Genomic DNA, 72,089 nt, shown 5'->3' with positions numbered 1-72,089 from the left:
AAATAAAAAAATTTATTTCTCAATTATGTATTCTTTAATTTCTCCAAAAAATAATATCTAGTTCGATAATGAGATTTTGAATATAGTTCCTCCTATTTTTCATGTTCTTCTATCCCTCCTGCGTGTAATCCAACAACTAAAAAATTTTAAAGGAAAAAAAATAAATCTAAGAAATTTGTAAAAATTGTATTGAATAAAAATCAATTAGTTGAAATTAGAATAGAGTAGAATAAAAATCACCCACAAAACATAACCCACACGTACTTTAATTAGCGATTTTGAGGTTATTTATTATATCTTGAAAACTTTAACGAATTGTGACTTACAACACTCATAGACTCTCTGTAGTCACACAGACAAATGTTTTTGGTCATCTGATCATGATCAGACTATTCAACTGATCATGATCAGACTATTCAAATTTAAAACTAATATTTTAATTATAAAATATAAACAAATTTATTTTTTTTCGACCGTGCATTCAGATCAAATGACTAGTAATAATATTTTTGTTTTTTTTCAGTACTGTACGGCTACTAATATTTTACCAGCTGCCTGAATATAGCAAAATATTGACTTCATATGATCCATTTTCAAATTCTGACTCCCTATGTTGTGTCACACTATACGTATATAAGCTTGCCGGTCAAGTCCTCTAACTAACAAGTCCTCATTTTCACACACTGTCACTGCATCACCTCCTTCCTCCAAACTTCCTTCATAACTACTCCACTTTCCTCTTAATCACTCCACATCACACACCCAGCCAAATCACCATTTGAAAATTCTACTCCTAATCTCTTTTAGTTACAAACTCTTTTTCACTATTTGTGATCACCGACAAACAGTACTACCAATCAACTAACCTTTGACATGTTTTGCACATGAAACAAAACTCCAAAACAAGGAAACACCCTCCTCTCTGCATATTTCATTTTCACAACTCATTGCAATTTGTTTGTATACAATTGAAAATTACAAGAGGACCTAAACTTCAGGAAAAATCATTTTTTAAAATGCTAAGGATAAGTTTCTAGTTTATACACTCATCATTCATCCATCAACCTATTCTAGCTACTCAGACTTATTTGGCCTCAATAATTATAAAATATTTTTGGTTTCTGTTTTTGATGTTGTTGGTTGTTTTGTACTACGTTCTACGTGTGAAGTTTATCCATCCTTTGCGTTATGCTTAATCACTCTTGCACTTTTACTTATAGGATCGGACTCAAACTGATCCAAAAACGACATGTACGGAGTAAGACCTTGGAGGGATCCTAAGACACGACAAAGGTTTGGTGAAGCTCACGCTGTTCATGGGAGCTTGTAAACAGTGCTAGGTGCTAATCAAATTACCAAGTGGTTTTTGTTTATTATTTGAATACAATGAAAATCCTATTATAGAAGACAAAGTTTACACCAACCCAAATCCTATCATGGAAATATCCTCTATTAGGTACTTAATAAGGCTATCTTACATGTAGAAATTACTCCTTATGAATTTTAAAACCTCAATATCTAATAACAGTGATCCAACTTTTAAATAAAATTATTAAATGGACCAACCAATAATTTCATGGGTTAATACTACTTTACCCCCGTGCCATATAAGCGAGATTCGGTTTACCCCCTCTAAAAAAAAAACTTATTGGACAAACCTTGCAAAATAAAGATTCCATCAAATTTGACCCTGATCAGTTTTTTTGGCCAAGATTCTTAGAATCTTGCCTACGTGGCATTTTTGGTAGTGCTGACTGTACAGCACATTGCTTATGTGGCACAGTCAGCACTGCCACGTGGAATTTATTTATTTTTTTTGAAAAATTTTTTTATTAATTTTTTTTAATAAAAATTTAATATTTTTTTAAATTTTTTTTATTAATTTTGTTGATTTTTTTAATTTTTTTTTTAAAAAAAATTAATATTTTTTTTACGTTTTTATTATATATAAATTATAAAAAAATTGAAAAAGAATTATAAAAAATTGGAAAAATTAAAAAAAATTTACGTTTTTACGTTTTTATTAATTTTTTTTAAAATTTTTTTTCCAAAATTGTTTTACTGTTTTTTTTATTATTTTTAAAATTTATTTTTATTATATATAAATTCGCAGGTATTTTCAAATTCGCAGGTAATTTCATATCCAAATATAATTGATAAATTGGTTGTTCGTTGCACTATTATGAATTCTCTCGCACTCGTGGAAAACTAAAAATATCCCTACTAAAATTATCTCTCCCGTTGTTCGAAATTTGAAATTTGAATATATCACACATTATGATAAATCAAGTTTTAGAAAAATGCAAACACCCATTGCAAAGAAATATATAATTAGTTTTAATTTCTAACAAGGGATGGACCCAGAAATTTTGTATTGTGAGGCAAAATTAAAATAGAATTATAATATTTTCTAAATAAAAATATTTATATTTTCTTAAATATTTTGAAGTTATTCAAAATAATTGTGTAAATCTTTAAGTACACCTAATTGAGATACTAGTATATTTATATATTTTTTTAATAAGCAATTATATAAGAAATCGCACTAGGGGTGCAACCCTTACAACAAGAACTCTATAAAGAGTTGAAACTGTTTAAAGGTAATTTATACCGATCATAAAAAGGGGTCCTAGAAGTAGAATTACTACTACCCAACCATCTCCAAGAAAAAAACAAAATGTTGGAGATTACCGTTTCAAAGCTAAACGTAACATTCTCAAAGATAATGGCATTCCTCATCAACCAAATACTTCAGATTAAAGCTAACCAAATTGAATTTAATTTAGCTCTAATATTGTGTTTCTTCACCTTTTGTTGAATGCAACCAAAGCTTTTGAGCTCTTCCAAGTTGAACATATATAGTCGGTCTTGGCTTCTTGGCATATGAGCCAACATTTACTCATTTTGTTTCAATAAAATGATTATAAACTTGTAGTCTATGTAGTATATAAAATAAATACAAAGAAACGAGGATACATGCATATTTATAAATTAATTAATTAAATTATAGTGGGGGCAAGGACACCCACAAGCTTGGCTTTGGGATCCGTCCCTGATTTATTTATGGATACACTTTTCGGAAATTGGAGTACACACGCATCCTTTGAAATGGCACGAAAACTCTTTCCCTCTTCATTCTCTCACATTTGGAATCAACTCTAAAGAACACGAAAAAAGATATCAAAAACTCGGATTCCACATTCTTTCAACCAATTTTCAATTTCGACTCCATTTTCAATCAAACTAAACACCTTAATCAATTTTTACTCATTTTCATTCAAACCAAGCACATTCATCTCTCGCATTTGAAGAACATTCAGTAAGTTTCTCGTCCCATAACCTTCCTTTCTCTGATTTTCATGTATGCAATTTCTTCGTATATTATAATTAAGTTACATTATATTCCTTCCAATAGAAAAGTAATATCTTTTTTTCGTATTTAGATTTGATTTGAATTCGGGACATTAGGGATTAGTGTTATGCTGCTAGTAAAAAATCTAATCCGTGTTATAGGATCATCCAAATTTCAAAATACAGAATGTCCATCCGAATTTCAAAATATAGATTGTTGTTAGGGTTAAATCTAGATTTCAAAATACATATTATTTCTTTAAATTATTGAATATAAAGTTCTTCATTTTGTTTATGTTCCATTGGGTAGTTGTTTGTTAATTTTTGAAAAGTGTCCTACTTATGATTATACTATGTCATGTCTCGTCTGATTATAGAAAAATGACTGACATTTAATCAAGGTACATACATCATCATATGTCTTATCATGCTTCAGAGTGTAAGGAAGATTTGAATCCTCATGTGTTGTTGAGGGATCGTCGTCCCAAAGTCATGGATCCCCGACACATTGAGATGCATGTGTTGCTATCGTACATGCTATTTATGATGTGGTACATGTGCATGATCCACATCCTCTAGCGGGATATGTTGCTGCCGCACCAAATTGCTTTCTTAGAAGCCCAAATGACTTGTCCCTAATCCCTCAATATGAAAATCATATAAATGATTAAGCCATACAAATAGCTCTTGATTGCATTTTGGCGTATGATATTTGTTTCATGCCATACTATGAGTACTGCCAGACACATTCTCTGGAGGTGATATGTTGTTATTATGGATGGTTGGGTTCTAGATCTCGACATGTGTACCCACATCCAGTTGAGCAAGTACTACGACAGTTCGGATATATGATGATATGTTCGTAATGGTCCAAACTCGTCTTGAATATGCAGGACTCAACTCACTCGCTTTAGAGCATGCTGAGTTGACAAAGGTGGGATGAATCTGACTTAGAGTCGCATTGACTAGCTCACGAGAATATGATGAGAAGGTGAGGTCAGCGAACTACAAAAAAAATCAAACTCTATGGACATGAGTTGAACTAGCCATGAGTCACATAAATTATTTATCAAATATTATGTGATCGAATCCCAGACTATTAAACACGATAATAATGAAATGAAGACACATTGTCACTACTACAAATAATACATTTTATGATAAAGTTTCATCTCACCTAACAAAAAACTGAGTTATAACTCCAAGACGCACCATGTTTTCTTTCTTCTTTTTTTTTTATAAAAAATATCATATATTCTCTCAGTTTTCGTAAATAAACGAGGGGAAAACTAATTCAAGGCATGCTTCGAATCCTAACAAATGCAATTTAGGCTTTTATTTCTTTATTAGTGGTGTCTTTCTTTTTATTATATTTTTTATTTATAAATTAAAAGATATATTCCTTAGGTTTCTTTAATAACCGAAGGGTTAGATAATCATATTTTACTATAAAAGTACTCGTAAATTAAGTTTTATCCTAAACCTAACTCATCTATACCCGCTTCCAATTCATACTCATCATTCTTTGAGATGGATAGCAAGATAGAAAAATCTTCACGGTTTTGTATTGTATATTATTCTTCTAACACCAACCTTGAAGAAAATATTTTTTCTGCTCTTGCAATCTATTTCATATAATGGTGTTGTTGTTGTTTCCACCTCTTGCAAGGCCATTGTTATATTTTAGAATAATCTTTCTATGTTGTCAATCAAAAAAACATTCCATAATTTATTACTATTCTCAGTTGACATTGAGAAATTTATTCCTAAACATACTATAAATTACAAGCAATGTTGTTGTATCACAATACAAGTCCTTTGTTTGAATATTGCAGCATACAGAGAAAATGGTGAATGGTAAAAAATTGAAAAAGGAAATAATACATGTTACTCTCAAATTTTTACCATTCACCATTTTTTGCAAGTAATATATTACCCTGGGGAAACTTCCTATTTTATTTTATTTTTTAATTAAAAAAGAAATAACATTTCCCCCCGGTTTTATAAAAGAACCGAGGGGTATAATTACTCAATTAACCTACAACAAATCTATGCCCAACATTCATAAAGTAACAACGTTCAAGACATTGACAACACTTTAATCCACAAGAAATCCTTTACATTCAATAAGAAGAATGCGAACACAACTAGTATATATCTTGGACGCTATCTTGTGAAACTCAAACATTGATAGTAAAAGCATTTTCCATGAAAACAGAGAAAACATTGATAATGAAAGTTTAGAACATATCTTTGGGATTGATTGTAAGTGCAAAAAAAATTATTCTCTAAGGTTGGTGTTATTACATAATATCATATCTTTTAAATGTAATTTTATGTTATGTATCTAACTTTTTTTTATGTTATATCAAAATTTGGATGCATGCAAAATCATTGAACTTAAGAAACAATAGGTATGCAACACACTTTAGATTTATTGTTCTCCAAGAATAACAGCGACGATGTGATGAATCAGATTTATCAAAATATGAATTTGTTGTTCTCCAAGAATAAAAGCTTTGTATTTTATTTTTAAAAATGGATATTTGTAGGCAATGTAATTCAATATTTTGTTTAAACAATGTAGTTTTCATTTTAAACTAGAATCATTTAAACTATCTCCTCGGTTAATCAGAAACTGATGGGTAAAGTGACAAGTTTTTATGACAACTTTCGTTATCTTGCTTGTGTAACCGAGGTAAAATCCCTTTACGCCCGAGGTAAAATGTGTTTTTATAGTAGTGCATCATAATGGTCATAGCAAATAAAGTTCATGAATGTATGTTGTTCGATCAACTCCCAAACAAGGGAGGAACATGAATTGAAATGCAATAATTATGTAACTGAAGGGACGAATTAAAGTAAACCAGAACAATTATATATGCACAAGTCAGTGATAAGAACGAGATATCACTTATTCAAATATTAACACTAATTGAGATTTCACTTGTCATACATAGGCGATGTCACAGTGAAATTTTTTGAAGTACATGTATCTTTTGTAAAGATTTAAAGATTTGATCTTTTTAAATTTGTAACTATTGAGAGGTGTTTCTTGTGTATTGTGTCTTTTACATTGATCTCTATTATTATCTCTCAATGTAAATCACTCTCACTATAAATCTCTCACACTATAAATATGTCTCATTATCTCTCTAAATTTTATGAGAGAATGTCGCTACCGCGAAAATTAACAGAGTCGCCACTAACATATTTATCCTGAAAAGGAAGGGAATGCCAGCAAACCACAAAACAAAACAACGGTCTCACGACCAGAGAAAAAGGGTAAGGGAGTCGGTTACGCGAGGGGAAGGTGTTAGCACCCCTCGCCCCCATCGTACTCGATGGTATCCACGCTTGTGTCTAAAACTATGGGTGTGTAAACAAACTGCGCTAATCTGAACTAAAATGCATGCAAAATGTAGGGAAAAGAAAGGATTGTGCTCGCACGGGCCCTACCCCGCTGCCTACGTATCTGTTTTGCAGAATCAGAGCTACCATAGCTCGGCTAACTAATTTCTGTTTGTTTTGTGTTTTTTAGGTGAACGAGTTACATTCGCACTCCGCTGCTCGACCTTTGGAGACTTATGCCTGGGAATGGAGCGGAAATAACAAGCTCTTAAGAAAAGAAAATCAAAGAGTGTGGTTTGTGTTTTAAAGAATGCATGAGGAAGACCTAAGCTAAGGGGGGAAAGCTTGTTATCATACAAAGGGTACAAGTCTAAACTAAACTAGCAACCTACGAAGGAGAGGGAAAGCAAACAAGAGTATCACACAAACGAGCTCCGCTCGTAAAGCAAACAAACAAACGGCACTGGCCGAGTGGTAGAAAAACGGTCCCGCCATAGCCAAGGGGAGCGAATCACCCGAGTCAACCAAGCATTAGACCTCGCGAAAATGATCGGGCCATAGACAAGAGGAGCGAGTCCCTCTCAGCAACCAAACCGTCACGGATCTGAAAGGAAAACAGTGCGTGCGTACACCGAGCATCAACGTCGAGCGACGCGCGCTATAGGAAATACGGGGGTCCGACTGCATGAACCATTTTCCTGACATACTCGATAACATGATCTTGTGCTAGTTCAAAAGCGAGCCACGCGTAGCGTGCGCATACTGAACAGACTTGATGAGACTAGGCGGGGGTTGATTGCTAACCCTTTCCGCATGCCTTCCATGAGGACTTAACGGAGTGCCATATAGGACTTATTACACCGTGACTCCCTGCCGCAAAGCACAAATATAAACACACCGACAAAAACAGAGCCTCTTTCGAGGACTTGGCTAGATGCATGTCTAGGTCCTACTTCTCATGTTAAAGGATGATGCGAGAAAGCAATAAAGTGCGAGAGAAATAAAATGAAACGGAATCAATACCAAACGGATGATGATCCGTAAACTAAAGCGAAGAGAGCAAGTGAACTAGGATCCCGCGAGCGAGCTAGCAAAGCAAAAGCAAATAGTCAACACACCGATTAGCCATGAAATCACACAAAGGTTGACATGCGCATCGAGCATAATCACAATACACCTGCAAGAGGAACAAGCAAACCAAACATGCAGATATAAAGTAATAGGAACGTGTCTCCAAGATGAGAATACGAAGGGAGTGAATGAAATCGTGTTCCGCAAATAAAGCGGAACACTCACATAATAAGCATCGATCGGTGACCGTCCAAAAGCCTCGCACACTAGCACACAAGTTAGAGATAACAACATATCGCAATCAGAATTGCGTTATTTGAATGATAAGCTAAACCGGAAATGGATAACGAAATAGAGGATGAAAATGTAGCGAAAGCAAACAAGAAAAAACATGGGATAATATTCAAAAGAAAATCAAATATGTATACCGAAACTACGAAAGTCAAAACAAGTATTTACATGCACAACGATACACCGAAACGGCGAAACCAGGTAAAAATGGTGAAAACTAAACTCGTCAGAATTAAGCCAAAATTTTATGGTAAGCTAGAAACGTGCCAAAGAACTCAAATATGGAGTCGGAATTTATTAAATCGGCTCGGAAGCACGATTTCCGAAATCAGGCAGTAGCAAAAACGATAAAAAAAAGTCAGACGAAACCGAAAATAAACCTCACCATCAGCTCCGGAAGCATTATTCTACTCAAGAAACATTATTCACATTCGCAAAAATTCAACACGGTTCAAGAGTTATGACATTTTGAAGTAAAGCCGACACACCGCGCGCGTTATGGAAAAATTCGGAAAGAAAGCAAATAGCATGGTATAGCAGCAAGTTCCAGCACTTAGAGGCATTTATTAACACACAAGAAAGCTCTACTATCACTTAGAATTAACAAACAAACACAACAAAGTTTAGACCAAAATCCTTCAAAAAAAACATGTTTTCATGAGTTGAAAATAATGAAATGCAACACAAATACAAAGCCAAGAAAATTCTGCATTATGCTACCTTTAAAACAGCCCCAACAACTCATAGAAGTCACACATAAACACCAAGAAATGACTCATGGCAATTGGCTCAAAGTATATTATTGGCAAGAGCAAAGATAACATAGAATCATGATTTTCAAGAGTGTAATCACTACAATTCTCCACATTAAACTCACATTTGTGCACCAAGTATATTCAACTTCAATCATTATCATCAAGCACAACAACAACAAGAATCAACCTAACAAATTCAGCATCATGCTCATGGTTATAACCTCTCATGTCAACACTAATTATCGTGCTTAAGTTGAAATTCACATTCTAAAATTGAACCAAACAAGTCCTACTTCTAAAATTCATCCACATGCACCTTAATTCACAACAACTCAATATTATCGAATCATCACAACTCTCATAATCAAATCATCAAACACTTTGTGTGCATATATTTAATTCATAGAGTATTATCAATATATCATCAACAACTATTCACCGGTAAATCTCGAATTCAATCAAATAATCAAGATCAACACAAATCATTCAATCAATAAACAATTATCATCATCAATTATCATCAATCGAACACAAAACCTAAATCTAAATTCGGATTCATGTAATGATCAACAATTAAGCACTTAATTCAAGATCCGAAAACTTACCGGATGAAGATCTAAACCGACGCGCGAACACGAACGCGACACAAACGCGAACACGAATCAAAGTCGAAAGTCGAATCCCAAGAGGAGAGAGAGAGAGAGAGAGAGAGAGAGAGAGAGAGAGAGAGAGAGAGAGAGAGAGAGAGAGGCGCGCGTGATGTAGGAGGGGAGGAGAATTCGAACTCGACATCTTAATCTTCAATCCATGTTGTTCTTAAATTTGATGAAGATCAATGAATGTTCATGAAGATTGATGAAAGGTTTATGTGATTTGTGGTTTTGATCTTTGAGAATTGAGAGAGAATTGAGAAAAAGTGTTTTTGACTATTTTGGATGAAGTGAAGTTATGAGAGAATGTGAAGAAAAATAACTTATATAATGTGATTGGTGAAACGTCCAAAATGCCCTTAATTATCTCTTTTTTGGCTCGTTTTTTAAGGAAACTCGGTTCGGCTCTGAATTCCGAAACGAAACCAAGGCCATTGCGAAGTTGACCAAATTCGTGACTCGTAGCCGCGAGAATCGTCTCAATCCGATAAGCGATGAAGAAATTACGCGCGTTTGAATGACGAGAAACGTCGATTCATCTGGCGCGACTGTGTAGAATTTTGTGAGTACCGCTCAAAGAACTCGATAAAAATCCATCTTCGGCTCGAAATATGAACAAGCATGTGTGACGAAGAATCGAAGCTAACAAAATTTCTGAGAAAATGCCGCCGGAATGGACTTCATACGATAAAAATCGAAGAAGTTATGAATTTTCGAACTAGGCGCGACATACCAGAAAACACACTTTTCACCGAAAGATTACGGCGCTCTTCAAAATGCTGGGAGTTTTCAGTGCATAATTGGTCTTCGGGCCGAACATATGAAATCTCGGGGATGACTATATGGAGCTCCAGTTAAATTTTCGAGCAAATCCGACGAGCGGATCATGAGATATGAATTTTCTGAGGCCCGAAACCCTACATTCAGCACCTTTTTCCATTATAAAAATTCAAGTAATTTGCAAATTCGACGACCTTCCTCAAAGAATTGTCTTCCAAGCCGAACATGAAAGTTGTAGATATCGTCGAAACAGTCGGAGCTACGCGGGAATTCAGCTCATATCACCTTCCCACTAGGACTTGTGAATTTTCTCATATTTCCACTGTTTGAACCATATTGCACACCGCACTTCCTTAAAACCTCAAGTAAATTCTTTATTATTTTTCCTTCCTTTTCGAACGAAGAAATAAACGTCTTGCATAACTTATAGCTCGACTAAAGAGGACAAATTTTGGGGTGCAACAGAGAAGAATAACAAAAGTTTATTATAAAACTAATTTACTTATATATTTGAAGTTTCTGATATCCGTATCTATAAATTATTTAGTTAAATTAGAGATCTCTTCATATTCCAATATGAAATTAATTTTTAAATATGAAAAACTCTTATTTCACTACTTGAATATTTCACACACCATGCGAGTTGCCTAAAATGTCCTCCTGCTTTCGTAGATGTACCTCCAGAATTATCTTTTTTTCATGCTATGTTGTTCCGTAGATACATCTACGGAAGAACTAGGTGTTAAAATAAAGCCAGACTCTTCTCCTCCCTCATTCCAAACATTTTAATTTTCAAACTCCAACTCTCTCGCAACCTCAAAAATTAAACTTCCACCAAACTTCATTATTTCTTTTTTAATTCGGCAGTGAACATCAACCTAAACGATCAACATATTCCGACTCGTCCAAAATTCAATTTAATCGGTTAGTTTTGAGTTTCCGAGTTATTTTTGAGTATTTCCCGTAATAGAGTTATTTTCGAGTATTTATGAGTTCAAAACTAATTCCGACTCGTTCAAATATCAATTTAATCCGTAGTTATTGTTGGTTGAGTTTTGAAATATTTTGAACAGTACAGATGTCATTGTTGAGGTTTGGATGTTGCTGAACGTTCCGTAGATGCATATACGGAACAAGTAAACGTAGATGCTTCCGTAGATGTATTTATGGAATAAAGAAAATTCTTTTTTTTGTTTTTCATATTTCCTTTTGTTTTTATAATTTAATTATTCTAATTCGACGTTATTAGTATTACGCAGACATTATGGCCGATCATCCTAACCACATTATAACTAGGAGGATTGCACATCATGCATCAACATCAACAGTAAAACATAAATTTCATTCAAACAAAATAAAGCCCCCAAAAAAGTCAAGCCAACAGCAACAGTAAAATATAATTTCTTTAACGTTATCCAAGATAACTGAACTCTCTCGGAGCATAGTCGACCAACACATTACCATGTGTTGTATGATGAAATTAGATTCAGTGCAGATCAACTACAAAATTTTACTAATAACTTATGCTAAACGTAATTTAAAACAACTAAAACTTTGTAGTTGTTCTGCATTGAATCTATTTTCATAATACAACACATGGTAATGTGTTGGTCGACTATGCTCCGAGAGAGTTCAGTTATCTTGGATAACGTCTAAGAAGTTATGTTTTACTGTTGTCGTTGGCTTCATTTTTGGGGGCCTTATTTTGTTTGAATATGAATTAGAAGTACTAGTCTCATTGGTCTCAGTTTGACACGCTTTTAATGTCTGTATTTAGAAATCATTTAAAGATTACTTTTTTCTAAAATATATTTTACTAACACTCTTATATTTATGAGCCCAAAAAATAATATTTATTAATTAAAAAATCCACACTAAATAGACATTTAAATTAAAGAATAACGAATTTAATAAAATCATAATTAAAAATAAGGTCATGCTAACTAGTATTTTTGGGGCACTCTTTAAAGTTTTCATATAAAGAAAATATTCTTTAAATAAATTAATCAATTCAATTTTATATGCATTGAATATAATTTTTTTTTTCACTAAAACATGCATTTTTTCAGTGCATTTTTTAAACTTTTAACCAGTGCTTTTGGAACATTCGTTAACATTTTCCTTAAAAAATTATGTAATAATAATTTTACTCACATAAGAATTGATGTGTTTTTCCGGTTAATTTATTGTATTTTTATTTTATTTTTTAAAAGTTAAAATGAATTCTATATATGCTAAAATAATATTGGTATTGATGGTACCTGATCAGAAGAATCGTCGCTGGCTGCTCAGAACTGTGTCTTCGAGGAGTGAGGAGGGGGGTGTACCTGCAAGGTACTCCGATGCCAAAGTAAGAAAACGAGCAAGGGAGTGCAAGTACAAGCTAAGAGTAAGTAAGAAGTGAATACCTGACCCTCTAGTGAAAGAGTGTATTTATAGCCCACAGCGCTGGGCCATGATCTCGCTATTGGGTTGGACTTCCAAGCCCAACTAGGAGACTGCCAGGTTTCCTGAGCGGAAATATCGGAGGTGCGTGAGTGCCCTCTGTCCTGGTTAACCGTTCTGAAGTTTAAGGGAGGCGCGGTCTTTTAGGGACCACGTGGACTCCGCATTATTCGGGGGGTTGGGTATGAAGAAGCCCTACGAGGAGTAAGGTCCTCGGCGAGGATGATGCTCGCGTGGAGCAGGGTCCTCGACTCAGAGAGGATGTTATCGGGGGAACCTCCTTGCCGGGTGCTTGGTGGCCCGAGGAGCGTTACGCCGAGGATATTGGAGATGAGCACTCTAAGACCAGTTGGAGAGTACAGAGTGGTTTGGGCCTCTAAAGCTAAGTGGGCCGAAGCTACATTGGGCCTAATCTCGGTCCAGTCCAGAACAGGTATGATTGCATATTTTTCAATATCAATAGTGTTAATAATTAATTTCATCTTTAAAGTATTCAATTCTATAAAAATCATTAAAAAAAACTATAGAATACAATTATAATTTAAATCTTTTCATTAACTTTGATTTTTAGTATTAATTTACTATAAATGTATCTTTAATACAATAGCATGTCTGAATCCGACGGATATGGATCCTCTCCATTTCCTAAAACAAATGGAAAATTCAATTACTATAGTTTTAGGTGTATAAAATTAAATAATCATTAAATATATGTCACATGTCTTCGATATACGTGTTGTTTACACATAAAACTATAATAATGGAGCAAATGGAGAGAGAAAAATGGAGAGGATCTTAATCCGAATCCGACACTCGCTTCATTTTTACGCGATTCAATGTCAGTCCATTCCAAAAACCTAAAAGCTACCATGATTATAAACAAAAACACGACAGATTCAAACATTCGTCAGTATCCACTTATTCAAAATCAATTTCTGATTAGCCATAAGTAAACACATGTTTAAAATTGCTAAAATCCAATTAATTGAAAGAAACAATATGAGAAAACTGGATTTGATTCATCTAATCTATTCTGATCTATGTTAAAAGAAAAATCTCTACAATGTTACAAATGATTTTTTTTTTCTTTTTTCTTTTTTTTGGTTGAATATATATACAAAATGATTTAATCATTTTCTTCCGAAACTACCCCTACTCCGGTATGCAACTCAACTCCGCCACAAACTCCCTTCTACCACCACCATAATTCACCCTTCTTCCACTCCTAGACCTACCAACACCAACACCAACATCCCCACAACCATGTTCCGGCGACACTCTCCGGCCAGACTTCCCCTTCCCTTCACCTGAGAACATCACAACCCGTTTCCGTCGACACCCAACTTTCCCTCCGGCCCCACATTTATTAATCGCAGAGCTAGCCTTCACGGCCAACGCAGCAATTTCCCTCACCGGTAACGGCCGTCTCAACCGGTTCAACGGCAACGCGAAATAAAGCTGGCCAAGTAATAAAACCTCATCTTCATGCATGGGTAAAACGACATCGTCGAATCCTATTTCATCAGAATCGCAAATGAAACACCCGGGGTATAATTGTAAAAGATAAGAAACCTTAACGGCGTAGGAAAATTCCTTCATGGTACCGTCGTGTACGACAACCTTAGCAGTTTCAACATACGACGAATCGAACGAAGAACAATTACCCATGAATGATGTTTCGTAATTGTATGAATATTTTTTTTTTCAAAGTAAGCTTTGCGAGAGTTCAATTTTTTGATTGATTCTAAATTCTAAGTCGCGAGTTTGGTGTGTGCTGCGGCTATTTGTAGCTTTTTCTTAGTTGGAAAACAGAGAAACCGTGTGCGATGTGTATTTATAGAACAACATTGTAAAAAAAGACAAATTTATCTGCCGCGTAGGATAATTTATATTTATTAATATTTTTTAAATAATTTATAATAAATAAAAAAAAGTGAGTACTACTCAACTACTCATGATTGTGTGAGGATTGAAGGTGCGAGGAAATAAGGGAAAAAGGCTTTCCAGGTTGGAAACAGGGTGTGTGCGTTTGTTCTTTACGGTATCTTTTGTTGTCTGTTTTATGTTTTTTAACTGAATTTTGTTGGTCTGGATTTATTATAAATATTAAAACTAGATATGCTGTTTGATTTACTTTGTAATGATAATATTCTTTTTCAAAATGTGAAATACAGTATATTACTATAAATTAACATTATAGAATATTACTGTTTTTTATTTGTTAATAAAATTAATTTCACAAATATACTGTATTGATCAGTTACAGTTTTAATTATTACACCCTTAGTCAAATCTTCATCTCAAGAACAACTTAGACAAAAATCATATAATAATAATATAATAAATTAAGTAATATTTCAACTAATTATAAAAAATATATATATACATCGGCAATTTTACAATGTCAACCAATAACAACTATATTAAATTTTATATTAAAGATTAAATTATTTTACACTGTCAGTGCAATATATTTAATCTCTTAAAATATACTATTATTTATTAAAAAAAACTAGCATAATAAAATTAAAAGCAGTTTATTTTTTAATAAAAATAAAATAATTAATGAGTATTATTAAAAAGCAAAAACTAATAAATAACAAAGTAATCTAATCTACTTTTTAAAAAAAGAATTTAAAAATTTAAAGTTTATGTATACACTTTTGCTCAAATATTTTCAAAAAGAATCTGAAATTTAATCTAATCTATGCATTTTTTACAAAAATAACATCAAATATAATTATATATTGTACATTTTTGAATTGACTTATTACTTTAAATTGAATTGTTTTTAATAAAAAGAAATCTTGTATTTGCCAACAGTGGGTGATCATCGGTTTTTATACCAAGAGTGGGTTTGCTACCCCTGGTTTTTTTAGTACTTGTTTTTTTTGAATTTTAGTTAATTTATTTTTGTTCCTTGTGTTGAAAAGGGGCAGATTTTTTTCTTCTTTCTTTTAATAGAAAAATGTGATATTATTTTTACTAACTGAGAGCTAATCAAATTGAAATGATCTCGAATCATAAATTCCTAGTTGCGTAAGCGCTTACTGCGAAAGCTGCTAAATGGATCGAAAGAAAAACTGAATTTTATCACTTAAGTTGAACGTATGATTTATTATAATTTATTTTAACTTTAGAATGAATTATATTATAATTTATTTATGTAACAAATATAATTCAATGTAATGATTTATTATTAAATTTCAAACGATTTTTTTCTGCTCTAAAACTAGATGATGATTTGAGAAAAAGAATTTATTGTTGGTTATGGTGGTTCAGAGTTTTCGATGTGGTAGAGAAATAACTGACATGTAAAGTTAGTACTTCAACACTCAAATTACTAAGAGTGTGAGAAATGAGGTTTGAATGGAAATGAATTGAATTTTTGTAAAGTGGTGTGCTTTCCCCTATAAATATGAGAGGTGATTGATAATCACTCGTGTGTGGAACGACATGGAATGTGGTCAGTCGTTGCATTTATTTGGAAGATTAGCATGACATTCTCGTGAATGGCACTCAGTGACGCTAGAAAAAATGGATGTACTTATTTCTCATGTGATATGTGATGGTTTACTTCCTTGTAATTAGGTCTTCACCTCCTGGGTTTATGAACAACCCATAACATTTTCCCCATAAGCCTTTGACCCTGTTTTGTGGGACGAGGGTTTGTGACATGTATTATTGTCCGACCATGGGATCCGTGGACATAGAAGTCCTAGACGGGGTGTTATCGCTCTTGGGAATGGACGCGTTGAATGCCTCTCTTGAGAATTGTAACATAGCGCCAAAAATGACTGACATGTTTTCCTCGCCAACTAACAGTGATGTTTCTTCTTCTTTTTTAGGGTACTCGAGTGTCCTCATGCCATTTATGAGAAGATCCCAACTATTGGAAGTGCAAGATAAATCGTATGGTCATTAGTATTTGAATAAAGTATAGAGGATTTTCGAAGTGTTTTCTTGCTTTATTTGTTGTTGTAAGCGATCGTTTAATAGAGTGCTTTTGTTTCCTCTATCGTTCTTTCTTTGGAGAGTTTCATTTTGGTGTCGAATCAAATCGAACGATTTTGTTCGCCGATGTTGGTTTTGTATGCTAAATTGATCCTTCTTATAGTTCTGAAGTCCAGGTTTTCTTCGTTCTCGCGCCCCTTCATTAGGGCTTCTAGGATAAGGACCTCTTGAACTTTATTGTACCTGCATCAGTTTGTTAACATTATATAATTTTTAATCATGGTGACCATGTCAACTTAAACCAAGAAAGTTGGTAAGGATATTTCAAGTGATTGGACGAATCACATTATATAAGGGACTGCTTCAGCCTTTGTTCGCAAAGGTATCTTTGACCAAGCTTTGACATACGTGGGTCTCGGGAATGAGTAAGGGGTGTTTTGCCCAAGATAAGAGGATCTACAGCCGATATGGAAGATGTGCTATCTTTTTCCATGAATGCTTGTTCTCCATCATTGGATATCGTCTTCCTTTTAATGAATTCAAAGTTGGCGTGTTGAATCATTTGTTGATCGCCACTACACAGTTGCATCTAGTGAACTGAGAATTCGTTAAAGTCTTTTAGTACTGGTGCGAGTATAAAGGAGGTATGCCGACTATGACATTGTTTATCCATTTTTTAAGATTCAAAACATCCCTAATTACACAAAAACTTCTTGTTTGCTCTTTGAAGCATCATGTCTAGTACTTTGAAGCTTATTCTAAAAGAATAAAATATTTAGATGATCGCTTTTACATGATTACTTCTTTGACTGGGGAGGTGCATGCGAAGATTTGCCACTTGGAACTCGCTCCTCCCTTTACTTTTTCAGACATCTTCCATAAGTATTGGACTCAAGGATACTTCTTAACATGGCTTGGTTCGTATACTTACAAGGAAGAAGATATGTCCCGGGGGGAATTATACTTGAAGAATCAACTGGTGGCTTTTTGTAAGGAGCTTAATTGTGTTATGGCGCTTTAGGAAACCGGCCGAAGAAGTGTATTCAGACCCACTGACTGGTTGATGTCAAATCAAAGAGGAAAGGAAGAGAATCTTTGGTAAATGGCGCTTGGGCCCGATTTTTCTTGTTTCCTTTTTATGAACCTTCATTGATGTCTCTTTTCTTAATTGTGTAGATCTGATGAAGAGCGATGACTTCATGCAACCAGATTCAGGTGGAGGGCCCTCGTAAGCGCCCAGTTCAGAACTATAGAAGGGCAGGCTTTCGCTTAGGTGGAGCAAAATTTGGTGTTACTAGTTCGTCTTGGTCTGAGAATGGATAAAAATTCCAGTCAACAATTTTGGTGTTTAGAGGTGCTGGTTGAGGAGAAGCTTTCTTTCCCAGCGCCTTTGACGGGAAAGGGAAAGGCTTGAGGAATGGATCGATGGTCTTGCAATTGAGCAATATTGTTATTTGGAGAAGTTTGGGGTGCTTCCAACAAATTCTTGGCCATAGAAGTTGTCGTGGAACCTTTCAAATATCCTGGTACTATGTTAGAACAAGTATAATAGCTTGCCCGTGAGGTAGCTGAGAAGAATGAGGTTTTGGTCTCTGCTCTGTCATCTTCGTCCAAAGCAGAGGCCGCTCTATGGGAAGAGAACTATTTCTCAGATCTTGATCAGAAAAGGATTGAAGAACTCAAGAATTTTCTAGAAGAGTCACAGGAAAGTGAGAAGAAAATGGAGGATGGTCTTCGTACGATGCGCCAATAGAACCTTGATCTTTGTAAGAAGATAGTTAAATCATCACAAGAGGGTTTTGAAGGATAGAAAAACACTTAGAAAGGGGGGGTTTGAATAAGTGTAGTCTTAAAAACTTGAACGATAAAAATAAATTGCACAGTTATTTTTATCTTGGTTCGTTGTTAACTAAACTACTCCAGTCCACCACCACGGAGTGATTTACCTCACCTGAGGATTTAATCCACTAATCGCAACAGATTACAATGGTTTTCCACTTAGTCCGCGACTAAGTCTTCTAGAGTATCCTGATCACAACCTGATCACTCCAGGAACAACTGCTTAGACACAAGCTAAGACTTTCTTAGAGTATTCTGACCACCACGTGATCACTCTAATTACAACTGCTTAGACACAAGCTAAGACTTCCTAGAGTATCCTGATCAACACTTGATCACTCTAGTTACTTACAAATTAATGTAATCAAATAAGAGTTTTACAAATGCTTCTGAAAAGCTATAATCACAACAGTGATATTTCTCTTAACGTTTAAGCTTAATCTCACTAATATATTACAACAGCAATGTAGTGAGCTTTGATGAAGATGAAGTTTCTGAGCTTTGAATTGAACAGCGTTTCAGCAAGTTAATATTCACAGAATTTGATTCAGAGTTGTTAACCTTGCTTCTCATCAGAACTTCATATTTATAGGCGTTTGAGAAGATGACCGTTGAGCGCATTTAATGCTTTGCGTATTCCGTACAGCTTTGCATTTAATGTTTCACGCTTTTGTCAACTACCTCGAGCCTTGTTCACGCTGTGTCTACTGACGTTTGCCTTTAATAGCTTCCAACGTTCCTTTTGTCAGTCAGCGTAGCCTGCCACCTGTACTTTCTTCTTATCTGATGTTTGAATAAAATATTTGAATATCATCAGAGTCAAACAGCTTGGTGCATAGCATCTTCTTGTCTTCTGACCTTGAAGTGCTTCTGAGCGTGATACCATCAGAACTTCAGTGCTTCTGCTTCTGACCTCAAGTTCTTCTGATGCTTCCATAGACCCATGTTCTGATTCTGCCATGACCATCTTCTGATGTCTTGCCAGACCATGTTCTGATGTTGCATGCTGAACCTTCTGAGACAAAGCTTCTGAGCGCTGATTTGTGCATACTCTTTATATATTTCCTGAAATGGAAATTGCAATGTATTAGAGTACCACATTATCTCACACAAAATTCATATCCTTGTTATCATCAAAACTAAGAATATTGATCAGAACAAATCTTGTTCTAACAGGTTTTTTATCGCCGAAGGTGCTTTTGAGAAAGCTTTAAAGAAAGTGGAGTTATTTTATCTAGACATTCATGACTCTTGGGATCGAGTTCATCTCAATCAAGCCATCGAGGATGAGAAAATGGTCTCTTTGACAGACTAACTCCTCCCTTTCTTTTTCTTATTTTCTTTTTATGGTGGTGTGTTCGTAGTCGGTTCATTTATAACTAATTAGGGACATATTTACGTAAAATACATAGGCACTTATTAACTTATTTTACAAGGAATGAATATAAAAATTCACAATTTATCTATGAAAAGTGAGAAAACACTTGTTTGGACTTTTCTAGTATGTATTAACTGAAAACAGATAAAAAAAGACGGGAAAACCACGATTCAACACGCGAAATCCAAGGCAGAGCAAAACCCTAAAAATCAAGGCTCGCTAGGCCAACACACAGACGTGCTAGACGAGGAACAAAGGCCAAATGGCGTCTGTAGGTTCAATTACTTCATGGTGAAGTAAGGGTTTATGCGCTAAGTGCAAAGGCGGTGCGCTTAGCGAGGCAAGGCGGATAGGGCCACCTGGAAGTAGCTAACATTTCTTAATGAGAAAAAAAGAAGGCTCGCTAGGCGCAAAGGACTTGCACTTTGCGATGGGTCCAAACTCTTGCATAAAAATATAGGCTTCCAGTTTATTGTAAATGGAGTTTTTATGGAGTTAAGTAGTACAAAATTGGAGTAGGCTCACCTTGGTCTTCAATTGGAGACTAAAAGAGAAAGCCTGAAGACGGAAGAGGAGCTCAAGTGATACGACAAATAAACTTCCAAGCACAACTTTGTCGAATTTCTGACAGCTACGATGAGTACGCGTACTACAAATTTCTTTGTTGGGGATTAAATGTAGTCATTATATTTATGTGTTAAATAGGTCATGACATTTTATGCAGTTATACTCAATCTATAATATTGATGACTCCTTAATCTTAATGTTTGTTTTAGATTTACTACCTAAAACTTGTTTTCATGGTATCAGTTGACATTCAAAATGTGCTTCTCGTTACTAGATCCTAAAATTGCAGTCACAGTATGGTATGGTATTGCTTATTTGTCTTGATGTTTTGTCAATTTTATGTAGTTGTTTTAGTACTTGCTCATTTTTAATTTGATTCTATAATCATGTGCTTATATTATATTCGCATTTCATTTGTACCCGCTTCAGCTATTGTATTGTTGTATCACTAAAAACCCTCTCTACTTAATTTAATAAAAGTGTTTGACTCTTGATAATATTCCTTTTTTGAGTCTAGCTAGTTACTACTATGTCATTTTATAAGGCGTTGAATCACAAGTTATAACTCTTAAATTTGGATTGTCAATCATTTGATTCAAATTAGAAGCTATGTGAAAAATGGGAATTGCCTATGTAGCATTTGATTCGAATCACAGCCTCATGTGATCTAAATCAAGTGTAAATATTGATTTGAATCAACTGATTTTATGGATCGATATTTGGGCTCTGCTCAAATTGATTTGAATCATAGTTTTCACTTGATCTGGATCAATGCTTCAAGGCCCATTTTTCATCCTTGATTTAAATAGTTTTTTCTTTAATGAAAGTAACAAGTGAGTGAAACATATAAGAAAAAACCCATAGAGACAAAGAGTAATTTTGTATTCTCTTCTTAGTGTGTTTATACACATCAACATGAATTTTCTCTTCTTCTATATAACAACTTCTTGATTATGAATTCATGTTAGATTCATTCTCTTTTTTTGTTGCATCTTGTTCTTGTGAAATTTGTTGTTGTGTTAAGTGAATTAGAGTGATGGAGTTGATTAATCTTGTTGTGTTGTTCATGATTAATCAAGCTCTTGATAACAATCAAAGACATGACCCATTTACCCAGAAGATATTCGAAGATATTCGAAGCTCTTGTCGTGTGTTACACGTGTAGATATCATTTCTTGAATGTTGTTTGATATTTGTTGTTATTCATCAAGAAGATAGTTTCAGTATATTCCAAGGAAGACTTTGGCGAGATCAAGTGTCAACTATCCGTATGGAGGGGATAGAAGCTGTCCATATTTGGTGGAGTTGGAGAAATATTCCTAGCAGACAAAGTTGAGAGTTGCCTAATCAACTCTTAGCTAATGGCAACGGCTCAGACAAGAGATCGATGGGATCAGGTAGATCGCCACATACGAGTACTTGGAGCAGGTTATTGTGGATAACAAGAATATTGGATCAAGATATTTTTGAGATATTGTTTTTGTTAGCAGTTGAGTGTCTGCATCAAGAGAGGGAATTATCATTTGATTAATTGTTGTAACCAAAATGCTTGTAATCAAACTTATCAAAATAGTGGAAGATCATGATTATTTTCCAATGGTTTTCAACGCCATTGAAGAGTGGAGTAGGAGGCAAAGCGAGGATGAACGCCGAACCACTATATATCTCTGTGTATCTTTTCCTCTTCTCATATCTCCTTTTAATCTTCCTATATTCATTATTTTGCTATTGCCTTAGTGCATTATTGCATTGATTGTATGCCATATAAGTTAGATTTTGCTTATAGAGATTTAATGTATAAGCTTAGGTTTGTAGTGTATCTATCTTGTTGAAGTATTATGAATCCAATTATGTCTTGAAAGAACATATATGTAAAGAATTTTGAAATAACTTTGTTTAAAGAAGCTTTGGTTGTCTTATGATTGACTTGCATTAGAAGCAATCAATTACTTAATAACATTATGTGTTATTTCATTTGGTTTAACTAATTGAGATCCTTCTAAACTCTCTTGTTTCAATGGAGGATGGCTTATTTTCATATTAGAGTTGGTGGATTGTGTTTATACTCCACGATAAAGGTTTGCTCATAAGCTTTAGTGGCTTCCAGGTCCGAATCCCGGGTGTTACAAGATCATATATTGAAAAACAGTGAGATGTATATTATGGACTCTGATTTTGAAAGAGCTTTATATAATCTTAGTGGTATGATTTTAAATTTTTACCTTAGAAATTTTACAAGCAAGGACATCACCCCCTATAGATCAATATATTTGACGAATACCCTTTTTAGTAAACATGTTTAGGACATGGAAGTAATGTTTGACATGACCACAAGTCAGAAAGCAGATTTTGATTGTTTACAAACATTATTTTCTCAAAACTTTATCTTAGTTATTCCTATTGTTGATTAGACCAACATATGTCATTGATGGACTATCATACTATCATTAGACATCACCTTATAATTCTCTTATTTCATATTAACCTGATTTTCCTTGTTTGTGGTAAAGTATGGTTGAATATCTTTGGAAAACATGTAGTTCATTGTAGGGAGTTTATAGGCTTCAAATATCGACATGATTTTGTTAGAGACGTCCTTTTTGATATATTTTGATGGAAAAAAATATTTGTGAACACAGAGATGTTTATGAATTTCTTGACTGATTCACATGAGAAAGATTGACACTTAGGTCACTAGATATTCTAGTGTACGTATAGGTGTGAAAGAAATATGCATGTCTGAAATTTAACTGAGATTTCTCCAAATATAAAATTGAGGACTGAAAATTTTACTGTGAGATAGATAACCCTTGAATCTGTTTAAAGTAAAGTGATCATACATAAAGAATATGTTATGACCATAAGGGTCTGTTTGGTTCAAATGAGGGGGAGGGGAGGGGAGGGGATTTAAAGGAGGGAAGAGGAGGGGAGGGGAGGTGAGGAATTTTTTTTAATCAAATAAGTGTTTGGTTCAAAATAAGAGAGGGGAGGGGAAGGGAGGGGTTTTAATTAAAAATATGTTTGGTTTAGGAGGGGAGGGGAGGTGTTTTATAAATAAATTACATTTTTACCCTTATAATCTTATATAAGTGATATAATATTCAAATATAAAAATTTCAATAAATATTATTTTGGTAATAATTTTTTTAATATTTACGGACTAAAACGTTATAATTTACCATAACGTTAATAAACTAAGTACACTTGATTCATATTATAACTCTCTGACACAAATAAAACTATATGCTAATAATAATTTTTAAATAGTGATGAATCATCTAACAAAATAAATACATAAAATAAGTTATTATTAAAACTAATAATTTAAATTTCTAATAAAATGAATAAACAAAAAAATAAAATAAAGTAAATGATTTAAAATTTGATATAAAGAAAATGTAATAGGATAAATAACAAAACTAGAAGAAAAAATAACATAAATAAATATTAAAAAAATTAAAAAAATAATGTAATGATTATGATTTGTATTATGTTAAAAAAATTTGAAAAAAATTTGAAGGTGGATAATAGTTATAATAAGTTTATGGAAATAATCGAGAAAACTCACATAGAAGAGAAGCATTAACACGGAAAAAAATTGAAATATTAAAATTAAACTGAGGATATTTTAGTAAATATAATAATTTTTTACGTTTTAAAATTCAGATTCCCTCCCCTTCCCTCCAAATCCCCCAAATTCGGAGGAACGCAAAAAGTGAGGTTTGGAGGGATTTTGCTCCCCTCCCCTCCCCTCCCTTCCCCTCCTTAAATTTGAACCAAACATATTTAATTAAAAATTTCCCCTCCCCTCCCCTCCATTTACTTCGAACCAAACACACCCTAAGAATCTTTTATTTAATTTGCATATAAATTAAACACTTTTAACTTTCTTTTAACTTTCTAGTAACTTTTTAGACAAATATATTTTCTTTTAACTATTATTCCATTATGATAATTTATTGTTATTCAAAACTGTCAATTGAATTAGTCACTTCCAACATTTTATTCACCCACAGTTTTCGAGCTTCGAATATCTGATTTTACAATTGATTTTAAGTAGTTTTTCAAGTGAACAAATAGAACACAATTGAATATGTTGTTGTAAAATCCAACTTTTTCACCCTTGTAGATATTGAAGCAGCTGAGGACCTTGCATTGTTTTAGTATTCAACTTATATATAAATCCAGGGAATTTAATCGAGTAAATATTACTCTCTCTAATTTTTATAATTAGAAAAAGTTTATATTTTAAAACTTTATTAAATAATTAATGTAATATTAAATATATATATATATATATATATATATATATATATATATATATATATATATATATATATATATATATATATATATATATATATATATATATATATATATATATATATATATATATATATATATATAAAAGTAGACTTTAAAAAATTATTTTTAAGTCCTTGAAATAAGCGACCTAGACATAGAAAGAGTAATCTAACGAGTTGAAATAAACATGTTGACATTTTCGTATTGCCTTTAAATGTTTAGTCATTTGGACTAGCTAGTGTTCACGTGATCATTTATTTTTTTTCTGGCCTAGTGTTTGTGTCACATAAAGTTCATTATATACATATACCATCTGTGATTGATATTCTTTGAATCTACAGAGGATGATGAAGTTTCGCAGTAATGACATTACCATACTTTATAACCAGTATTCGATAATCGATATGGTCAAAGATATTGCTAAATAGCATACATTGTCTCTGTGTCGAAAACATCACGAGACATGAAATATAATCTGTACGACATAACATGGATTAGGATTGTTGTTTTTGTCAATGTCTTTAGTCTAAAGTATACAATACATTATTGTGTTATTGCCTGTTGGTAGGTACAACCTCAACAAAACCTGTGATTCATGATCCAAATTATTTAGCCTAGATACATCAATAATACACAGATTATAATCTCCATTATAGAATAGGATTAATATTATGAGGCCCATGTTCAGCAAATATTAAATTAATTTTAAAGAATTAATGTTAGAATAATTATGAATCTATGAAAAATCATATAATGATTGTGGAGCTGTTGGGACAATTTGCATCTTGTATTCTTGTTCAAGATGTTGAGACTTCAAATCCTACTTTGAAGTTGTTCCAGTTTGGATCTAAAAGCCTAAAGCCCAACCCACAGATAAGGCCTCAATTTGAGAGAGAATACATAGAGGAATTTACTTCACACCCCAGGACCTACACCCCCGCAGAACAAAACAAAATACCTACACCCCAACACATCTACACCTGACACCTCCACTGAAATGATTATATTATTTTTAATTAAAAAATTAAAACAATTAAAATTAATTAACTTATATGGATTTCACAAATCATTAAATTTTCAGATTTTTTTATATCCACGGATATTTTGAAATTAGTCTGTATTATTTATTTATTCATTTAAACTTTAGCATTTTAAATGTATAATATACAAATTTAATATTTTAAATGTTCTATACAAATTTAATATAAATGCATGAATTCTATGCATTTATATCTCATATATAAAAAAAAATTGATGGCAAAAGTTTAATAAATCTAGTATATAGGTTAGCTTTCATCGGTTCTCACTAGAGGTGATGATAACGACACACATGTTGAAGTTCTAGATCATGTTGATACACCGGCATCTGCTAAGGTGTCTAACCTTACAATGTTACATGAGCATAATACTAGTGACTCATCAAAGTGCCTATAAGAGGATGTTGTATAAGGGTTTCCATGAGGGTACTATAAGAGGCTACAATATTTGAGGGGATGTGCAGTTATGATGGTTTATGTCATTTGATATGCTATTGAATTTGAAAATGGGCAGCTTGGTGGTAGGTTATATGTGTTGTGATATAATTCAAGTTCAGTAATCCAAGCTCAAACCTAAGTTAATTAGGGTTTGATTGTTATTTAGTATACAAGTTAGTCGTACATAAATAGATATATATTATAAATAAGTTTTTATTCATTCAATAGTATCAATCTTTATTTCTTCATTCTTTCTCTCCTCACATAAGTGTCTCACTTTGATCACATTATTGTAGCTATTCAAGAATCCAACAATCTTAAAATCCAAAAACTAGAAGATTTGGTTGGTTCGTTGGAGGCGTATGATATTAGGATTATAGAAAGGAAAAGGGCTCAAGATTAAATACAAGCATCGTAGGCTCAGGCATGGAAGAAGCATGGCGGTTCTAACAAGTTCAAAGTTAAATGAGACAAGAATCGGAGTAAGAAGTCTTGGTCGAACCCTCACAAGCACAAGGTCGATGATAGGGTTTCTGAATCCTCGAAAATAGGAGAAGGAGACATTTCTCAAAAAGACAAAGAAAAGATAAAAGGTGTGCAGTGCTATAACTGTGAAAAGTGGGGTTACTTGGATAAGAATTATTGGTACAGGAAAGACAAGGGAGCGACAAAAGGCAATGACGAAGGAGAGAATCTTGCACGCCAAGATTCACATGATTCAGATGATTTAATGGTTATGGTTGTAGTTGCAGATTACCATGTCGACTCCAAGATATGGTTCCTCGACTCTGGCTACTCGAATCACATGACTGGCCAAAAGGTTTGGTTGGAAGATTTCAATGAGTTGAAGAAGCGCAAGGTAAAACTTGTTGATAATATCTCGTTGCAAGCAGAAGGTACTGGCGATATAGTTATCCAAAGGAGTAATATAGCGAAAGATGTGATAAAAAATGTATTCTATGTACATGGAATGAAGTGTAATCTTTTAAGTGTTGGACAATTGGTTGAAAAAGGTTTCTTAGTGGTAATGTAAGATGGAGCATTGGAATTGTTCGAAAATCAGAATAATTTGGTCTTGAAATATCCCTTGCAGAAGAATATGACATTTAAGACCATGATCAGTTCAGATGAGGTGCAATGTCTGAAAACAGTTGTCGACCACAAAAATAGTTGGTTGTGGCATTTGATCTTTAGCCATCTGAATTTTATGTCACTCAATTAACTGATCACTCAAGATATGGTAACAGATATACCAAGTCTTGTGATTCCGGACAAACTATGTGAAGGTTGCTTAGTATGGAATTAACCTAGAAAGTCTTTTGTTTCGACTTTGTCAATGAGATCCTCCTGCATACTAGAAGTAGTACATTAAGATGTATGTGGCCCCTTTGAGGATCATACCATTGGTGGAAACAAGTATTTTGTCTCATTTATCGATGAGTATAGTGGAAAGCTTTTGATCTATGTGATCAAGCGAAAGGACGAAGTATTTGAAATCTTTAAGAGATTCAAGATGCTTGTCGAAAACCTGAGTGAAAAAAATATCAAGATTCTAAGAACAGATGGAGGTAGCGAATATACATCAAAGATATTTGAAGAATTCTGTGTTGAATATAGTATTGATCATGAGGTAACTGTTCCTTACACGGCTCAACACAATGGTATAAAAGAACGAAAAAATAAAACCATATTGGATATGGTGAGATGCATGTTTAAGCAGAAGAATTTGCCAAAATCCTTATGGGGTGAAGCTGTCACCACTGGTGTTTATATTCTGAACAAGTACCCTATCAAAAAGTTGAAAAACAATGTTCCCGAAAAAATGTGGAGTGGAAAATGACCAATAGTGAGTCATCTAAAGGTGTTTGACTCTATTTGTTACAAGCATGTTCCTGATGCGAGAAGAAGGAAACTTGATGACAAAAGTGAAGCTCGGATATGCGAGTCGTCTACGTCATCTCCCCTCGCATGAGCCCTCGCTACAGCAGCATCAGCTCTCACGGTGTTGAGAAGCAATTGTGCCCTATAATCCTCTATTCCTCATTGAAAAAATAAAACAAAAATATTTAATCTATCATATTTTTTGAAAATACGATAAAAACCATGATTATTTCCGGCTTTTTTTGAGAAAAAAAACCGATAAAAATGCATACATTTTTCAAGATTTCTTAACAATCTAGTAGTGACCATACATTTTTTTTTTTGAATTTTTTGAAAAATCCAATTAAAATGCATGCATTTTTATCGGTTATTTGGGAAAATCCGATATAATGTATGCATTTTTATCGGTTTTTCAAAAAATACGGAAAGAGGTATGCATTTTTATTGGTTTTTTCAAAAAATCCGACAAAAATGCATACAAAAGATGTGTTTGTATTGGATATTTCTAAAAATACGATAAAAATACATGATTTTAAACTAAAAATTCAATACAAACTAAAAAATTCGGTAAAAATTAATACTTACTGATCATAATAGATTCGATAGTATGTTTGAAAATTCCATTAATTCCAAGTGATTTATAAAAATTTAAAATGTTCCAATCTTTTGTGAAATAGATTTTAATATTTTACAGATGTGATATGATAAATGCATGATTCTTTAAAGTCGATGCACTTGCGGGGGCGTCCACTTGCATAGGTAAATATATTAGCGTAAATATGCAATAAAAATGCCGATGAACTTTTCTCATACAAATTTAATCATTACAAAAAATACAACAACAAAAAAAAAGCACGGAACAGTAAGGAGTTTTTTTTTACAATTGCAGATTGATTTCTCTATTATCCTTATTTAGTATAAGCATGAGATAAAAGAAGTTATTTAAAAAGTACTAATTAAAATTTTATGTAAATAATATGTTGATAAAAATATAGTATTTAAGAGTGTCTTCTTTTTTGAGTTTTGCTCTAAAAATAAATGTAATTAGACCTAACTCAATCAAAATCTTCACACTCAAGACTAGATAATTAGAGCGTGTAAATAAATGGTGAGTGGTCTGATAACAAAAACTTGATAGTTGGTGACTCGCCGAATCATAAACGAGGCTTTTGACTAACTAAATCATAAACGAGACTCTTGACAAGATATTAAGAAATGTGGTTATGTCTAACTCAACCCTACACATAGGTTTTTTCCAATACATCCCCCTCACGCCCAACACTATTGGGTTTGGTGCATGGATATAAATGATAGGTGGCCCGGATTATAGATACGTGGGACTTAGTTTTTCCAATACACCCCCTTGCAGTCAACAGTATTGGGTTTGGTGCGCATATAAATGGTGGATGACCTGAATCGATTGGCTTGTGATATCATGATAGAATTAAAGTTTGACATAACCCATCCTTACAAAACCGGCATCCCCACTTATGAAGACATGTTCGAACAATATATTATGCGATATGAGATCTTAACACATTCATTCTCACTCATGCCCAGAACTTGATATATGAAGCGTAAAAATAAATGATGGGTGACCTGATGTCAGAAATCTAATAGCAGGTGGCCCATTAAATATTAAACATATTAATAAATGTATGAATCTAACTCTAATTTTATTTTCTTTAAATCTTTATATTTAAATTTAAAGAGTGTTGAAATTCTTCCGGTTACTCGACTTGTTGCAATATCCTGCCTAGTTTTTCTCTCTAGGTATTACTGTTTCGCTCTTCTTTTCCCACTACTGCAAATCCCTTATAACTCATTCACCCTTTTCTTTTATCGATCATTGGAAAAGAGTTGAGGACAATAAATAGAATTTTCATTTTTCTTTTCAATTACAAAAGTAATTATTACATGTAAGCTATAATATAATAACTTTATTCTAATGGAAACAAAAAATATCAGAACAACAAATGACTTCGCCATTTGAACTCTTATCATTCCTATACACATCAAAAGTAAGAAAGAAACAAATTTCACAGAGATGGAAAAATCCAAAAGTTAATTAGACAAGAAGCTGATGAAAGGAACCAAGACAAAATGGCCATGACAGCAGATATTTGGTATCTACTACATAAATTATCTGGACAATACGATTTATCAGCACTCTTCAACAAATCTGTCACACTAGCAGTTGAACATGCTGCAGCTAATAACAGATATGACAAAACCTGAGATATAGACAATAACAAAAACTTTACATTATTTGGTGAATTACTGCAAACATTTGATAGTTTGAAGTTTTTTAGTGGTGAATTTCGCATACCATGTCGCCCACTGTGATCGTAAAAATGAATCTTGGTTGCTTCGGTACTTTTTTGATAAAGATCGAATATGCGTCTACCATCAATAATGTTGTGCTCCACGAAATTACCAAACCCATCACCATTACCAAAAAGCTGCGGAATGACAGAAAAGATAATCAAGACAAGATTAACTCCGGCCGACGTTGCCAGAGAATACCTTTTATCAATACTGGCATTTTTTAGAATTAGACTGAACTTGCAATATAAACTAATTTTGCAGAAGAAAAAAACATGTACTCTTATCATAACATGGGTAGTGAAATTGTAAAAACAGTTGTGGCAATTTAGTATGAAACTCAATTGTGGATTTCAGTTCAACTAAAAACAAATTGAAATCATTTCCTCTACTATACTGGCAAAATGATTCAAATTTCTCTAGTGTTTTCGGCACGCTCCTCAGCCACAAGCTAATTCAATGTAATTCTATTCTCTAATAAATGATTGACTAACTTTCTCCAACTGAAAAATCAGAACCGTAAGCTAATTAGTGTTTATAATAGCCCCGGCATAAGAATCAATTTCAATAACAACGCAAGCATACCAACATTCCTTTCCCTATAATCGAATGAATGTGGATCAGTTGTAGCATTGCACCTGTTCGATGACCAACACATGTCAATGTCGGCCACCAACATATGTGATTACATTCAATTACTTCCATTTTTCAAACTATAAACACTTCCAACGGGTCAGAGTCATATTTAATATCCGTATCTCTTAGTGTTTCATTGAGTGGCTTACTATTTACTAGCACATTAAGCTGTGGTCAATGTGTGACGCATGTCAGAGTCGGATACCAACATGCGACTACATTCAATCACTTCCATTTTTCAAATTGTATACACTTTCAGACGTATCAGTGTCGTGTCCGTGTTCAATATTCGTGTAAGCGTGAGTGTTCCATTGTGAAGATTACTATTTTCTACTACTAGCCCTTAACAAGAAATCCAATTTTTTTCCTTATTAGCTTAACCATTACAACACTCATAGATATGAAATATGGTATCAACTAATATCCAATATGAATTACTTTCTTCCTCAATTCTACCGAACATATTCACAACTCATTAAAACAAAGGACCCACCATCCAATTACTAGTAAACAAAAACAAGGGACAAAGTAAAATTGATAAAGTTACAAATTAAACTTTACAAAAAACAACAACAAAACAAGAGACACCCAGAACCAGAACACGATGATATAAAATTGAACAACATAATTAAGAAGAATGAGAGAGATAGATATATACTAACCAGAAAGCAGAATAACCATAGAAATCAACACCCAAACACATGTAACAAAGGGAAGCAGATGAAAAAACGGTTTGTCCCAATCTCAGAGCAAAACTAGAACTGGTTCCTAAGGCCCCTGGCAATTCCTCCATTCCTTCCACCATGTATCCTTCTCATCATGATAATTCAATCACAAACACACTCATCATACATACAACAACAAACAAACAAACAAACATAAATGAAGAAAACAAAGAACTAGAATTATGTGAAAACAAGAAGTAGATTAATGTTTTTGATTAGGAAAGTGAGGGAGTTTAGTTAGTTCTTGTGAGTATTAATTAAGGTGAATTAAAGGAAAGTAGGTAAGAAGTATTCTGGTCCCTTCATTATTTTGGAGTTAGAAATAGGATGAGTTATTGTCGGCGCTGTACATGAAACATGGATCTTAATCATTCTTTCTAAACTCTACATGTAGTATAATAATTGTATTGTGTGTATAGTGTTTTCTTTGACTTCTTCATCACTAATGTGAGTCCCCACACTAAATGAATCATTACTAATGTGAGTCCCCACACTGAATAAATCATTTTAAATTTCTAACCAATTTTTGGGCTAATTTGTTTTATATATTCTTATCATATTATACACAAAATTGCAATGAAATGTTACATTATATAATCATTTAGCATCAAATAGTAACATTAAAATTAAAATTGTGTTTATATACTAATAAAGTATTATAAGTGAATTAAAACAATTTAAAATAATACTTGTATTCTAATCAACCTACAATTGTATAATTTAAATTTGATTTTTGAAAGTCTATTTAAAAGATTAAAAAAAATTATGGTTTATTTGTTTTATATTCAAAACTAAAAAAATTTGAAAAGAGTTTTGATCGAGATGAGATGAAAAATCGAAGAAATTTATGATGATCAATTCAAAAAAATCAAATACTAAAGAACATCATAAAAAATAATTTTTATTTGCTAAAAGATCGCATGTGATCTTTTAAATCTAGTGTTTTATTTTTTTGGATCAAAATTGTAATATTAGGTGAATTTCTCTATAAGTACTAAAGTCACACACACGCAAACACACATTTTTAAAACTCATTCTAAAAACACATTGGATTTGGCTAAAATATTTTAAACCAAAGTATAATTAATTATAAAGATTATATAAGCGATTCTATAACTAAATTCAGCCTATAATCGATTATGGGACTTGTATAATTGATTATGACGCGAAATCGCTTAGTAATCAGTTATGGGACGAACTCGTTTAGTAATTAATTATGTTTCAAATTCGTTTAGTAATTAAGAGTGGCAAACAGGAATGTGTGTCCCATTTATAAACATGTGCTGCAAAAGTCCACAAAAAAACGGGGCGGGAGGGAACAGATATAGTTAAGGGTATAAGCCTAAAACTTTAGAATGTCCTGTAAAAAAAATGAGGGTGGAGTGGGGCTGGCGTGGTGGTCTTACACCCGTAAAGGCTAAAAATTATAAAAGTTCTTGTTAATGCACGTGTTCGTGAGAGCCTGCAAAAATAACGGGATGAGGTTGCGCGAACATATTATAGGGTGCAGGCGTAAAACCAAGGGTTGTCTCGCGAAAAAATGGGGGAAAAACAGGCATGTCCGATGGACCGTACCCGTTTTGCCACCCCTTGTCGTAAGTAGGGGTGGCAAAACAAGTCGGGCCCGCCGGGCCGGCACGTTTAACCCATCATTTTTGGTGGGCTAGGCTGAGGTTTTCGGCTCGATATCTTAAGTTGACCCGTCCCGTCTAACCCACTTTAAAAAGTGGGCCGAGGCAGGGCGGGGTTTGCCCACGAGTTATTTGTAAAAACTTTTTATTTTTTATTTAAAATTAAAACAACTTTAACTATCAAAACAACACTTAGGACTATGTTGATTGAATTGCATTTTAAATTATTATACATACAAATTGAATTATAATTGTATGATTATTTCTATAACTTTCTAATACATGTGTTAGTTGGAAAAGGTTAAAATAAAAGAACAATTGTGTGACATGAAAAATTGTCAAGTTGTTAATACATTAGCTAACATGTTTTCTTTAGAAACCGCTGTTGATTTTAAGAAAAGAAATGATTTGATTAGTGTATACTTGTGACTTGTTGAGGAATCAGACAATATAAGACTCTATATGATGCTAAAAGTGAGAAAGTCGGTGTTTATATTTTATGTCCTACTATTTTATGCACTGTGATGTTTTATGCATTGTAATTGTTATCAATGTTTGACTTGTACAAATTATTAGTTGATTTTTTAGTAATTAGTTTTTAAATAGGATTAGGATGATATGTGTTGTTTATTTATTTATTTTGATACTTCTATTTATATTATGCTTGAGTCTATTTTGTTACTTTTTTTTTGTAATTGGTCTTTATTTATCTTATTTTTGAATTGTTTGGACTTGAGACATGTTGAAGTTCTATTATGCGTTGTTAAAAAATCTCTTTTGTCAACCTCTTCGTCAATGATTAAAATTTTTGTAAATTATATAATAAATTATATTATAAAATAAAAAAACATTGGCGGGCCGGCCCGCCAACCCGCCAACTCGTTAGTAAACGGGGAAGGCTTGACTTTTGAGCTCGGATGTAACGCCCCAGACTGCTTTCGGGATGATCGACTAACCCCACAAACCAACACGGGTCTTTTCAGCATGCTTTGACCTCACTCGCACGCTTTCCAGGAAACTTCCTGGAAGGTCACCCATCCTAATACTACTCCAAGTCAAGCACGCTTAACTATGGAGTTCTTATGGAACGGGCTACCGAAAAGAAGATGCATCTTGTTGGTATAGGTAGTACCTATCAATCCTTATAAGTCTTCCTTCAACCATGCAGTCAGTCCCATACCTGCACAACATCAGGATTCCTCTCATTCCGATGTGGCGACCACCCTAGCCCCCATTGGCCTCAGGTGTTCCATGCGGTGCAACCACCCCTCGCCTTCTTCGGCCTCGGGTGTTACATGCCCACCAGCTTCCGCATGGTTCGTCCTCGAACCACATCGTACTGGGAGAGGTATGGCTCTGATACCATTTGTAACGCCCCAGACTGCTTTCGGGATGATCGACTAACCCCACAAACCAACACGGGTCTTTTCAGCATGCTTTGACCTCACTCACACGCTTTCCAGGAAACTTCCCAGAAGATCACCCATCCCAATACTACTCCAAGTCAAGCACGCTTAACTATGGAGTTCTTATGGAACGGGCTACCGAAAAGAAGATGCATCTTGTTGGTATAGGTAGTACCTATCAATCCTTATAAGTCTTCCTTCAACCATGCAGTCCCATACCTGCACAGCATCAGGATTCCTCTCATTCCGATGTGGCGACCACCCTAGCCCCCATTGGCCTCAGGTGTTCCATGCGGTGCAACCACCCCTCGCCTTCTTCGGCCTCGGGTGTTACATCGGACGCCTAAGTTGGTCCTCCCCGCCTCACTTTTGGACAGGCTTAAACGGGGCGGGCCTCCCACTTTGCCACCCCTAGTCGTAAGCAATTATGATTGTACCTATCTACCTCTTCCTGCAAAGATTTAACAGACTCAGCTTTTGCTCGTAGCATGGTCAATGTTAGGTGCCAAAATGTGTTAATATTTAGTATAGTTAGTGGTGTTTTTCAACTTTGTTTATTGCACATTATTGTCAAAACCCATTTTTTTAGTGTAAATAATTGTATTATCATTTAATCGAGTAAATCGTATGTAGTTAATCACTTTTTGGTAAGAAATTTCAGGTTTATGGATTGTGGAAGCTTGAAGCTTGGAATGACTTGGAAAAGGATTTCAAGCAATTTTGGAGAAAACCAGCATGCTACAGGGCAAGCTTAGCGAGGGGAAAGCTGGTTTGCCAGAGAGTTTGGCGCTAAGCCCCAATCTGGCGCGCTTAACGCGCACTAAGGAGGTTTAAGTTTAAGTGATAGTGCACTTAGCACGCAAAAGCAGGCTAAGCGCAGTCTGCGTATTTTTGTTTCTCTATTAAAGCTTTCATTCAGATATTTTGGGGGTTAACACATCATTTTGGAGAGAAATCATACCAATATCGTTGTAAAAGAAAAGAATCAAAGAATCAAAGCTGATTCCGCATCAATAGTCTAGAAATCAATGTTGATGCTTGATCATCTTCTCATTTTACTTGTTATTGAAGCTACCATGTATATGGATAGCTAAACTCCTCTTGTGTCAAGATTAGAGATAGTTAATCTAGATATTATGTATTTCTTTTAATTTTTTGTGTATGAACTTCGTTGATGATCAATATATGATGAATATCTTTGATGTTAATGTTATATGTTTGATTTGGATTATTATTGAGAGGTATCTTTCAAACCATGACCTAAGATATTCATCTATCAATGAACAAACTCTAGATATAGATTTGTGAGTTGATATTTACTTCTATCAAGATCTAAAGATTATTGTGTTAATTGTTGGCATGAGACACCATCTAGTAATTAATACGATAATACTCATGATATCGCTTTAGACATAAACAATATTGAAAGGATACGTAATTGTATTGATCATTAATAAGTTCATATAATTGATTAATCGGATACATCAGAAATAAGTTAACGAAATCTAATATTGGCATGCTTTCTTAAAAATCCTTCAAAACCCAACTTTTTACCGTCATTACTTACTCTTTCATGCAATCGTTACTTTCTGATTCCAAAACCCTTTTACAACCATTACTCAAAACATTATTAACTGTAGAAAGGCGGTAATATCGCATCAATCCCTGTGGAAACGATAAAGCAAATATTTACCCTATCAAAAGTGTTTCAACAAAATGGCGTTGTTGTCGGGGATTGAAATTTGTGTATTTTTGTGGTTAGTAAAGGTTTATGGAAGGATAGTTTAGATTAGGTGCTGAAATTGTCGGGTTAGTGTAGAATTTGTGAAAAGTTGGTGTTTTGTAGGAGAGGAGTGGTTGTCTGCAAAGAGAAGCTCTTTTTCTTCTTTTCGCAAAGCACACTTAGCACGCAAGTTGGGGCTTCGCGCGCCTGGAAGTGAAAACATTGTTTTTTTCTTTTCTTTTTCTTTTTCTGTTTTATTTTGTGATTATGTTTATCATGATTTATCATGAGTTTTTGTGTGTTGATATTGTAAATATTTTGAGATGGTTTGGTGTTGGTTTGTTTGTTTTTTTATATATGTGAAGATGGAACCTAGGAGGCAAAGTTTCCCTAGTGGGGCAGGCTCCTCACATGGGCCCCGAGTGTTGGTTTGGTGTTGGATTCGGTCGAGATTTTTGAGCTTGAGAAGCTCATCCATGTTTTCGCGCAGAGAGATTGTAGAGTAGAGAGGAGATATGGGAAGATGTTTGTTTGAACCATGAATAGCGAAGTTAGATAAGAACATATCAATTAAGAGTTGAGAGTTTGTGTTGATGAAACCGAGTAAGGAGAGAAACGGAGTGAAAATAGAGAGAGGGAGAACAGAGCCAATGTTGTGAAGAGAAGGATAAGGGCATACCATTTTGTTTGGTTTTAGGGTTCTAGTTGTTCGTATGGGCTTGGATGCTAAGGGCCCAATCCATTATTTACGTGATGCATGCCCCATCATGATCCAACACCCCCTAAGCTGACTTTTATTATTTTGGACTTTCTCCAGGATTGGCCGAATCGTTTCACTTACACACCACCTACCTGCGATATACACCTCTCCCATACCAAGCATATCAGTGACTTGGGCTTGTGTGCATGAGGCCCAGCGCCTCTCCTTGATGCATCACCCTGTAGCACGAATTGCACCCCCTCATGTGGGTTTATTTTGAGTATTGTTGGGCCTTTATTTTAATATGTGGTCCATCACCTTCTTATTTCCTATACCCCATCCCATGTTTTACTTTTTTTAAGCCCACTATGATTTGTTATATTTTATTTTCTTGTATATTTTGCTTTAGTTTATTAATTTATATAATATAAAAACAAAAAAAAAATTAGATTAATGAAATTTCATATATATATATATATATATATATATATATATATATATATATATATATATATATATATATATATATATATATATATATATATATATATATATATATATATATATATATATATATATATATATATATATATATATAATACAAAAAATATATTAGTTTAAATTTGTTAGTTAATTGTTTCTTTCTTGCTAGATTTTAATATAGGTTTTTTTTAGATTTCTTTATGTTAATATTTGTTCATGATTTTTTATCATTCTCTCATCCATATTTGTATGCTTCATTGTTAACATTTTCTTGTTTATGTGAGGTACTATCTTGAGCAATTGGGCTATTTCTTGTGGATATTTTCAATTTCATATTTAATATTTTGTACCTTTTATCTTTTATTTCCGCTTTAGTTTGCATTTTAGTTTATTGTAATAATTATAATAAATTTCATCCCCATTTGTTAAAATATAAACCCCATCCCGAGGCCTTGTAATAATTTTTACTGCTTTCCTTTACTACTTTCATCTATTATTGTTAAGCATTGCACGCATTCAACCGTTTTTTTTAAAATAAACAAATACTCAATTCGAAGCCCCATTTTCTACCATAAGTTGACCGCTCTTACACGTGCACACTAGCACACATTCATAGCTTGATCACAGGTTTTCTACAGTGAGACCTATTCGATTAATCGTTTCGATTGGCCGTTTAGAAAGCTAGTCTTTTGCTAGTACACTTACACTTTTAATTCACTCCTTTCATGTTTCATCTTTTATGCTTGTTTGTATGAATTTACTTGTATAAACTTGTATGGTTTCATTTACTACTTCTATCCCTCTTTTTTTGAATAAATTATTCACCCCCGCATTCTTGGTCCATATATCAAGCCACGACCCACTCTTTGTAAGCCAATTTCCTAGTGCACCGCCATCGACCTTGATTTTTTAACTTCTTCATAATAAAACATTGACCATTGTCAGGTGACTTCTTCAAACTCTTTTGAGCACTTGCACTCTTTTTTCTTTAAAACCTTTTTCAAAACAAAATAAACTCTTATGTTTCCTTTTGAGCAGAACTACAAATGCTCTAACTTCTCCATTGCACATAGGAGGAATCTGTTGGAAATCCACCAAAACCTATGATGAATTTCTACCAATATTGATGAACAAGATTGTTATCACCACACAATAACATTAAAAAGAGAAAATAAATTTAAAGAATAAAAGAGATTAAGGTTTCTGTAGAGTAACTCTATTCCCATAAACTGTGAAAAAATTTATTATTCACTTGCAACTGCAAATTCTATGAATACAACTCAATTGGCTTCATTTCAAAATAATGAGGGTTACTCCCTATTTATCGATTTAGGTTAGCTTGCTCCCTAAGTCAAAAGCCCAAAACTATAAAAGCCCAAAATACCTATTATAGAACTAAATCAAATCTAATCTATTTTAGACCTAAATCAAATCTATCTAATTTAAACCTAAATCAAATCTATCTAATTTAGATCTAAATCTAATATGTGTGTAACAAACTATTTCCACACTTCTAAATCAAATCAAATCTTTTCGACACAAGGAATTACAATTTAACACACCACTTAATTCATTGTGTCTAAGCTATCTATGTTCATCATAGCTCTTAGTCTTCTGAACACTTCGACTTGCACTCCCTTCGTCATGATATATGCAATCTGATTCTCAGTTCTGAAGTGTTCCAAGTTCATCTTCCCATCTGCTACCTACTTTCGAAGATAGTGGAACCTCATTTTGATGTGTTTGCTTCGACCATATGCTATCGGTTTCTTCGCTAGGTTGATAGCTGACATATTGTTGATCTTCTTATTCCAAGCTCTTGGAGCTTGCTTCAGCCCGTACAAGGCTTTATGCAGCCTGTACACCTTTCTCTCTTCGCCATGTTTTACAATCCCAACTGGTTGTGTAACATAGACTTCTTCTTCTAAGGTTCCATTTAGGAATGCACACTCCACATCCATCTGATATATGTGTCAACTGTTTATTTTTGCTAGACCAACATCCAACCTGATTGTTTTGATCCTGGCAACAGGTGCAAATACTTCATCGAAGTCGATTCCTTCCTTCTGAAGAAATCCTTTCGCCATAAACCTTGTTTTATGTCAAGTTATTTCCCCTTTAGGATTCATCTTCACTTTTTATACCCACTTGAAATTAATTGCCTTCTTGCCTTGAGGCAATTTGAAAAGTGACCAAGTATTGCTGTCTTCGATGAATTTTACTTCCTCATTCATAGTTTTCCCCCACTTCGAATCCTTCAATGCCTCAACTGCATTGACAGGTTCGACATCTACGTAGAAAGTGTAATGTACCAACTCACCTTCATCATTGACTATATCATTTGATGTAATCACACAATCTTGCAACCTTGGAGGTATGTGTCTTGTTCTCTGAAGTATGCTTGTATTTGGTTGATCTCTAACCTCCTCTTGTTGAAATTCTCTTTCGAATTGAGTTTCTGGTTCTTCGAGTAAGATTCCCACTGAATCTTTCTTGACATTTTCAGTCCAATCCCATTCTTTAAGCTCATCTATGATCACGTCCCTGTTGATCACTACTTACTTATTCACTAGGTCGAACAACTTGTAACCTCCAGTCGAATGATATCCTATTAGGATCATCTAACTCGAGTTGTCATCAAGTTTTCTTCTCAACTGATCTGGCACATGTATGTGCTATAGATCCAAATACTTTCAAATGACTCAAGCTAGCCTTCACACCAGACCAACATTCTTCTAGAGTAATTCCTTCTAGCTTCTTTGTCGGACATTTGTTCAGAATATATGTTGCGGTCGACATAGCTTCACCCCAAAACTCTTTAGGTAAATTCTTGCCTTTCAACATAGTTCTCACCATATTCATGATGGTTTGATTCTTCCTTTCTGCAATTACATTCTGTTGTGGAGTGTAGGGTGGCACCACCTCATGCACAATCCCTTCTTTTTCACACAATGCATCGAAGTCTTTCGACACATATTCTCCACCACCATCAGTTCTCATAACCTTGAGCTTTCGCCCACTTTGTCTTTCGACCATCAATTAAAACTTGACAAATACCTCGATCACTTCACTTTTCTTCTTAACAAAGTATTTTTTACCTCCATTCAAATCCACCTGGATAGGGCCATATACATCAGAGTATATGATTTCGAGAATAGCCTTCGACTTACTTTTGGCATCCTTGCTGAAGCTATTCTTGTGTTGCTTTTCCTACACACATTCCTCACATACCTCGTTTGGAATATCGATTTCTGGAAGTCCTGAAACCATATTCTTTCTTTTCAAGTCTCTGATGTCTTTGTAGTTAAGATGACCTAGTCGATAGTGCCACATCCATTCATCTCTACTAGCTGCAGTCGAAAGGCACTTGTGCTCCATCACATGGAGTTCGATCTTGAAGGCTATATTTTGAGACATTGGTGCCTTCAAGATTAACCTTCCACTTGCGTCGACGACTCTCATCATCTTGTCTTTGATCGACACTTTGTAGTTCTTTTCGACCAACTACCCAATGCTGAGCAAGTTGCTCTTCATGCCTGGTATGTACAACCCATTGGAAATTACAAACCATTTTCCATCTTTCCTCAGAATTAGAACTTCTCCAATACCTTCAGCTACTAGAGTATTGTCATTTGCGAATTTCACCAAGTTCTTCATTGAGGGATTTATGTTGACAAACCAATCTTTCCTTCCAGACATATGTGATGAGCATCCTGAATCCAAGTACCATTGGTCCTTGAATTTATCTTCATCTTTTGTTAAGACCATCAGCATCATCTCTTATTCTTCTTCTTGTTTTGCAAACTTTGCATCACTTTCTTGATCCTTATTCTTTTCTGGACACTTTGTATAATAGTGACCATACTTCTGGAAATTGAAACACTGAATGTGACTCTTGTCAGGCTTTCGACCATCACATTTTCCTCTACCTACAGCACCACCTCTTTGGTTGCTTTGGTATGATGGTTTTCTATGATTCGACCAGCTTCCTTCTTGCTGACTTCGACCAGCCGAATTATTGTAGCCACCTCTACCTTTATTTCCATTCCGACTTCCTTTGCCTTTCTTTTTGTTTTCCGACTGAGCCTGCAAAGCCACATCACTCTTTGACTTGCCTGCATCTCTTTCATCCATTCGTTGTTCATGAGATTCAAGCGTCCCTTGAAGCTCTTCTTTTGTCAATTTCGACAAATCCTTCGACTCTTTTATGGCTACCACCACATGGTCGAACTTATGGACCAAAGACCTTAAGATCTTAGAAACAATAGCTCTTGTTGTTAGCTCTTCTCCATATATCTTGATTTGATTCACTAGTTTCGTAACCTTAGTGAAGAAATCATTTATGCTTTCACTATCTTCCATCTGAAGCAATTCATACATTCTTTTATGAGTTTGTAACCTCACCTCTTTCACCTTCTCTGCGCCACCAAAAGACTTTTCAAGAATCTCCCAAGCTTCTTTTGCAGATTCAGAATCACGGGCCTTTTCGAAGTTGTCCGGACTCAAACATTGATAAATTATGAAGAGTGCTTTATAACTATTCTTCTCCAATTCTTCGTGCTCTTCTTTTTCTTCTTCTGAAGCATCTTCTTCAAGCTCTTCTACTCCATCCTTTACAAGATCCCAAAGACCTTGACACCTGAATAGAACCTTCATCTGTTTGCACCAATTCTCATAGTGATCTAATTTCAGAATTGGTAAACTTGCGGGATAATTTCCATTCCCATAATTCACCACCATCGTGATTTTCTTCTTCTTCCCTTAATCGATAAACCGGAGCTCTGATATCAGATGTCAGAAATCCACCAAAACCTATGATGAATTTCTATCAATCTTGATGAACAAGATTGTTATAACCACACGATAACAATGAAAAGAGAAAAGAAATTTAAAGAAGAAAATAGATTAAGGTTTATGCAGAGTAACTCTATGCCCACAAACTGTGGAAAACTTTGTTATTCACTTGCAACTGCAAATTTTGTGAATACAACTCAATTGACTTCAATTTCAAAATAATTAAGGCTACTCCCTATTGTAAACTCGGTTTTTGCGAACTGACTCCTTGCTCTTTTTTTTCTTTTATTTTTTTTATTTTTTTTTTGCAAGAGTCGCCACCGACTTTTATTTTATCCAAAAAAGGAAAGGCATAAAAGAACAGGAAAGACCTTTTGACAGATTTTGGGTTCGGGGGGTTGGTTATACAAAGGGAAGGTTTTAAGCACCCTTTGTATCCATGGTTATCCATGGGCTCTTAATTGCTTAGCTCACTTTTTTAAATGCTTTGTTGATTTGAAAATAGAAGAAGTGAAGATGGACAATAGGTCACATAGGTCTCTGAAGAGTTTCACCGGGAATAATGCCCTTCAAATACCAGATGAAAGTTTTGAAAATAGATGAGAAGTTTTGAAAATACGTTGCTTGAAAATGGAAGTGTTTGAGCAAGCAATTAGGAGTTACTTACTCTTAATTTATAAGATCTTTCCTGTACGTTAGCAAAATAGACAAATAGAAAATAGCAGAAACATAAATAATATGTCCAAATGGACAAAGAGAAAATAACAGAAACATAAATAATACGTCCAATTGGACAAAGAAAAAATAGCATAAACATAAATAATATGTCCAAATGGACAAAGAAAAAATAACAGAAACATAAATAATATGTCCAAATGGACAAAGAAAAAATAGCGGAAACATAAATAATATGTCCAAATGGACAAAGAAAAAATAGCGGAAACATAAATAATATGTCCAAATGGACAAAGAGAAAATAGCGGAAACATAAATAATATGTCCAAATGGACAAAGAAAAAATAGCAGAAATATAAATAATATGTCCAAATGGACAAAGAAAAAATGACAGAAATATAAATAATATGTCCAAGTGGACAAAGAAAAAATAACAGAAATATAAATAATATGTCCGAGTGGACAAAGAAAAAATAACATAAACATAAATAATATGTCCAAATGGACAAAGAAAAAATAACAAAAATATAAATAATATGTCCAAGTGGACAAAGAAAAAATAACAGAAATATAAATAATAAATAATAAAATAAAGCATAAAGCAAGAAATATAAAGAACAATATAATAAAATGCGGAATTTAAAGTCAATTGTTAGTATGTTAGCACGTGAATCATCTTGAAGCTAGTCAAGTATATTCACGATGTTAGTGAAGATCGATGGTGAGTGAATGATGATCTCGGATTTAAAATTAATGAAAATTTATCAGAAGCTTGATAGAATCATAGCGACTACACGATAAATTTCCAAAAGTCTTAAAACAACTACATACAATCTCTGCCATATTTGATCTTTTATTCTGATTCGGGACAAAGGAAAAAGATAAGAAACAATATCAAATAATATACAAAAATAAATATAAAACAAATTAAACTTAATTCATTCTTTTTGTGATTTTTTTTTGGAATTTGATTTTAAGTTAATTAACAAGCTAATTAAACAAATAATTATACAAATAATTAAACTTAACAAGAAAAACTAAAATTAAAACATTTTTTTTTTCGAGAAATTGAAAATATGCATAAATATGGAGTTTTTAATTCATGAACTCCTAACACTACTACATATTAAAAATTACATTGTACTTACTCTATGATGTTCCAAGAGTGGAAAAGAGTTATTGAAATTGATTGAAAGTGACTATTTGAATGAGCCTTGATTTTTACAAGTTTATTGAAACTTTTGGAAAATATAAAACTTATGCTATGGCTTTGGTGTTTGTTGTTGTGCTCTCCTCTTGTTTCTCCCTTTTTTTCCTCCTCTTGAATGAAGAAAATGAAGTTCTATTTATAGGCAAAGAGTTTGATCTTGGAAGCCTTGCAAGTGGAAATTGTCATGATTGATTTTGTGGAAAAAATATGATAATGGAATATTTTCAATGAGTGTATTTCTTAACCATGGTTAAAACACTCAAGTATTATTCTCTTCAACCTTGCAATAATATATTTAAGCATCTTGAATTGGTCTTGATTGGCAACCATAAGCATCTTTGATAATATCTTTGAATTATCTCACTTTAATTAAACTTTAAATGAATAAAATTTAATTAAAATGAAATAAAAATGTCATGAATCATGGATGGGTCGTGGATGCCCTTTAAACATATGAGAATCAAGATTGAATCACAAAAGAATTGGCCTTTTTGAAAAAAAATCAAATTTTGGTCATTACTTGTTTCATGCATTTTTCCAAAAAAGGTCAACTTCATCAAGGCATATCTCCCTCAATTTTGATCCTATGAAAGTGTTCTTTAACTTTTTTGAAAGCCCAAGATGTCCTCTACAAGCCACTTTGGAAGCGTTTTTGCATTTGGAGAAGTTATTTTGATGATATGGGCTTTGACAAAAAACTGCTTTTTGTTGACTTTCAAAATGACCCGTAATGTTTTGGCTTATATCTCTTAGGCGGAAGCATTTCTTGACCTTGGTCCCAACATCAAAGTTGTAGAGAATTGAATTTCCTTGAGAATGAGCTTTGGTTGGAATTTTTCTGATAAATTATGAGAGAGTTATGGTCGGTCAAAGTTCAGTTGACTTTTAGCTAAAAAACTCTAATTTTGCAATTTTGAGTTTTGTCGATTTCTGAACTTTTCTTGATGAATTATGATCAACCATTGATCACATGATGAATCTTTTGACAAAATATGGATGTTGACAAAAAATTGCATTTTTGACTGTCTGTTGACTTTTTGGTCAAACTGGTCGTCTGTTGACTGTTTGAGCTGTTGACTGTGCGTCTGAGCGAATCGAAGTTTTAAAATTTGTCTGGTGGTATTTTGAGACATATGGAGATCCATGAAATGCATTTGAGGTCTCAAAAACTCGTTCTCCTGAAAAAAAAACAAAAACCCTAGTTAGGGACTGTTTGTGTAGGAGACAGTTAGGCGTACCTGATTTTTGTGCAGTGTTGAGTCTCTGTTGACCACGTGATTATCAGAAGACTTCTAGAACAAAATCTTGGAAATTTGAAGTGCGAAAAATTGATTTGACTGATGGTACAAACACGGAGAATTGCGCTGATAGCGGGTTTGACTGGTAACTAGCTGTCCGGGTATTAACGTAACAGTTAAAGTGAAAATTCAACAGTTTAAAGTTAATTTTTTTGTTTTTTTTGTTTTTGTTGTGTTAATGGTGAAAAATTTATTTACCTGAGCTGTTAGAAAAACACAAACATAATAAATAAATAAAATATATTGTACGCGAACGAAAATACCGATAATAACCTTGAAAATAAATATTTAATGCACAGAAAAATAAATATTTAACACACATAATATTATCTTGATAATTAAACTACCGTACGACAGATAGTACAACATTTAATACTAACAGTACAAATATTACATAATATAATGAACAGTACGACAAATAAAATAGACGGTACACTATTTGAAAGCGACAGATACAACAAACTTTAAAAATGACGATTAATAATCCATGCTATGAACAACAGAAAATAGATGATCGGAAGTGTAACCATCGCAGGTCCGCATTTTTCAGGACTATGCAGACAGAAGAAGGACATGATCACCGTAAAAATAGTGATGACTATAAGAAAAAGTGTATCCATCCACTTTGCCATTTTTGCCGAGGAAGAAGAGAAAATAATTATGAGATAGAAGTTTGAGAAATTTGGGAGATGAGTGAAATTTGATGTGAGAATTTATGGAAAAAATGAGGAGTATTTATAGAGTGAAAAGAGAGAGATAGAGACGTTGGGAGTGGAGTGTACCGTTTGAATAGTAGTAGGATTTGAAAAAAAAGTATGGTAGGTTTTGAAAAGAAAAAGGGTATAGAATAAAGCTAGGATTTGATTTTGAAAAAAAAAGATTTGAAAAGAAAGAAAGAGATTTTGAAAAAAATAATATAGTATAAAAATAAAAATTAGTGGGAAATAAAACCAATAATAATTTAATTGTTACCAGTATAATCTGAAACCCGGACTCCGCGCCTGCAAATTTTAATTCTGCACGAACTGCGTCAGCATTATTTATCTGAAAATAAATCTCAAATAAACAGTGTATGAAGTGATAAACAGTATTTGGCGTTTATGAAAGGATAAATTTAACAGCGAACCAAAATACTGTATAAAAAATTCTAAAAATTGAGTATTCATAAAATCAGGATATTTATGAAATAAAAATCCAAGATTGTATAAAAATCCAAATTTTTAGACAGAAGTCTGTTGACTTCTTTTTTTGAAAAAAAGAACGCGGGCGAATTTTGGGGTATAACAATAATGATCATAACACTTAGAAAATGATGGGATCTCAGAGGTCAAAAATTGGGGTGCAACAGATGCCCCTATTTAAGTTTCTTCTATCCGGAGACACGATGATTGTAAATCTTCGTTTTAATGTGATGGAAGAGACTTAAATATATAAAAAAAACACAATTTTTGAACCTGAGATGCAATGTAATGCTTATGATTATGAATTCACATGATTTCTACGAGATGGAAACAGGACACCAATGGGGAGAAGTAAACAGACTCCGCTAGGGAAAAGGTATACGTCATCTAGGAATAGAATCAGACTTCACACAAGAAAGAAACAGTTGACAAAAGCTTTCAAGATAAAACATGATTGAACTTTGAGAAGAGAATATCTGAGGCATACATGAATGTGGCTACATAAAATGAATATCAAGGTAAAACATGATTGGACAACATCAAATGACAATCAAGGTAAAACATGATTGGGCAACATCGAATGACAATCAAGGTAAAACATGATTGGGTAATCATCAACGGACAATCAAGGTAAAACATGATCACAGGTCCATCAAGGTAAAACATGATTGGATGTCATTAAGGATAATCAAGGTAAAATATGATTGGATAACATCAAATGACAATCAAGGTAAAACATGATTGAAAAATACCAAATGACAATCAAGGTAAAACATGATTAGAGAATACCAAGTGACAATCAAGGTAAAACATGATTAGAGAACACCAAGGTCAATCATGGTAAAACATGATTTGAACTTTAAGAAGAAAATATCAAAAGCGTTTTAAGATAAACCATGAATGCAGCAGCATCAAACGACAATCAAGATAAAACATGATTGAACTCAGAGACATTCAAGAGTGACATTGAATGAGGTAATAACACTTTATTGGGAATTGGGACATCCATAGAAGCTTTGAATAAAAGGTGACAAAGTTCTGAAAAATTGTCAGAACAAACAAGACATATCATGAAGAATATCAGATAGATACAGACAAAACGAATCAAAAGGATAAATTTGTTTGGGTAGGTGCCAAGTAAGTTGGACTTTGATCTCAAGGTAAGATGTTGACAACAACAGGACCTTAGAAGAATGTAAATGAGCATGATTTTGTTTTTATGCATGATGTTAAAGTTTTCTATGCATGATGAATGCTCAATGCAATGTAGTTATTCATGACGACTGGGATTGACTCTTTTGTGAGGCAAGATTGGAGCTTTGATTCCTCAACACAGGAACTCTAAAAAAAATCCGCTTGGAAAGAAGATGCATGAACAAACTTCTTGTCACACTGATAACTGTATCAAACAAATGATCCTTTGAGAATAACTGATAAACTAGGCTTGAGTATTGCTGAAGAAGATTGCCCCTGATTGAGTAATTGTTGCAAGTTAACTGATCATGGCTTCAGTTGAACTATGTTGGGGATGAACTGATCACGGATTCAACTCTTGAAATGAATGTTGGGAAGACTTGCCATAGTATACATCTTGAAGAGGATATTCTGATCAACAAATCTTGATTAAACATCTGAACAACAGGATCTTGAAGGAACGTGCCCCTGATAGGATCACTGATCAAGTTTCTCGACTGTTTGAACTTCCCGAAAGATAAGTACTTACTTTCAAATAAAGTGTTCATTCAAGAATGGTAATTTTAATGCAATGCTCAAAACATATTTTGAAATCAAAATCACTTTGTAAAGAAAATGGAATCACTGGTTAAAACATAAAGGTTAAGACAATCAACGTGAAAGATAAAGCAAAGATATGGTATCAACATAAATGATTGGTAAATCTCTTGGGAGTCAGCTTACGCAACCTTGTTGTAGTATGCTTTCAAAATAAACCTTGCTTCAATTAGGGCTTTTGAAGGTTGTAACGTGGTCAGGTTCACGGTTTAAAAAAAATAAAAGGTATAAGGCTCAAAATTTTTGTAACCCACCCCATCTCCGTGATGATCTTCATTCCTAAACCCAGTTAATTCAAAATATGCATTCAGGTACCAAGAGACTTTTGGAATTTTACCTGTTGTAATGATGATAGTTCACAAGCCAAGAAAACTTGGAGATGCCAGTCACTTCTTCCTTTTGATAGTCACAACATTTTGTGGTTCAAGAATTTATTGACTTATCTCTCCTTTTTTTCTTTTGATATCCCTAACTTTTGCCTGAACTGTTGATTTTGAACTTACAGTCAGCGGGATGCCTTAGTTTTTGCCTAAGTCATTTTTTGATTTTGACTTAGCAGGCTTTTCGTCGATTTTATTTTTCGATACTTTTTCCTGAAAGATAGTGACTACTTTGCTTAATGATTATAATGAACCATTATCAGCTTTTGATTGGCATCTCCAGTACTTCTTTGATGTAAGCGGGGGAAAGCTTGTGATTAAAACACTTGTTAAAAGGTGCATTGAATGATTCTCTTAAAATAGAATGCACAAACAAATTAACTGGGAACTACCCTGCCCCGGGTTAAAATATGGGTTATTTCGTACAGAAAGAAACACCAACTTCTAGGCTCAAAGGGGTTGACGAGGGATTAACTTCCTTATTTCTCTAGTGTTTGGGAAGTGAAACAATGCCTGTACATCGTTAGCAAAGTTTTATTTGAAAGCATACAGTTCAACAACTTGGGTATTTCGTTGTCATCATCCTCCCTCCAATCTTTGCATAAAACAGAAGTTTGATAGAGAAAGCAAAAAATTTTTTTTTTTATTATTATTATTGTTTTTCTTTTTTTTTTTTTGTAAAAGAAGCATAAACATAGACATAGTAGATGAAAATGAATTCAAACATACGATGCTCATTTCATTAAAACTAACATTCAGGAATAAACAAAGTTTAAAAGCAAACAATACAACTGAGGAAATACAAACAGTAGAGAAACATGGCCTAGTGACTAATCAGTGACGAGGATGAGCTGTCCTGTCTTGATACACTGGCTTTAGGGAGATAATTGTCTTTGACTCGTTTTCAGCCATTCTGATTCGGAAAAGGATTAGTGACAACATTGGGACCAACATTCTTAAAAGATAGAATCTTTGATCTAACCAACTCTTGAACTCTCTCCTTCAAAGGGAAACATCTTTCTAAATCATGGCCCGCTGCCCCTTGATGGAAAGGACAATGAAGATCAGACCTAAAACCTTCTGGAAGAGGATTCCGAGGAGGGGCCATAGCTCTTGTTGTGATCAATCCTTTATGAACCAATGCAGGATACAATTCAGTATAAGTCATAGGGATGGGGTCAAAGTCAACCCTATTACGAATCTGATTTTGGTTAGCAACCTCAGGTCGAGGAGCTTGAACTCGCACAGGAGCAACAGCAGCCACATAAGGTTGATCACCATTATGAGGTTTATGACGAGATCTTCTGTCTTCTGACACAACATTCATCTCATTTTTCTTTTGAAAGTTTACATAAGGCTTCCTCGCCCCACTAGAGGTTTCAACAACATGAGTAACTTTCCCATTCTTGATTCCTTCTTCAAGTCTCTGACCAATGGTTACCAAGTCTGTGAAGTTGGAAGATACATTGCCGATCATCTTCTCCCAGAAGAAAGGTGTAAGAGTATCCATAAACATGCCTGTTAGTTCCTTTTCAACTAAAGGTGGCTCTACTTGAGAAGCAAGCTCTCTCCAGCGTTGAGCGTATTCCTTGAAAGACTTTTTCTCTTTCTGGGACATGCTTTGTAGTTGTCGGCGATCAGGTGCCATGTCCAAATTATACTTATATTGCTTAATGAAAGCATCAGTTAGGTCTTGGAAACATTGAATACGACTCCTCTCGAGTCCCATATACCATTTTAGCGAAACTCCGCTCAAACTATCTTGAAAACAATGGATGAGTAGTTTGTCATTTTGAGTGTAAGCAGCCATTTTGCGATAGTACATGATCAAATGGCTTTTTGGACAGGTGTTTCCTTTGTATTTCTCAAATTCAGGAGTCTTGAATTTTGCAGGCATGACGACATCAGAAACCAAACACATATTCTTAGCAGCAACCGCAAAGTAATTATTGCCTTCCATGGCTCTCAATCGCTTTTTCAAAGTCTGATACTGTTCTTTGACATCTTCAATATCTCCAGCATCCCCTTGGCTTCCATTCTGGGAATTGGCAGCTTGGTATTCAAATAAAGGATTCTCATAAGCATGTTGAGCAACAGTATGCACAATGGGCTGAGATTCAGTCATGATAGGAGCACGAATAACTGGGTTTGAAGTTTGACCCATCACAGGTCGTGACGATTGACCAATACCAGGAGTCTTCTCATAGGGAGGAGTAAAATCAGGTGGCAAACCAAACTCAGGCCATGTTGAAGGTGGTTGTTGAGTGGGTTGAGGGTCAATATCCGCACTTGGGACTTCAACAATGACAGTCTTCTGAGGCGGTTCCCCTCTAGCGATCAAAACTTGCAGCATTTCAGTGAGCTTGGTCATACTTGACTTCAAATCCTCTATTTCCATCCTGACCTCTACGTTATGTTGCTCTTGATACTCCATTCTTAATCTGACGTTGGCTCTAGTTCCGTACTTGTGTGAGGGAATCAGCTTGACGGTAGACAAACAACTCTGAGGATGGAGACAGACAAGGATAAGTTTCATGGGTAACCTGGATGTATGTATGCAAATGATGCAATTGTTGTTTATACTAGTTGAGTTTCAAAGAACTTAAGATATTAATTTGCAAACATTCAAGCATTGGATTAAAGCATTGGTCAAGTTATCATCAAAATCAATCATCCATTTCGGTGGATTAGAATTTTCACCCCATCAACACCCAAGATCCATTGAGTTTGATGAAACTTACGATGTTTACAAAAAAGACCTCTAAGTTCATTGAAAATCAAAGGAAAAGATTTTTATGAATGTATGAATGCATGAATGCCACATATACAGAAATGGTAACACAAACATGGTGCACATAAGATAGGTTCAAAAGTTCAACGTCACGAGCATGAGGTCAAAGAACCAAACATGGGATAGTACTAGGGGTTAATCACCTGCACAACATGTTCTACTGATACGTCAGTGTCCACATTATTCTTTCGGATATTACCGGCTTGCACAACTGAACTTGTGAGCTAGCAATATTCTCAAGAAAAACTCGTCTGAGTGTGGCTCTCCGCATGACAACTAATCCAAGTCTTCACCTGAATAGTTTCTGCGCCACAACCTAATAAGGCCAGGATGGGTTGGGGTTCTACGGCCAACTCAGCTTCTACAGTTCAATGAAAGCAATAATGTCTTCGCAACTGAACTTGCTAAACATATACTACCAACAAGGAACCTCCACTGAGCGGAAGGATTCTCATGCCAGCTTTTTAAGGACTGAACTCCTTGTATGCCATACATGACTATACCCTCCACCTAATTCTTATGTGTACTTAATCCGGGTTAGGATTTGTCCATAATGTATCTCAAGTGACGGAACCACACATATATCCAAGATAGCAAAAAATAATAAAATAAACAAGTATAAGCAAATATTAAAGTGATCAAAAACTCTAAGGTAACCCCTCTTTTAAAAAGAAATTTTCAAATCCCCAGCAGAGTCGCCAGTTCTGTAAACTCGGTTTTTGCGAACTGACTCCTTGCTCTTTTTTTTTCTTTTATTTTTTTTATTTTTTTTTTGCAAGAGTCGCCACCGACTTTTATTTTATCCAAAAAAGGAAAGGCATAAAAGAACAGGAAAGACCTTTTGACAGATTTTGGGTTCGGGGGGTTGGTTATACAAAGGGAAGGTTTTAAGCACCCTTTGTATCCATGGTTATCCATGGGCTCTTAATTGCTTAGCTCACTTTTTTAAATGCTTTGTTGATTTGAAAATAGAAGAAGTGAAGATGGACAATAGGTCACATAGGTCTCTGAAGAGTTTCACCGGGAATAATGCCCTTCAAATACCAGATGAAAGTTTTGAAAATAGATGAGAAGTTTTGAAAATACGTTGCTTGAAAATGGAAGTGTTTGAGTGTTGCACCCCAATTTTTGACCTCTGAGATCCCATCATTTTCTAAGTGTTATGATCATTATTGTTATACCCCAAAATTTGCCCGCGTTTTTTTTCCAAAGAGAAGTCAAAAGACTTCTGTCTAAAAATTTGGAGTTTTATACAATCTTGGATTTTTATTTCATAAATATCCTGATTTTATGAATACTCAATTTTTAGAATTTTTTATACAGTATTTTGGTTAGCTGTTAAATTTATTCTTACATAAACGCCAAATACTGTTTATCACTTCATACACTGTTTATTTGAGATTTATTTTCAGATAAATAATGCTGACGCAGTTTGTGCAGAATTAAAATTTGCAGGCGCGGAGTCCGGATTTCAGATTATACTGGTAACAATTAAATTATTATTGGTTTTATTTCCCATTAATTTTTATTTTTATACTATATTATTTTTTTCAAAATCTCTTTCTTTCTTTTCAAATATCTTTCTTTCTTTTCAAATCTCTTTCTTTCAAATTAAATTCTAGCTTTATTCTACACCCCTTTTCTTTTCAAAAACCTACCATACTTTTTTTTTCAAATCCTACTACTATTCAAACGGTACACTCCACTCCCAACGTCTCTATCTCTCTCTTTTCACTCTATAAATACTCCTCATTTTTTCCATAAATTCTCACATCAAATTTCACTCATCTCCCAAATTTCTCAAACTTCTATCTCATAATTATTTTCTCTTCTTCCTCGGCAAAAATGGCAAAGTGGATGGATACACTTTTTCTTATAGTCATCACTATTTTTACGGTGATCATGTCCTTCTTCTGTCTGCATAGTCCTGAAAAATGCGGACCTGCGATGGTTACACTTCCGATCATCTATTTTCTGTTGTTCATAGCATGGATTATTAATCGTCATTTTTAAAGTTTGTTGTATCTGTCGCTTTCAAATAGTGTACCGTCTATTTTATTTGTCGTACTGTTCATTATATTATGTAATATTTGTACTGTTAGTATTAAATGTTGTACTATCTGTCGTACGGTAGTTTAATTATCAAGATAATATTATGTATGTTAAATATTTATTTTTCTGTGCATTAAATATTTATTTTCAAGGTTATTATCGGTATTTTCGTTCGCGTACAGTATATTTTATTTATTTATTATGTTTGTGTTTTTCTAACAGCTCAGGTAAATAAATTTTTCACCATTAACACAACAAAAACAAAAAAAGAAAAAAAATTAACTTTAAACTGTTGAATTTTCACTTTAACTGTTACGTTAATACCCGGACAGCTAGTTACCAGTCAAACCCTCTATCAGCGCAATTCTCCGTGTTTGTACCATCAGTCAAATCAATTTTTCGCACTTCAAATTTCCAAGATTTTGTTCTAGAAGTCTTCTGATAATCACGTGGTCAACAGAGACTCAACACTGCACAAAAATCAGGTACGCCTAACTGTCTCCTACACAAACAGTCCCTAACTAGGGTTTTTGTTTTTTTTCAGGAGAACGAGTTTTTGAGACCTCAAATGGATTTCATGGATCTCCATATGTCTCAAAATACCACCAGACAAATTTTCAAACTTCGATTCGCTCAGACGCACAGTCAACAGCTCAAACAGTCAACAGACGACCAGTTTGACCAAAAAAGTCAACAGACAGTCAAAAATGCAATTTTTTGTCAACATTCATATTTTGTCAAAAGATTCATCATGTGATCAATGGTTGATCAAAATTCATCAAGAAAAGTTCAGAAATCGACAAAACTCAAAATTGCAAAATTAGAGTTTTTTAGCTAAAAGTCAACTGAACTTTGACCGACCATAACTCTCTCATAATTTATCAGAAAAATTCCAACCAAAGCTCATTCTCAAGGAAATTCAATTCTCTACAACTTTGATGTTGGGACCAAGGTCAAGAAATGCTTCCGCCTAAGAGATATAAGCCAAAACATTACGGGTCATTTTGAAAGTCAACAAAAAGCAGTTTTTTGTCAAAGCCCATATCATCAAAATAACTTCTCCAAATGCAAAAACGCTTCCAAAGTGGCTTGTAGAGGACATCTTGGGCTTTCCAAAAAGTTAAAGAACACTTTCATAGGATCAAAATTCAGGGAGATATGCCTTGATGAAGTTGACCTTTTTTGGAAAAATGCATGAAACAAGTAATGACCAAAATTTGATTTTTTTTCAAAAAGGCCAATTCTTTTGTGATTCAATCTTGATTCTCATATGTTTAAAGGGCATCCACGACCCATCCATGATTCATGACATTTTTATTTCATTTTAATTAAATTTTATTCATTTAAAGTTTAATTAAAGTGAGATAATTCAAAGATATTATCAAAGATGCTTATGGTGCCAATCAAGACCAATTCAAGATGCTTAAATATATTATTGCAAGGTTGAAGAGAATAATACTTGAGTGTTTTAACCATGGTTAAGAAATACACTCATTGAGAATATTCCATTATCATATTTTTTCCACAAAATCAATCATGACAATTTCCACTTGCAAGGCTTCCAAGATCAAACTCTTTGCCTATAAATAGAACTTCATTTTCTTCATTCAAGAGGAGGAAAAAAAGGGAGAAACAAGAGGAGAGCACAACAATCACCACAAAGTCATAACTTAAGTTTATATTTTTGCAAAAGTTTCAAGAAACTTGTAAAAATCAAGGCTCATTCAAATAGCCACTTTCAATCAATTTCAATCACTCTATTCCATTCTTGGGACATCATAGAGTAAGTACAATGTAATTTTTAATATGTAGTAGTGTTAGGAGTTCATGAATTAAAAACTCCATATTTATGCATATTTTCAATTTCTCAAAAAAAATGTTTTAATTTTAGTTTTAAGTTGATAAAATGTTTATTTAATTTTTAACATAAAAATATTTTATTTCTTTTCATAATTAATTTATTTTGCTTAATTAATTAGTAATTATGTAAATATTGCTTTTTTTTAATTATTTTCAACCAATCAAAAAACTCCAAAAATATTTTCCTTTTAGATTTAGGTTTATATTTTTATAATCTAATTTTTGACATATAAAATAATATTTTTCTTGTTAAGTTTAATTATTTGTATAATTATTTGTTTAATTAACTTGTTAATTAACTTAAAATCAATTCCAAAAAAATCACAAAAAAAATCGAATTAAGTTTAATTTGTTTTTATATTTATTTTTGTATATTATTTAATATTATTTCTTATCTTTTTCTTTGTCCCGAATCAGAATAAAAGATCAAATATGGCAGAGATTGTATGCAGTTGATTTAAGACTTTTGGAAATTTATCGTGTAGTCGCTATGATTCTATCAAGCTTCTGATAAATTTTCATTAACTTTAAATCCGAGATCATCATTCACTCACCATCGATCTTCACTAACATCGTGAATATACTTGACTAGCTTCAAGATGATTCACGTGCTAACATACTAACAATTGACTTTAATTTCCGCATTTCATTATATTGTTCTTTATATTTCTTGCTTTATGCTTTATTTTATTATTTATTATTTATGTTTCTGTTATTTTTTCTTTGTCCATTTGGACATATTATTTATGTTTCTGTTATTTTTTCTTTGTCCACTTGGACATATTATTTATATTTCTGATATTTTTCCTTTGTCCATTTGGACATATTATTTATATTTCTGCTATTTTTTCTTTGTCCATTTGGACATATTATTTATATTTCTGCCATTTTTTCTTTGTCCATTTGGACATATTATTTATATTTCTGCTATTTTTTCTTTGTCCATTTGGACATATTATTTATGTTTCTGTCATTTTTTCTTTGTCCATTTGGACATATTATTTATATTTCTGCTATTTTTTCTTTGCCCATTTGGGCATATTATTTATATTTCTGCTATTTTTTCTTTGTCCATTTGGACGTATTATTTATATTTCTGCTATTTTTCTTTGTCCATTTGGACATATTATTTATGTTTCCGCTATTTTTCTTTGTCCACTTGGACATATTATTTATGTTTCCGCTATTTTTCTTTGTCCACTTGGACATATTATTTATGTTTCCGCTATTTTCTCTTTGTCCATTTGGACGTTTATATTCCGCTATTTTCTCTTTGTCCATTTGGACGCTATGTTTATGTTTCCGCTATTTTCTTTTTGTCCACTTGGACCATACTTTACTTTTATGCTAAAACACTAATAAACAACAAAAAACTAAAAAAACGCTTAAGGTTCTCTCTTGGACTACTGGTTACTATCCCTAGCATTTTGGAGATTCGAACTTATGGACTTAGTGCCTCTGGACCCTTATTCTGTTATTACTCTGTGGTTGTTCTGTCTGGCATTGGATTGTTGTTTGTTTGTGTATGCAGGTATTTCCTTGAAAGTCCTTGATGGTTAATTCCGAGGCATTGAGATAAGGATTTTATCTGAAAACAGCCGTTACTCTGCCCGATTTTCATCATAATTTTAATGTGATTAATGCAAAGTGGTGCTAAAGATAATAAGTTCATCTGGATCCCCAGGTGGTAATGCGTCGGTCAACTGTTGGTTTTCTTATTTTGGTCAGACCATTCTCTCCTTAAACTTTTATTTTAAGCACTAGGATAGCCTCTTCATCTCCTCCCACTTCTTAAATTTTCAAAATCTTCTCCCTTTTTCCAAAATCTTCTTATGTTTGTAAAACCTCTTTTAAAAATCTTTTCTTATAAAATACCTTTTGCCCTTAGTGGCTTTTCTTTCAAAATTTAGACACGATTAAATGTTGTAGTGAGTTATGATACCCCACGATTTTGAGATTGATTGATATAATGGAATCTTTTCCACGTGAGAGAGATAGTGTCATACTCGTTGATTTTCATCCGAGTTGGAGCTCTTCTTTCATTTGTGATGCAAAGAATCTATTTGTTCTCATAATCAAGATCAATGGCTGAGTATTTCTCTCCGACGACGATAAAGTGTTTATTCCTTTTAAAAAAAACCGTTTTCCCTTTTAAGCGGAACTACATTAGCTCTGACTTCTCCATTGCACCGAGGAGGTATGTAGGCACAAGGCTTAATGTCTTGCCGAGCTTATTTTAAAAATCAAACAAGAGCAAAAGTGATCTAAGCAAAACTAAGAGCCCATGGATAACCATGGATACAAAGGGTGCTTAAAACCTTCCCTTTGTATAACCAACCCCCCGAACCCAAAATCTGTCAAAAGGTCTTTCCTGTTCTTTTATGCCTTTCCTTTTTGGATAAAATAAAAGTCGGTGGCGACTCTTGCAAAAAAAAAATCAAAATAAAAGGAAGAGCAAGGAGTCAGTTCGCCTCAAAAAACCGAGTTTACATTGAGCAAGCAATTAGGAGTTACTTACTCTTAATTTATAAGATCTTTCCTGTACGTTAGCAAAATAGACAAATAGAAAATAGCAGAAACATAAATAATATGTCCAAATGGACAAAGAGAAAATAACAGAAACATAAATAATACGTCCAATTGGACAAAGAAAAAATAGCATAAACATAAATAATATGTCCAAATGGACAAAGAAAAAATAACAGAAACATAAATAATATGTCCAAATGGACAAAGAAAAAATAGCGGAAACATAAATAATATGTCCAAATGGACAAAGAAAAAATAGCGGAAACATAAATAATACGTCCAAATGGACAAAGAGAAAATAGCGGAAACATAAATAATATGTCCAAATGGACAAAGAAAAAATAGCAGAAATATAAATAATATGTCCAAATGGACAAAGAAAAAATGACAGAAATATAAATAATATGTCCAAGTGGACAAAGAAAAAATAACAGAAATATAAATAATATGTCCGAGTGGACAAAGAAAAAATAACATAAACATAAATAATATGTCCAAATGGACAAAGAAAAAATAACAAAAATATAAATAATATGTTCAAGTGGACAAAGAAAAAATAACAGAAATATAAATAATAAATAATAAAATAAAGCATAAAGCAAGAAATATAAAGAACAATATAATAAAATGCGGAATTTAAAGTCAATTGTTAGTATGTTAGCACGTGAATCATCTTGAAGCTAGTCAAGTATATTCACGATGTTAGTGAAGATCGATGGTGAGTGAATGATGATCTCGGATTTAAAATTAATGAAAATTTATCAGAAGCTTGATAGAATCATAGCGACTACACGATAAATTTCCAAAAGTCTTAAAACAACTACATACAATCTCTGCCATATTTGATCTTTTATTCTGATTCGGGACAAAGGAAAAAGATAAGAAACAATATCAAATAATATACAAAAATAAATATAAAACAAATTAAACTTAATTCATTCTTTTTGTGATTTTTTTTTGGAATTTGATTTTAAGTTAATTAACAAGCTAATTAAACAAATAATTATACAAATAATTAAACTTAACAAGAAAAATATTATTTTATATGTCAAAAATTAGATTATAAAAAATATAAACCTAAATCTAAAAGGAAAATATTTTTGGAGTTTTTTGATTGGTTAAAAATAATTAAAAAGCAATATTTACATAATTACTAATTAATTAAGCAATATAAATTAATTATGAAAAGAAATAAAATATTTTTATGTTAAAAATTAAATAAACATTTTATCAACTTAAAACTAAAACTAAAACATTTTTTTTTTGAGAAATTGAAAATATGCATAAATATGGAGTTTTTAATTCATGAACTCCTAACACTACTACATATTAAAAATTACATTGTACTTACTCTATGATGTTCCAAGAGTGGAAAAGAGTGATTGAAATTGATTGAAAGTGGCTATTTGAATGAGCCTTGATTTTTACAAGTTTATTGAAACTTTTGGAAAATATAAAACTTATGCTATGGCTTTGGTGTTTGTTGTTGTGCTCTCCTCTTGTTTCTCCCTTTTTTTCCTCCTCTTGAATGAAGAAAATGAAGTTCTATTTATAGGCAAAGAGTTTGATCTTGGAAGCCTTGCAAGTGGAAATTGTCATGATTGATTTTGTGGAAAAAATATGATAATGGAATATTTTCAATGAGTGTATTTCTTAACCATGGTTAAAACACTCAAGTATTATTCTCTTCAACCTTGCAATAATATATTTAAGCATCTTGAATTGGTCTTGATTGGCAACCATAAGCATCTTTGATAATATCTTTGAATTATCTCACTTTAATTAAACTTTAAATGAATAAAATTTAATTAAAATAAAATAAAAATGTCATGAATCATGGATGGGTCGTGGATGCCCTTTAAACATATGAGAATCAAGATTGAATCACAAAAGAATTGGCCTTTTTGAAAAAAAATCAAATTTTGGTCATTACTTGTTTCATGCATTTTTCCAAAAAAGGTCAACTTCATCAAGGCATATCTCCCTGAATTTTGATCCTATGAAAGTGTTCTTTAACTTTTTGGAAAGCCCAAGATGTCCTCTACAAGCCACTTTGGAAGCGTTTTTGCAGTTGGAGAAGTTATTTTGATGATATGGGCTTTGACAAAAAACTGCTTTTTGTTGACTTTCAAAATGACCCGTAATGTTTTGGCTTATATCTCTTAGGCGGAAGCATTTCTTGACCTTGGTCCCAACATCAAAGTTGTAGAGAATTGAATTTCCTTGAGAATGAGCTTTGGTTGGAATTTTTCTGATAAATTATGAGAGAGTTATGGTCGGTCAAAGTTCAGTTGACTTTTAGCTAAAAAACTCTAATTTTGCAATTTTGAGTTTTGTCGATTTCTGAACTTTTCTTGATGAATTATGATCAACCATTGATCACATGATGAATCTTTTGACAAAATATGGATGTTGACAAAAAATTGCATTTTTGACTGTCTGTTGACTTTTTGGTCAAACTGGTCGTCTGTTGACTGTTTGAGCTGTTGACTGTGCGTCTGAGCGAATCGAAGTTTTAAAATTTGTCTGGTGGTATTTTGAGACATATGGAGATCCATGAAATCCATTTGAGGTCTCAAAAACTCGTTCTCCTGAAAAAAAACAAAAACCCTAGTTAGGGACTGTTTGTGTAGGAGACAGTTAGGCGTACCTGATTTTTGTGCAGTGTTGAGTCTCTGTTGACCACGTGATTATCAGAAGACTTCTAGAACAAAATCTTGGAAATTTGAAGTGCGAAAAATTGATTTGACTGATGGTACAAACACGGAGAATTGCGCTGATAGCGGGTTTGACTGGTAACTAGCTGTCCGGGTATTAACGTAACAGTTAAAGTGAAAATTCAACAGTTTAAAGTTAATTTTTTTTCTTTTTTTTGTTTTTGTTGTGTTAATGGTGAAAAATTTATTTACCTGAGCTGTTAGAAAAACACAAACATAATAAATAAATAAAATATACTGTACGCGAACGAAAATACCGATAATAACCTTGAAAATAAATATTTAATGCACAGAAAAATAAATATTTAACACACATAATATTATCTTGATAATTAAACTACCGTACGACAGATAGTACAACATTTAATACTAACAGTACAAATATTACATAATATAATGAACAGTACGACAAATAAAATAGACGGTACACTATTTGAAAGCGACAGATACAACAAACTTTAAAAATGACGATTAATAATCCATGCTATGAACAACAGAAAATAGATGATCGGAAGTGTAACCATCGCAGGTCCGCATTTTTCAGGACTATGCAGACAGAAGAAGGACATGATCACCGTAAAAATAGTGATGACTATAAGAAAAAGTGTATCCATCCACTTTGCCATTTTTGCCGAGGAAGAAGAGAAAATAATTATGAGATAGAAGTTTGAGAAATTTGGGAGATGAGTGAAATTTGATGTGAGAATTTATGGAAAAAATGAGGAGTATTTATAGAGTGAAAAGAGAGAGATAGAGACGTTGGGAGTGGAGTGTACCGTTTGAATAGTAGTAGGATTTGAAAAAAAAGTATGGTAGGTTTTGAAAAGAAAAAGGGTATAGAATAAAGCTAGGATTTGATTTTGAAAAAAAAAGATTTGAAAAGAAAGAAAGAGATTTTGAAAAAAATAATATAGTATAAAAATAAAAATTAGTGGGAAATAAAACCAATAATAATTTAATTGTTACCAGTATAATCTGAAACCCGGACTCCGCGCCTGCAAATTTTAATTCTGCACGAACTGCGTCAGCATTATTTATCTGAAAATAAATCTCAAATAAACAGTGTATGAAGTGATAAACAGTATTTGGCGTTTATGAAAGGATAAATTTAACAGCGAACCAAAATACTGTATAAAAAATTCTAAAAATTGAGTATTCATAAAATCAGGATATTTATGAAATAAAAATCCAAGATTGTATAAAAATCCAAATTTTTAGACAGAAGTCTGTTGACTTCTTTTTTTGAAAAAAAGAACGCGGGCGAATTTTGGGGTATAACAATAATGATCATAACACTTAGAAAATGATGGGATCTCAGAGGTCAAAAATTGGGGTGCAACACCTATTTATAGATTTAGGTTAGCTTGCTCTCTAAGTCAAAAGCCCAAAAGTCCAAAATACCTATTTTGGAACTAAATCAAATCTAATCTATTTTAGACCTAAATCAAATCTATCTAATTTAGATCTAAATTAAATCTATCTAATTTAGATCTAAATCAAATAAGTGTGTAAAAAATTGTTTCCACACGTCTAAATCAAATCAAATCTTTTTGACACAAGAAATTACAATTTAACAGTATCTAGGCACAAGATGCGACGTCTTGCCGAGCACAATAAAAAATAACAAAAACATTTTCTTTTCTTTTCTCTTTATTCTTTTGCAAACAAAACCGGTTTTAACATAACACGGATTTTCAAAAGGTTGCTATGGAGTACACATATGTGAGGGGTGTTAATACCTTTCTTTGCATAATCAACTCTCGTATTCATATTTCTCTTTGTCGTTTTATGGATACTTTTTCATTTTCACTTTTGGAAATAATAAAGTTCGATGGCGACTCTTGCTTGTGTGAGTTAAGTTAATTAATAGCTTAAACATAGAAGAGTCTATTTTGCAGATGGCTTCGTCTTTCTTAGCTTGCGGAATAGGGACTTTTCCCTTCAAGTTTTTGGGGATTATGGTGGGAGGCAGCCCTCGGAAGACGGGAATGTGGAAGGAGGTTGTGAAGAATGTGCGGAAGAGACTTGACAAATGGCGAGGGAGGTACTTATCAATAGGAGGAAGGGTGGTTTTGATTAATTCGGTTCTGAACGCGATACCGTTGTATTCGTTGTCGTTCTATAGAGCGCCAAGAAAGGTGATTAAGGAGCTAATCGGGATTCAAAGACAGTTTCTATGGAGGGGAGTGGAAGGAGAAAGAGGCATTATCTGGGTTAGTTGGAAACAAGTTTGCAAGAGTAAAGAAGAAGGAGGGCTTGGTATTAGGGATATCGAAAACATGAATATTTCACTGTTGATGAAGTGGAAGTGGAGGATCCTAGTCGAAAAAAATGCGGTTTGGAGTGCTTTGTTGAAGCATAGATACGCTATACCGGAGCTGAAAATGTTTGTTAATGATAGCAGTTTGATACAAAAGAGAGATTCGATATGGTGGCGAGATATAATGGCGATTAATGACTGCACAGGTTCTAGAGGAATGTCAGTGTCGGATGCTGTTTCTTGCAATGTGAATAATGGTGAAAAAACAGCTTTTTGGTTCAGTAGATGGATGGGTGATCAAGCTATAGCAGAGGCTTTTCCTGAACTTTATGTTATCGCAGCTGAGCCTTTAATGTCTGTTTCGGAAGCGGGTCATTGGCAGGATGGGGAATGGGTCTGGGACGTCCAAGACTGGTTTAGTAGAGAAGAAGAGGAGGTGAACGAGCTTGTCCAGATGCTGATGGTTTTTCTGGATCACGTTACTTTGGTGCAGAATGAAGAGGACACGTTCGAGTGGGAACCGAACAAGGACGACGGCTTTTCGGTTAAGTCATGTGCGAGAGAAATCCTGAAAAGAGGGGCTGTGCAGAGTGTGGATCCAGTGCTAGCAGCAAAGCTCAAGTTTATGTGGAATATAGAGGCTCCCTCCAAGGTGAAAATTTTTGTTTGGAGACTAATCTTGGATAGAAACCCGACGAAACAACAATTGAAAAAGAAGAGGATTTTGGACTCGCCTTCAGAATGTTGCTGCGTGTTTTACTTCAATGCTGAAGAGGACTCCAATCACTTGTTTGTTGGGTGCCCTGTTTTGGAGAAAGTGTGGGAGAAAATTGGAGTTTGGATAGGTACATCTATTTTGTTATCAAACCTTGAGTTAAGAAATTATCTCGCTTTCTTTGACAAAATTAAGGTTTTAGACGAAAGATTAACTGTAGGGATTATTTGGATGGCGGTTGTTTGGAACATTTGGATTTTGCGGAATTCCATAGTGTTTAGGGGTAGTACGTTTAGTTTTGACGAATGTGTCAGTGCGATTGTGTTATCCTCTTGGAAGTGGTTTAGAGCAGTTAATATTTCTTCTGCGTCCTGTAATTTTCATATCTGGAACATTTTACCTCTAAATTGTATTAAGGGGTAGAATGGTGTGGTTGTAACTGTTGTTTCGTTTTAATTCCATTACCTATTAAAAAAAAAAGCTTAAACTCCGATTTTTCCGCCGCTACACTTTAATATCAATAAGAGAATTATTTTCTAATTTAAATAATACTACATCATAAATTACATCTGAACTAACATCGTTTATCTTCATATATCAAAAATTAGGTAAAATTTATTTAATGTTAAATCTAAAAGATATTGAAACCTATGAAAAATCATCAAATAAATATGCTTCCTTAGTTAAAACTTAAATTTTCATTTGTTTTATTATAAATAATTAGCTTAATTGCAATTGGTCCCATGTTATCAATTTTTTTGAGTTTTGGTCCCCCTATTTTAAAATTCGGAATTTTAGTCCAAATATTTTAGTTTTTTGAGGATTTTGGTCCTCCTGCAAATTCGAAGACAATTTTAAATGAAATGACGCTCATATTGATGATGTGTCAGTGCCAGATCAACGGTGAAATGTTAAAAAAAACTAATTTTATTTAAGATTTATGTTGAACATGTCATCGATGTGAGTTCCATTTCATTAAAAATTGTCTTCGGATTTGCAAGGGGACCAAAATCCTCAAAAAACTAAAATAAAGGGACTAAAATTTAGAATTTTAAAATAAAGGGACCAAAACTCAAAAAAATGGTAATAAGGGGATCAAATGCAATTAAGCCTAAATAATTTTATATTCCTTAGTTAAAGTTTAAATTTTAATTTGTTTTATTATAAATGATTTTTTCTTTTTTTAGGTTTTGCATAACATGTGTTTTAAGAAAGATAACAACACATGCTTTGTGTGAGTACAATAAAATAACTTTAATCCTATTTGAAACAATATTTATCTAATTTAATTTTTGAAAAATTTGAACTGAATCCATCTTCTATTCCTTTTTGGATTAATTGCATTATCTTGTTTAATTGTCTTGCCTACATCTTACACCATGTGATTTTTTATTTTTTTATATGGTTAAAATCTCTTATGTTTTATTCTATAAAGGAGTCGAAGTTTAGTGTTTGTTGTTTTTGTTACAAGAAAATAGTTTTTTTTTTATACTCAATGACATATGAACAATTTTTTTTAATAAAGATTAAAACATTATCTATTTATTTTAATTTTGAAAATTTTGTTTTTTTATAAAAATTTATATTTATAATTACAAAACAAATTCAAAGTATATAAAAGTTTTTATATTCTTAAAATATTCTTTATCATCTTTCATATTTTAAAAATATTTAATAATTTTTCATTGTAAGCAATGTAAATTATATTAATATCTATATAAAGCTAAAAAAGGTAAATTTGTATTTCTATTATATTAAAAAGAAATAAATTTTTAAAAATATAATATATCAAACACAAAATAATGTTAATACAATATAAATAATGTTTATAAATATTGTTAAGTTGTGTGTGCAAATTTTGTTATAAGTTATAAATAAAATTGATTTAATGTTATTCAACTTCTATTTTGCATTAATTTGTCTATTTAATAAGTTACAGAAACTAATTAATATTTAATACTTTAATTTTTATTTTTTGATGATTTTTCAAATGTTAAAAATAATTTTAAAAAGAAAAATTAAATTTATTAAAATGTTTTTTAATATTTAATTAAATATTAATTGTGAAAGATCATACTAATAAATAAAAAAAACTAATATTAAAGTAAAAATGTTGGAAGCTTCTTCCATAAACTCATCCCCAGAGTGAATCTTGTCCTCGGTCTCGCACGGTTCTGCAGTAGGATTTTATCTCATCTCACCTACACACCGTCTCCACGCAGCTCTTTATACATAGCACTTGTCTTATAATGTCCACTGGCCACCGCTTTGTTTCAACAATCCGTAGTATGTATGTACTCCCTGCTTTTTATTATCTTTTTCAGAATCCAAGAACAGGAGTCTTTACATTGCCATTGCATCACATCACAGTCCTTTAAAAAATAAATATCCAGCCATTGTATCCTTAGTTTGTCCGCCTTCTTGTGGATATTCCATAGTAATTTCCCCATGGTAGTTGTATTCCAGGTTTTAAGAGAAATAATATTGGACCCTGCCCCTGTAGCGCCACAAATATGTTACACGAGACTGGCGCCTTCCTGGTGATAATCTCTTTTTCACTTCAAAGGAAACTTCTACGCGTGGCCTCGATGTCTTTGATAACTCTTTGTGGCAGCGGAATTATTTGCATCCAATAACTTGTGACTGCAAATAACACACTTTTAATCCGCTGACTCCAAAGACCAGCTGGCGAAGTTTGGTATTAATGTAGATACCAGGTGCTATTTTTGCGATAACATTGAGTCGATTGAACATTTATTTTTTGAATGTCATTGGTTCAAAGTTATTTGGCAGCGTATTTTAAACCGGATTGGTATTGTGAGGAGTCCGTTGGGCTGGACTTTAGAAATGGAATGGCTTATTATGGAAACAAGGAAGAAGGGATGGAAGAGACAAGTCCTAAAGATTGTCGTGGCGGAGAGGATTTATGAATTGTGGAAGGTACGGAATGATTATATCTTCTCCCAAAAACAGTTTGAGGATACAATTTCTGATAGAATTATTAATAGTATTTTGATTTGTTGTTGTATGTATAAGAAACTAAGTATACATATGAGATAGTATGCTTAGACTTGGTTTAATTTGGAGACCTGAATCCTAGCGATCGGTTTGTACTTATCATTTTTGGTGAATAAAGTTTAAAGCTATTCTCCGGAAAAAAATGTTAAACTCTAAATACTAAAGAGAGGGTACTAAAGATAAAAAAAAATATTATACCATGGTTTCTTTAAGAGAAAATAATTTGAAAAATTAACAGAAAAAACAAAATTAAGTTAGAGGAAGAGTAACAACAAACAAATAAAAATTTGAAGAATGAAAAGATAAATTTGAGTATATAAATGTAAGAGTATATAAATGTAAGTTAGTAAATGTCATCAATTCAATTGAGTCTAAAAATGAGTAATATTTATAAGGATAATATTTGTTTTTATGTGAAACTGGAAAAGTAATAATATTAATAAGGACAATTTTCTTTTTTGTGGAGCTCAATTAAATGAATAGCTTTAGATAGGATGGAACTTTGGAGTTTGGAATCAGTTCGTAAAGTTTGGGGAGTTTTGATGTAGTATGGTTATGCTTGAACTTTTTTTTTATTTATTGATTTTTCTATTTAAAAATAGTTATTTGTAGAATTTTATAGAACTATTAATTTTCTAACAATATGATGTTTCTAGTGTATCTTAAAGTGGAACTGAAATTCAGAAAGCATATATTCTCTTTTATTTTAGAGTATTGTGGAAAGGCTGAAAAGGGAAGAAATGCATGATGATCCAAGTTTCATGTTGAATGTGTTTAGAGACCAATATGGTTGTTTCTATTCATGTAAATACCATTGAATATCTCCCTTTATTTTACATAACCATTGTTTATATTGGTGAATATTTGATTTCTCCTTCATGTGAAATGGTTCAACCTTTCCATTCATGTAAAAATTGTTGAACTCCCTTTGCATGTTGTATGGATGAATATTTAATTCCCCTTCAAGTAAATTTTTTTTTAATGTTTCCATTCACATAAAAATTGTTCAATATTTCCATTCATGTAATTATTGTTAAGTATCTCTCTTTACCTGTTACAAAACAATTGTTTATATTGATGAATATTTGATTCCATTTCATGTAAAAATTATTCAATATTCATTTTACCTGCTACATAAAACACAATTGTTGTTTCTATTGATGAATGTATGATTCTGATTATTCTTCATTCTTTCAACTTGAAATTTAATTGATTAAAGAAAAATTTATTAGCTAAACAATTCTATTGTCTATATATGATTTTAATAAACAACTAAAACTTTCCCTTGATAATAATATACTAAACAATTAAAACACATCAAATTCACAGCTCTTTATTTCATAATGGCAATAAAATATTAACAATTTCATTTATGAACCATATTTAAATATTAAATACAAAGGAAAATTTTGATAATAATTTTTAAAGGAGGACTTTGTTTCTGTTCCCGGTCCCTTTTTAGGCAGCAAAAAGGGATTGAGTCCGTTCTTTAATATTAGAAGATTTTTTCCTATACCAAAGGAGATCATGGAAACTTCACTAGTAGAAGGAACGCTAGTATGAATTGAAGCAAAGGAAGGACTCGAGCCGGAGGTGAGTCAGAGGAGTGATAGTGGCACTTTGAGTCTCTCACTCCTTAAGAATATCGTAGACCTTCTTTAGAGAATCTATTTTATCTGCAAGCATCAAGCACACGCATTAAAAAAACATAGTGTCTTACGAGGGGATGGTTCGATCCTCATCGAAATTCTCTTTTCTTTCGACTACCCACAAGAGTACGAGTATTGAAGGCTTCATCTCACAAGGACCAAACCCATCCTCGTAACCTACAGACCTGTAAAAGGTGTTAAGATTTCACTTCATATCAATCTCATCAAGAGTAAGAGACTCCAATCAAACAACATATTCATGAGGCTCGCGCTTAAAGTGGGCCAAAGTTTAATACTTTTGAATCCTACCTATGCGCGAACAAAGGGAAGGATCCATAAAATTGGAAGAGCGAGAAGTTTTGGTAGAAACATAACAGAACGAAGAATGTTCCCTTTGAGTATAGGTATTTACCAACACGAAACAGTCCCGAAATCTAGAGGAAGATTATTCCTCATGACAGAGTTGATTTAACCTTATTCAATCCAATCACTTTAATTCTCTCTTCACCCTTTCAATTTTCCATCCTACCCCCACTCTACCTTTCCCATATGAACACAACTTTTCTCTTCCTTCACACTCAGTAAAGTACACCTGAAATCCTACCCTGAAACTCTGCTCAAACACACAAAATTACACAGTGAAACCTTTGCCAAAACTCATTCACACACTTCCAAAAAATGAATTATACTCTTACTCGAGCAAAAATTTTGCTCAGACCTCAATATAACCCGATATCACACCACAAATCCACCCTCAACCCACTTTCAAACAAATCTTGCAGCCGCATACCATACTAGTGAGAATCCATCTCAAATAACCTGCATAACAAACCTCAAAACCTTACCACGCTTCTCCACTCATTCCCTCAAAACCTCTGCTGAACTCACCTTCCAAACAACCTCATCACGCAAAATACTTCCACCATAAACTTTTAACTCACGCGTCCTCCTCACCTCCCACTCAGACACAAACAACATCAGAGAATATACAGACAAACTCAGGGATTCAGAAGGAAGAGAGACTCGACACAAGTATGATAGGGGTCTCTTCATCTTTCAGCATGTCCATGATCTCAAAATCAACTGGAAAGTTAGATTTGTCAATTTCTACCAGTACATCTTCAGTCACTCATATGACTTCTTTATGGTGTGATAATCAAATTTAAAATTTCTCCCTATCTCTCTCACTTTTCCAATACCACTCTTTTGGAAGATAGATAATGGCATTAAGCTCACAGTAGCACCGGAATTATTTAGAACCTTCTTGAAAGCTCTGTCTTTTATTGTGTAAGGTATTACAACCGGTCTAGGATCTTTCTGCTTGATTGGGATTCTCCTATCTAGTGATATTTCACACACTTTCTCATCACCAGTTACCGCTCCATCTTTCGTTAGTTTCATTTTTTATTTTACCTCCTTCATGAATTTCTGGTACATGCGCATTTGCTCGAGTGCCTCAAAGAACGACATATTGATCTCTAACTTTTTGAACAGTGTGACAATATTCTCAAAGTATTTCTCTTTTGGATCCTTCTTTGTCACTATGGGAGGATACGGAAGCTTAATCACCAATTTAGCCTCCTTTTTAATTTTTTCTTCAGTTGGCTTCACGGGAAATATAACTTCATCCGACTTTTTCTTATTTTCTCTCACTTCCAGATCTACCTCTAATAAAAAATCAGCCTTTGTTGCTTTATCATCTTCATATTTTGACACCTTCCGACTTCTTATTGTGACGGCATTAACATTCTCATGATTTTTTGGATTTATCACTGTAGAGCTTAGAAAGGTGTCTTGTGCCTGCAAAGATAATTGTTGTGCTATCTGTCCCACTTGGACTTCCAAATTATAGATTGAAGTTATGGTGTTCTAGTGATTTCTTCTTGTTTATTCTTGGAATTGAAAACTTTGCGCAACCATTTTTTATATAGCTACTTCCCAATTAGCTTTCTGTGGAGTATGTTGTTGTTGCTGTTGTTGTTGATATTGATTCTGATATTGACCTTAACCCTGTTGTTAAACATTCCCTTTCTGATCCTTCCAGGAAATATTTGGATGATTTTTCCATCGAGTACAGTTTGTTCTGCTTCAAAAAGTTTATTTCTTTAATTTGTTTCGGGGTTGCCAGAAAATACTTTGCGTGGTGAGGCCAACTACAAATCTCACAGTTGACAGTCTGAGAAGGTCGGACTTTGGCTACGGTTTGAGTACCCAAATTCATACCCTTGAGTCTGCTTTCAACCTCTAAAGCATTTTGATCTTCCAACTTTACTATTTGTTTTCCAGTCAATCACTCCCTCGGGTTAACTTACACTTCGGTCATATAATTCCAAATGTTCATTTGAAGCAATGGCTTCAATGATCTTCATACCAGTGGCTATTGTAAAGTTGGATGAGCCACTGACAGTTGTATCAATAATTTGCTTTGTCTTTATTCTGAGGCCATTTACAAACACCTGCATCTGTTCAGTTTGATCCATGTTGTGAGTGGGACAAGCTACCAACAACCTTTTGAACCTCTTATATGCATCACCTAACGATTCTCCTTCTTTCTGCTTAAAATTCACAATATCATATCTTTTGCGAATATAAACAGAAGCATGAAAGTATTCATTCAGAAAAGTCTTCTTTGTCTCTTCCTAAGTAGTAATACTCTCTGCAGGTAATGAGTAACACCACTCTTCCGCATCTTCAGAAAGTGTGAACGGAAACATTCTTAATTTCTTTGCTTCTTCATAATGCCCCTCAATCTTCAAAGTAGTGCTTATAGTAAAAAATCTCTGCAAATGCTTATTTGCATCTTCATTTAGCTTTCTTGTGAAAGGTATCTTCATTTAAAAGGTTAGCCCAACTTTGCATCAATGGTTGCATTGTATTATTTTGATCGAGTTTGATGGAACCAATAGATATATCATAAGCAATCTAATCGTCTGAAAGATAATAAAAACATCCTATTGAACATAACATAAAACAAATCAAATACATGTTAATAGCAATGAAAAATTTAAAAACTCAGTGAGAGCAAATATCTTAAATGATGGAGTAGTCATTTGTTTCAATGAGGAATGGTGATAATGGGAAACAGAAGCCTATTATTGGTAACAATTGTAACCTTTTTTTATGATTAATGAACAATTAACATACAATAAAGTATAAAATCACAATAGTTTCATAAATAATGAAATATTGAAATGTATTAGATGCATGTAAATGTATTAGATGCATGTAAAAATAGAAGAAACACTGTTAAAATTAGAATGACACCTAGGATTTTTTTTGACATGGCAAAATTAATGTGATGTGGATTTGGTTTTGGAAGACAGTATTAAATATTAATATAATATATATAATAAATTCCTGATATATGTAGTGAATAAGAAACAAAACTAAGCATTTAGCTTTACCATGAATTAACACGGTTTCTATGAGACGATAGCGAGAATATTA

The 72,089-nt window shown here is 33.3% G+C and overlaps 2 protein-coding genes across 2 annotated transcripts; both read right to left on the bottom strand.

The window, feature by feature from the left end:
- Window positions 1-13,694: 13,694 nt before the first annotated feature.
- On the bottom strand, window positions 13,695-14,483 carry LOC131607987 (uncharacterized). The gene has a single exon (XM_058879935.1). The coding sequence runs from the start codon at window positions 14,360-14,362 to the stop codon at window positions 13,847-13,849; it is 516 nt and encodes a 171-aa protein (XP_058735918.1). The 5' UTR covers window positions 14,363-14,483; the 3' UTR covers window positions 13,695-13,846.
- A 14,809-nt stretch (window positions 14,484-29,292) lies between these two features.
- On the bottom strand, window positions 29,293-32,191 carry LOC131607979 (CASP-like protein 5C2). Its single transcript, XM_058879925.1, has 3 exons — window positions 31,717-32,191; window positions 30,423-30,555; window positions 29,293-30,327 (listed from the first exon to the last, which is right to left on the bottom strand). The coding sequence occupies exons 1-3, from the start codon at window positions 31,857-31,859 to the stop codon at window positions 30,133-30,135; spliced, it is 471 nt and encodes a 156-aa protein (XP_058735908.1). The 5' UTR covers window positions 31,860-32,191; the 3' UTR covers window positions 29,293-30,132.
- Between the last annotated feature and the right edge of the window lie 39,898 nt (window positions 32,192-72,089).

Source organism: Vicia villosa, linkage group LG1 (genome assembly GCF_029867415.1).
Source record: "Vicia villosa cultivar HV-30 ecotype Madison, WI linkage group LG1, Vvil1.0, whole genome shotgun sequence".
NCBI classification, from domain to species: domain Eukaryota; kingdom Viridiplantae; phylum Streptophyta; class Magnoliopsida; order Fabales; family Fabaceae; genus Vicia; species Vicia villosa.
Note: the sequence above shows the minus strand (reverse complement) of the source record. Positions and strands in the feature narration are given on the sequence as shown.

Excerpts from the sequence above, each read along its gene's own strand:
- LOC131607979 (XM_058879925.1), bottom strand. The coding sequence starts at position 31,859 with ATGGTGGAAGGAATGGAGGAATTGCCAGGGGCCTTAGGAACCAGTTCT. Across the intron at positions 30,556-31,716 it reads TATGGTTATTCTGCTTTCTG|CTTTTTGGTAATGGTGATGG; the intron begins GTTAGTATATAT and ends GTCATTCCGCAG. Across the intron at positions 30,328-30,422 it reads CGATCACAGTGGGCGACATG|GTTTTGTCATATCTGTTATT; the intron begins GTATGCGAAATT and ends TCTATATCTCAG.
- LOC131607987 (XM_058879935.1), bottom strand. The coding sequence starts at position 14,362 with ATGGGTAATTGTTCTTCGTTCGATTCGTCGTATGTTGAAACTGCTAAG.